This window comes from Clinocottus analis, unplaced genomic scaffold (genome assembly GCF_023055335.1).
Source record: "Clinocottus analis isolate CAN_PGR_092001 unplaced genomic scaffold, fCliAna1.0.p SCAF_7, whole genome shotgun sequence".
NCBI lineage: Eukaryota > Metazoa > Chordata > Actinopteri > Perciformes > Cottidae > Clinocottus > Clinocottus analis.
Window position 1 is genome coordinate 15,115,764 of NW_027176229.1, and position 70,428 is coordinate 15,186,191.

Genomic DNA, 70,428 nt, shown 5'->3' on the forward strand with positions numbered 1-70,428 from the left:
AGTGTAAACAACAATAATAAAAACATCTTTATAGTGTTAATTTACATTGGCATTTCTACATTTAATGTTCACACTGCACAGTACAAAACCTCTCATGACAGAAAAGTATCACATGTTCAATCAAAGAACATCGTGGTTTTTAGCATTCATCATTTGTTTACTTTCAATAACAAAAAGTATGATACTCATAGCAGCATGTTGTCCGTCTCTTGAACAAAGACGTGTTATTTAGAAAAGACAAAAATATTGAAAAGTAACACTTTTATTTCAGTCAGTTTGGAATTAACATGCCATGTCATGCAAGACATTTCACAATAGATATGAACTCAGAACACATTTGAAGAACATTTACAACATTTCACATCATGAAATATTACCTTTTCTTTCATCTAATAATACATTATTAATTTATACATTTCCAGGTAACTTGTGATATGCAAAATAAAATACAAGTTTTATTCTTGAATGAACTGATTGAAAATGAAAACATTTAGAATATCTTTAAAATAAAAAAAAACAACATGTATCTTCAGGTCCATCCAAAATAGAAAAACAGCACAACTGTTTTGAATATTCTGCATTCAATGTAAGCTATCAATATGTTCTGAATGAAATCGCAAACTGAAATATTCAGTACAGTTTCTTATCTTGCCCTTCACACTCCTTCATGCACTTATCCGTAAGTGATCCTTAGAAACTTATCTGAGGTTCCCTTTGAAAAATACCTTATTGTTGGATGTATGGATGAGCGAGTGTGACATTCCTGTAGGGATTACTTATCCAGCAAGCGCGTGTTGTGGGATTATCCAGGCGGCCACCCGTGGTCTTCAGCAGACATTTAGGTGTCATCAAAATCCTAAAAGACAGCAGAAGTCAAAGGTAGAATAGTCAAAAAAAGACCTAGAATTGGTCTCTATAGGTTCATTACTGTCAGTGTGAAGACACACTGTGATGACCTCAGGACCTAAAGCTGGTAGCAGAGGTAAAGGAAGAGGTGAGGAGGTGAAGACGCAGAGACAACACAACCCTATTAACCCTCTGCAAAACACCCCTCAGGTAGTTTGGGCCGCAGAACATCTACTAAATAAAAGGGCAGATGAAAATTGAGAAACAAGGGGGAGGTAAAAATGCTAGTTTAGAAAGTGGAAATGAAAGAGGTGGCATATAGTTTATTTTCATAATAAAAGGAGGGACGAAACATCAGCAAGACATGATGAATGAGCAGCAACAAAGCAGCTTTAGTTCGTTGTTGGTGACACCCTATTTTCAGGGTGTAACCTGTTGTCCCTCAGTAGTTGTTACTCTGGTCTCACACAGAGCCAATGTTGAGGGGCTTGGCAGCCAAATTTAAGTTCAGGGCGAAGTCAGACTCTTGAGAAATTGCTTCCATACTGTTGGTCCAGTTCCTCTTCCATGTTCTCCAAGTCATTAGCAGCATTAGCACAGTTCTCGAGGAAGCATGGAGGGCGTTAAGTGCATGTTATCACATGACCACTTATGCATCTGGGCAAAGTCTTGACGGCAGCCCTGAATAGAGCAAGCAGTCTGACGCGTTTGGAAACAGATAGCGGCATTCATTACTCGTCTTTAGATTTATCGAAGTAGACAGACAAGCAGCAAGTCTCTCCCGCGAGCTGTGGCAGGTAATTGTCACAGTTAAAGCAAACCAGATGGCAGTGACATACTCTGGCTTTCTGAGAATCTCTTTCTCAATCTGGCATCAAATCTGGGGAAACCTCCCACCATTGTTCCCTGGTTGTCACTGTTTTGGTTGCTAGTTTTGGGGTGAAGGTTGACTAGTTGAAAGCAGCTTGCCACATAGCTGAAGAGGGATCAAGAAAACATTTTCATTAGAAGACCTTTAGATTTAGGGCTGTATTCATATTCATGATGAGTCCTGGATGCCATCTTTGTTAACGTGGAAGGGGGCGGAGGGGCAAGAAAACATGAAAGAGAGGCAAAGACAGAAGGGAATAGAGAGTAGAGAGAGGGAAAGAAGTTAGAGATCGTTCATGACTTGAAGTAAGAAAACAATTTTTAAAAGCAATGTTTCTTCTCTCAATATGAAGATGGACTTTGGAAAGTACATTTCAAAACCTTAATACGAGCCAGAGCTGAAGATAGAGTTTAAAGGAAAGAGTGCCAACGAGAGAAGACGTGCATGTTCTCACTGGAACTCAAAAGCTACTGCTGTCATCCTGAGTTGAACCAAACAACACTACACACTGCAGTAATTTTCAGTTTTGTTTATTTGCCAGCCAACACCCGAATGTAAGCGGTGGGAGGATGTTATGGGGTTTTCAGATCTGAAAGAAGTGTCACTACAAATAATGTAGCAGAGGTGCTCAACTTACCAAATGAATTATACGACTATCCCACTAACCACCGAATCTGGAGATAGTAAAGTTATGGCTATATGAGCATTTTCTGAATACAGAAAGCACGAGATGTTGATTTCCAGATTTGTTTCTTGCAGCAGTATCCTACAAACAAGATGCAATGTTAGTTAGAGCCCATGTGTAATCCTCAAAGGCAGGCAGTCAAGAACCTCTGATCCTTCTACTGCAGCGCGTCAGTATGAGAAAACATGCAGCTGTTGAATGTGGAAAGACCGCATAACATTGCATGCGTGAGCCGGATGTTCAGGAGACACCTCTGAAAACCCAAACATTCACAGACTGTCAGACCCACCAGTGAGTCTGGCTTTCTAAAGTCCTGTTGTTAAAATGTTCACACCCATAGAAATGTATTTGTAATATTGAAAATCAGAAGAGCTCAAAAAGTTGAAAGCCAGAGCATTCTTGTGTTTTGCGCAGTGCATTTTTGTGTGGCCTATTTATTAGGAGGAAACAGCGACTACTCATACAAGAAGAGTAGTGTATCTGAGTAGTGCAATCAATACTACAGGGTGTACGAGGAAGAAAACCAAATTATGCAGAAATGTGCAGAGGCGTAGAGCTGACAAAAAGATGATTCAACCTTCTTTAACTGGAGGATTGGAAGGAATTGGGGAAATATATTTCTAAGGAACCCCACATCACTTAGTGTGGTGGTTTTTCAGAAGTTTCTCAGTTTTCCTAATTTCCTAATAGTGCAGAAAATGAATAATAAGACATACAAAATTAGGAAAACGATAAAATTGTTTCAAAGCTTGAATAATGTCCTTTCGTTGTTGTTAAACTCTGGTTTGGGGCCACATGGAACAGTTTATTTTGCAACTGAAAGAAGACTGAAGGGATTGTGTGTCATGTTGACACTATCTTAGTACGAGCTACTTGAAAATCTGCAACATGTAATCTTGTTTTCCCATTTGAACTAGTCAAAGGATATGTTTTGTACTGCTACTGTGTGTGAGGAGGCTCCACAATACCGCTATGAAGAAAAAAAGTCAATCTAGAGGATACAGTGGCTTACCAAATATGGTGATAGATTGGTTGCATTTGTTATCTGACTAACCTGAGGTTTTATTCCCGCTCAAAAGGTTCTGAGCTCAGGGTGGGAGGCAACCTACGCGTCCGGCTCCGCTCTTCATCTTCCTCATCGGAAAAGGTCTTGTCCAGGGAGATGCCATAGCACACCAGACTACGACCTGCATGCAATACACACACACACACACACACAGTAAATCAAACGTATGAGATGCAGATCAAATTGTTTCACATTGATGTCCGTTTGACTACAAGTTCTCTAAACAAATGCCTCTAAATGTCTGGACACTGATGTCTTGTCTTGTTCCAGATTTTCCATCCTTATATCTCCATTAGTGTCATTTGTGACACATTTGTTACCGTTTTAGGGCATACTGCCTGAGTTAACCTCTGTTAACCTCTGTTAACCCTGGACAACTCAACACCTAGTTGCGTTGTTTATCGGGACTAGAGATCTGGCATTCCACTCATACAATTGTTTATACACTGACAGACACACAAACACACCTGTTTGCCCTTTAACACTGCTGCGAGCTCATGCAAAACATTTGACAGATTGAGCAGTTGTGTTAGATCAAGACTTAATTATCTGTCTGATGAGGAGATAGCATTTGTCGTGTGGATGGTGAACTTAATGCTACTGTTAATAGTCTCATGGGAATCAAGTCGGACATTACAGTCTATCTGAAAAGGCCAATTCGATCATGTTTTTTTTCCATTTCTTTCTTCCTGCTCAGGCGCTCATCCCTTAAGTTACACTGCATCCCTACCATCATGTTTGAACTATACAATTCTTAACTGGGGGAACAGGTCAAAGGGAGAGTTTCTTCTTTTATCTCTAATTCTGCCCTGTCATTACTCTTACTTATCAGGCCTCGGCAACATGAAAACACACCTCCAGGCACAAGGGTTGACAGGGGCAAAGCCAGTCAAAGGGGAATTTAGTGGCCGACTGACTGTCCGTAAATGTTAACTAGATTTATGAATGCAAATAAAACATTTGCTATTGTGCACAAAGTTCTTTGTCAAACTTTGCAACAACCAAATAGGTGGAGACTCAAATTCACCAAGTTTACCGAATGTGCTTACTGTGCGTTCACTACATTTGTAAACACAAAAGATTGTTGTGGCTCGTACTGCATGTTTCATGTGCACACATCATCATGAAGGTGGCTGTGAATTGATTGATTGCTGTGGTTACCAGACAAAGGCTGCACAAGATAAACAAGAAGCAATAGCAGTGCATTAGGCATCTATTAGCATATTGTAACACAACCATTAACAAGGATTCATGACGTGTTTCCATCATGATCGAGTGAAGGCCAAGAAAGAAACGCCCAGAGACGAATTTGTTGGACAGCTGAATTAGTGTAAATACTACAACAATTTTGGAAACACCCAAAATGTTAAACAGCTCGGAATACAGAGAGAATACAGGCAAAATCAGCCAGGCAGATAATTATAAGAGATACGTGCAGGGTGATTTTTACTGAGAAGCTGAAAACACAAGAAAGCATTGTAAAACCTTTTCTGGGCCGCAAACAAAGTGTGTGAGCCAAGACCCTTACTGAGCGATCTACAACTATGATCCATCTCAACTGAAGTGGAGGGTGTGTGTGTGTATGTGTGTGTGTGTGTGAGAGAAATGAGGACAAAACAACAGAATCTGCTGAAGTAATCAATGTATTTTGCAACTGTATGAGCCTTGTGTTTGGGGATGGCGGGAGAGCGATCAGTGGGTTATCTCAGCAGATTGCAACACGTAGTACGGGGGGGTATTACTCAGCAGATGTGACATCACACCCGCTCTGCACAGCGCAGGAAGTGGCCAACCACCTCATGGTTGGCCGTGTTGAAGCAATCACAGCAGACTTCGCTGGGTGGGTTTATGACTCACTGAAAAGTGTTTCCCAGAACCTAGCGACCCAAGGGTATTTTCTATGCTTGTGTGTGCTTTTAAGTTTACGTTAAAACCCCCTGCTTACATGATCAGTTACATTCAACTGTTCAGTTTATGAGACAGTAAAATCAGTTCAAGGAAAGTCAAAACTTAAGAGTTTCATTGAATAGTCTGCATCAATTCTGAGTCACATCGTGACCTATGACATAACAATGTGTAAGTACACCAAACATGGAGCATGTAGTGTATAAGTAAGTGGAACACTGGAGCACAATGTCCGGACCGTGTGTTGTAACATTAAAGGTTAATTGTATTATTGGTATTATTCAGTATTGTTAAGGAATTGAACTATATTATTTGAAGAAGCAGTTTCTGTGATACTTTTGCATGTGACTTCCACCCTTCACTGTTCTCTCTTGAACATTGACTATTAACTATAATGATTAACTAATATTAATATATGTTAATAATCCTGTTGATATTAATCCTTGTTTTAGTATCAATTATTTTATTTTCATACTTACTATTAACCAAACACGCTGCTCCCACATCCCAACACTCACACACATTTGTGCACATTAACTCACAAACACACCAGCTAACTGCCAATTCTCATCATGTTATGAGTTGCATTAATTTAGCTGCTTCACCCCGAGAGAAAAGCCGTTGTTATTTCATTCCAAGTAATTACAATGCAAAGAGACGTTTCAGTCTGGTTATTATCACTGGTCTTCCTGTTGTAACATATTGTGACGCAGACAAAGATAAAAACAATTAATCTTTTTCTTTTGTTTCTATTATAAATGATCAATTCTGAGTTGGGAGTTTCTTTTTTATTGGTTTAGGAGCGGTTTTCCCTCTTAACACACACACACACACACACACACACACACACACACACACACACACACACACACACACACACACACACACACACACACACACACACACACACACACCTGTAAGGAGAATGGTTGGCTCCTGTGATGGATGGATGCTCTGAACTGTCTCCTCTCTTTTGTCCTGACTGTCATCTGCCACCTGAGTTGTATCATCGTCACTAAAAGAAACAACAGGAATTTGAGAAAAGAAGGGAAAAAAATCTTGAAATGTGTTAAAAAATCTGTGTTTGAGGAGAAGTGTGGAAAAACAAGCCTCTCAGTTTACTTTGCTGGCAAAGTTTTGGGTAATCGTCTTTCAATATTTTATATTACTGTCCACAGGGACAGTGACAAAGCCAGACACGTAAGCAGCCATTATGAGTAAAATCTTCCATCCATGCGCTATGACCTACAATGGCAGAAGATACAGAACAGGCTTGTAAAGAAAGAAAATTGCCACCGTCTGTGTTCTGCAGAAGCCAAAGGTGTGGCAAGCACATACGCAGATCTGACGGCACTATGCTGACCGGCTCGGAAACTTAACTTGCAAGTGTGCAACTAAAGAAATGACCTGAATAAAGTGATTTAGCTTTTATACACTCCCAGTGCTAAACAGTAAATTAGCTAAATGGATTGCAACACTGTAGAGTGTTTCTTGTAAAGTACTTAACAAGTAGTGTTTAAACTACAAGACAAAAACTACAAGTTATTTTTTAAGAAAAATAGGGTTCATGATGGTTCCAACTTCTGAAATGTAGTAATATTAATACTTTGTGGTTTCAGGCTGATGACTTTGATGGGTTTGGGCTTTTTAATTTTTGAAATGTTTCTCCAAATAATGAATTAAAAAAAGGTAATAGGCAGATTAATTGATAAGTTAATAATAACTAGTTGCAACCTTATCTGTTGACTTTGCTGCTTTGTTTGTACTTTCTTTTAAGGTAACACATTACTTTTGAAAAAAAGTGTCTTTTAGGATGCTTCATCATCAACAATCATATGGGTTGAAATGTTAGTTTGTCAAATACACTGTACCGCCCGTGTGAGCGTTTGACATAATTCTCTTTTGAAATAGAAAGATAGTACAGTATGTCTATACTTCAAGGTAACAGCTACTAGCTTGCATTTTATCAAGCCAGAGGTTCTTGTAATGACCATGTAATTTATAGCCAGGTAAACCCTGTATATGGAAAATGTAAATGTTAAAAAACATAAAATATAACATATTTCAGTGGTTCACTTGCATTTTAAAGTAGCAAAGCCAGCCAGTTATGCCAGAGCATCACATAATTAGAGCAGTCAGTCTACTGACCTTTGTCGTCCTCCCTCATCTCTCTGCTTGCCATCAGTCTGATGGAGCTGGCGGACAGCATCCTGCAGGGCTCTGATCTTGGCCTTCTTCTCATTCAGCACCATGACAAAACGTGAGTACAGCCTACCCTCCAACATCTCTTTATCTCCAACCTGATGCTCCAGCCTGGTGAGAAAAAATACATCACAGTGAGTGCAAAAAATACATGCCAGCAATGGACTCCTACATGCACACAGAGTGACATGTACACATGTTTTGAAGAAGCGGAGGTTTCTTGTTTGTTTGCCTTCAGAGATAAATTTGCTAAGAGGAATGATGCTGATGCCTCCACCCTGTGCAGATGTTTAATCAGCCACATCCTCTATCCATGGCAATGCTCCATTTACTGGCCAAAGACTCAATATGCAGATAAACAATTACACAGGAAAAAAATACCTCTAAAAAGTCATATATGAAATAAAAAGACATACAACTAAAACATTTTTTTTAAAAGTTCCCAGAAATCCCAAGCCCAGTTTGCAACACTGGGTAGAATCCTTAATACTCTCAATGGGCGACCAGCGATGATGTCATACTAAGTGGTTGCTGTGCATATAAACAGCTGGAAGTTCAGCTTATGAAGAAAAAGGAGCTTGCATGCAAACAAGACAACCAACAAACAAATTACAGCACTGAACATCTTTCAGCAGAATTTTCCGTTTGAACTTGACATTTGCTCTCCATCACATATGCTTTCATAGACACACAATTAATTCCGTCAGCAAATAGCAAGTGTCGGGTTTCCTTCTCATTCTTACTCTCTGAGAATTCTCTGGTGCTCCTGGTTCAGCCGACAGTTTTCCTCCAACAGTTGGCAATTGTTGGACTCCAGATATGTACTGCGCTTTAGGGACTGGCCAATCATCTTCTGGTTCAGCTCTACTGGGTCTGGAGCTGGCTGGAGCGCCACAGAACCCAAGTGCAGCTTACAAAGGGAGGAAAGAAGAGCAGGAAGGAAAATGAGAAAGCAAGATCAAATGAGAGTACAAATTGCATGAGGATCAGCATTCATATCCAAGGCAATACACTTTCTCTTTAGGCTGGCAGGCTTTCATTACTCATGATAAGTTGACAAGCACAGCAATGAGGGAGGACCTCAGTACTCCACCAGTCTTCCTCTGCATTGACAGGTGACAGTTAAGTTAGTTCATGGTAAGCACAACCTTCAGGTGCCTCCCTTTGAGTATGAATGACTGGGAGTAGACAACAGGACTGGTTTAAGAGTATGGCTGGATTCATAATTGTTGCAGCTGCCCTTACAAAGTAAGTACTGTTGCATGCAGTATGCATACAATTGAGACATACTTCTTTGTCATAACATTCTGGCTTGAACTTTGACCCTAGGCTCATATATCTGTCGGCTTCTGTCAATGAGCTGTCATCAGTCTGTCATCAGTTTGCGCTCTCTCTGCAGCTTGGTCGATGTGACGTATCTTCCGCTGCGCTGAGGGTTGTCGGTCAGAATGGCCGGAAAAGCATGCTGGCTTCCATACTGTAGAATGTGACCGGATGCAGTTAGACGTCCCGACAATCTCGGCATAAATACTACATATGTAGGCATTTTAAATATTTTTCTGGCAGACTAAATCGTATTATAGCACTCTACTTAGCTACTACTACTACTAAACTGGATGGGAAAAGCACTACACTCCCGACAATCGGAATTCATAGACTGATTTATAGATTAGTGGATTCAAGTAATAATATTACAAACGTGAAAGCGGGAAAGCATTTACACCACAACATCATCTGAAGAATTACTTCAATAAGGAGGTGTACCAAATTACTACATCACATTTTCTTTCAAATTGGAGATCTTTTAAAATGTTGGTGTTTTTTTCTGTCTGGGGGAAATACAGGATGAATTCATTGGTCACCAGTAGACTATGCAGTCATGAGCACACAGTTCCCACTTTGCTGCTTCTCGTCTGTGACTTTTTGGAATCACAGACAGGCTTCAGATGTAATAAAACATTCCTCATTTGGTTATCATGTTGGCACTTACTCATAGAGCGGATCTGAGGCATTGCAGCCGGAGACAGAAAAATCCTAAAGATTTTGAACATTTAGTTGACGTGTCAAATGTTCAAGATTCCACCATAGAAGTCCCGTTTTGAAGAGGCAAAGGAGGACTACATCCACAGCTAACGTCCATCGTTCTCTACAGAATACCCAAAGGAAACAAGACACTATTTGACCGGGAGTGTGCACATCAAAGTTACATAACCAAACACATCGCTGCACAGTCTTTGTTTGCTTGTTCACCCGCCAAACACACACACACACACACACACACACACACACACACACACACGCACACACACACACAGGCCCTGCTTATGATGCACTAGGAAACCAGAAGGTGACAAGGTGCTAAATCTTCTATGGGCTATGTCGAGGTCGCAGACCAACTGTAATAAAGCCGCTATCTTCAAAAGCTCTCATAAAATACTCGTCATTTTTTCACCTGGGCTGATGCTGTCCTGGCAGGCCACACAGCTGTTTCCCCTCCACTGGTGGACCTGAACATGTTGAGTGGACATGTGCTTCACAATACCACTACACCTTCACTAGCTTCACAGGCTTAGCCTTTTCTTTTTATTAGTTTCATTACTTGTCTCTTTCTGTCAAATGTTCTTCTCTCTCCTCCTTTTTTCTCCACCTCCTCCAAAAATAAAAACTTCTCCGCACTGCAATGTGCATAAAATAGTCAACAATTACTGGAAGAATAGTATCTCTACTACTATGCCACTTCACATAAGTGTAGCCACAATTAAAATACTAATAACTTTGGAGATCCCCTGAGTTTGTATTGAAAGCCACCAGCAGATAAAAATGTTCTCCTATCAAGTGAAACTTGACATCTATGAGATGGATGATTTATGGTTCCTAAAGATTATCTTACTTTTTCTTCAAGCCCCACCAAATTTACCAATTACAAGCAAATGTCTGCTATTCTAATCATCTTTAGTTGTACTTTTTGTTTAGTGGTTTTAAATACTATGGTAAACATGGTAAATTGTTCTGACCCAGAATGCTTTGCGCAGAGAAAGATACAGCACACTGATCGAGCTGCAGAGAGCGCATGCACGTCCTCACATAGTTTTTGAGCAGAAGATAAAACAAAACAGGGATCGTTCATCAACTTTTTTTACCTTATACTACAGCTGGAAGAGCATACGAGGATCGCAGATGCACATATTACACAAAAATCCATCTCGTTAGGTTTCAAGTAATGTGTTTGTGTGTGGTAAACTGGGCACGGACCAAGCAGCGCTTTTCGCTCTTTACCCGACTACAGTAAGAATTTGATTGACAGATGGTTCATCCAATCATCTGTTGTTTTTTCAAGTGCCTGAAATTTTCCAACAAGTTTTCAATAATGGCTTTTTAGATGGTACTGTGTAATATACCATCTGGTGAGTCAGTGGTCAAAAACTCTATACAAAGGAATTTTTTAGATGACTGACTCCCTGACACTGACTGACACTAAACAAGTTTCTATCCAGGATTTGACCTTTGAATTCAATAAAGTATTTTAAAAACATAGATTTGTGCTTATCAGTATTGAACAGTACGCTCTGTTTCTCAACTCCTTTCAGTACAATTCCTCAAAACAATCTCTCTCGATTAAGAGGTCACTCTCTGAAAAAAACACTTTGAGTTGTGGCATGCTTATTCAGTACCAGTGCTGCCAGTCTGATCAAAACAAGGACACCAGCAATTAAGCAAAGGTCAACATCATAGGATTGTGACACGGAGGAGACCACCCAAAATCTAAGGAGGATGAGATTCCCAAGAACTCGTAAAAATCTAGAACATCAGGATGTCACAGTGATACAGTGCGAGCTCCTCTCAGGGGCTTAGAGGAATGTTGTGTGACACTGAGCCCCGTAAGTCATAGGTAAGTTGACATAGAGATTCAGTGTTCGTGCAAGATGGTCCACCTGTAATAAGAAACTGGTAGAGACTAGTGGGGGTCAATGGTGTTTAAGTCATCATGTCCACTTCAAAGATATACCAACTTGCACTCTACGGTAGGCCACCCATTCCCATCTCCATGCACAGATAGGCGGTCATGATAACTGTGAAAGCTTTGATCTCACCTCAAACCTCCCTTCCATCTTCTTCTCAAACCCCTCCTCTCCTTTTTACTAGCTGTGTCTAAATCTCTGCATTGCTTCCAGGAGGAAAGTCATTTGGCAATAAATTAGCCATGTGAGAAAAGATAATGTTAAGGCTTTGGACTGACATGCTGACACTAACATGCACATAATTTAAAGAATGTTGTCCTACATTTACTGTACAAGTATCTCTCTATAATAAAATCAAATGTCCCATTTTGTCTTACCCACTGACCAGCGTGTTAACACGGTATTACCATCTTAAGACACAAGATAAAGAAATCTAAACCAGTGGAAGCACAACCCTTATTTACTGGCTTTACATTGGAAATGACACTGCAGCTGTTGTTTATTTATCCTGCTCCTTCTTTTAAATACCAAAAGGTTGTGTTACTTTCAGGGTTTCTAAGAAGAAGTAAACATTTGAATTCCAGTTCACCAAAAGTTTGCCTTCAGCTTACATGGCAACATACAGAGAGGAAGGATGCACTAATCCAAATATACATCTATAAATGTAGGCAAATGTTACACTAAGTTCCTTGTTAATATACAAAAAGGGTCTAAAAAGCTCCCTTTATTTTCTCGAGCTTCTGTTTCTCCCTTGAGACACAGAGATAAAGTTAAAGGTCAGTCTGCACACTGTTGCCAGTTTCTGCCAAGGTGTGGGAGGTCAGACTGTTTGTCCGAGATCCAGGACCCACTGCCACATTTTTCTACTTTGTTACTAAACCAACACAATGAATAACTTATTCATAGATGTTGTTTAAGGTTACATGGTGGGCTAATTTATGACAATTTAAAGATGAAAGCAGTGAACATTAGAGGCCAAGACAGACATAAAAGAAAATAAGCTCAAAAATTAGATGAGATGCAAACCCTAGAAAGACTACTTTTTTGGATTCGACATACAGTAAATCAAAAGAAACAAAAAAAAATCTTAAGCAAAAGTTGTAATTGAAAAAAAATCTTTCAGGAATCAGGAAAGATTTCAACAATACGGCACGTTCTGATGTGTGTGTGTGTGTGTGTGTGTGTGTGTGTGTGTGTGTGTGTGTGTGTGTGTGTGTGTGTGTGTGTGTGTGTGTGTGTGTGGTCTGATTGTTTGTTTGTGTGTGTGTCTCCACACAGCTAGCCAGACCATAAGGTCAAACCCGTGGAGAAAAGGGGCGTAGGTGTGGAGGACAAAGCCAAAAGAACACAGTCCCAGTCAAAAAGACACCATAACACAGTGGAGGCACAGAGGACACAAAGCTTTCCTTATCACTCTGTCCAACACATCACTAGAGACCAAACCCACAATGTATTCCCATGGATCAGAGGACAATAACCCCTATTAATCAATAACTATTAATCAATATTATAACAGTGAGTTAGCATCATTGTAATTCAAAAATGAAAGATCTCTAGCATATTTATTAATCTTATTTGTTGACAAAACGTTCAGCTTGTAATACTACGTTTATATTTGTATATCATATTAGGGCAACATTTCTCTCTTTTTTTATTACATGATAATTATTGTGTCCAAAGGGAACAGGGAAGTGAGTGTGTGAGCACTGCATGATGACAAAGAGACTGTGTTCAAGGTTGGGGAAGGGTGCTCAATATGGTAACTGTGGGCATGAAGCACAGATCAGCTTGTCCCATCAGCTCCCTTGTCCGCTGTGCAGAGGCGTGATGCCAGATAAAGAGCAGGAAGTGAGGGAGGACAGCGCTCACTCCATCCCCGATAACATGAATGTTCCCATAAGCATTGGGCATGCCGGGGCACAGTACCAGATAGCGAGGAATATAACTTAAAATATGTAGGTATCTGCCAAGAATACTGGGTTTCAAGATGTTTAAAACATAAAAGGGCGACTAGAATTCACATCCAACCATAGAGACAAACTACTACTCAGTGAAAAATGCTTCGATATGGAACTTGCGTGATAGCAGGATACTCTGCATTCAGGATAAAAAAAACTGTCTTCCAGCACTATCACAATTTCTCACACACTAAAAACAGAAACAAAATAAAAGCCAAACCTGTAACTGTGAATGATTGCAAAATGTATTCTATTTTTTTTGGAAGCCTGTTGGCTGCTTCATGGGACTGAACCCGGATACTATAGTGATGAATCACTTTCTTGAGAGGCACTATGTTACAATGGATCCATATTAAGACATTTGATTATTTAGCTGATTAAAAGATTGAACGTTTCCTAAGTGTCAGGATTCGCTGTTCTTCTCTAATTTATTTAATTGTAAACTGTTTATCTTAGGGGTTTTTTGTTGGTCAGACAAAACTTGAACACTTTGTCTCTGGGCAAAAAAAATGTGTTAGACATACACAAAACCAAAGATTCTAAAATTAGTAATACCTTTGACAATATTTGTTACATGAAGACAAAAACAGGCCAATGAATGATCAAAAGTAGCTATAAGTAGTTATTAATGTATTGTAATCTCTTTATCTGTGTTTAAGTAAACAATTAGAAATGATTATCTGCATGATTTCCAGATATTATTGTTCATAAATATTATTGACAAGAATACGAAATCTAAAGAACAAAATAAATCTGTCTCTAATTGGCACCCCAGTTGTGGCTTTTTATTTTTTTTATAAAATAGCTGGATGCCTCTGAAAAACTGATCAAACATTTTTTGTGACATCACAGTGTTTTTCAATGCGCTTTAACAAAAAGTAAGGCAACACAACTAACAGCAAATTGATGTAAAATAAGTAAAAAACTTGACTACCATAGTGGCATTGTGTAATCAACACATATCAATGGGCAGAATTAGACCTCCATTAAAAACACTGAACTGAGAAAAAAAAACAAAAAAGTTCATCAGTTGTTTGGGAGCCTAATCAAGGTGGTCTAAAACAGATGTACAGGATCTATTTATTACCCTTAAATGCTCCTCAGAGCGTTAAGTGTCTGTATAAGTGTCAGTGCTAGAATATTTATGTTTCTACCGATGACATATTGGTATTTAAACACATTAAGGAGGAGAAGATGTCTGACTTGGCCATGAAAAACACCTGCTTGGTAGCAGTTTAACAACACACACCCAAATTACATTCATCATTACAACTTCAAGGGGTCATAATCATAAAATATTAATGTCAGGTTAAGTTCGCCACCTGTTTAGTCTCTGGCCTCTTTTCTTCTATTACCAAAGTAAACCTGCCTCATTTTGGCACCCTGAAATTATCTGGCTGAGAAAATATGTTCCATTTTTTAACCTCTGACGTGGTGGAAAACGAATGAGAGGGGAAAGAAGAAGAAGAAGAAGAAGAAGAAGAAGAAGAAGAAGAAGAAGAAGAAGAAGAAGAAGAAGAAGAAGAAGAAGAAGAAGAAGAAGAAGAAGAAGAAGAAGAAGAAGAAGAAGAAGAAGAAGAAGAAGAAGAAGAAGAAGAAGAAGGTGTTAGACAAGGGTAGTAGTTAGCACTTAATGCAAATAGCCCTCAGGGATGTGATGTGTGTCTGCCAGACACACACTGCACAACAAGTGATGATTACTGTCAGCAACAATGTGAGCATGGATTACATTTTTAAATAGCCCACTTGGGGGGCAGGTTAGATTTGGGCTGCTGTCAATCATTTTGTGTGGTCTAGTTGATCCTTTTAGCAATAACTTTTTTCCCTGCTCACAATCAATGAATACTTCCACTCCAAAACAAATAAGAGAGGTAATTTCTTTAAATGTACAACCGGTAGAATTGTTTCATTTGGGTAAATACAAGTCTAATGACGGAGGCTGTTCTTTTGTTTGTCTCTTTTGCTGCTCACTCACTGTTGATGTTATACATTTGAAATACATTTCAGTGATTTGATGGAGTGCACAGAGGCATCAGAAATGCATTGTGTGTTATTGTCAATATTAATTAACTAGCTTTGATCAACTATTGTTACTACTAGGGATGTCCGTAGTAGTATCCCTACTACGTAGTTTTACGTGTGTGTTTATGAGTTAATTTCTTTTCTTGATATCATCATTTCCTTATTGAAGTATGAGATGTAGTTAGGTACCGTTTAGTCAAGAATGTCAAAGGCCTGGCCACCCCATTTATGACCAACAGTATCTTCACACATGTCCAAACACAAAGACTTGCACATGTGTATACACATCCCACACATATACACACAAAAAAGCCTAGGGTAGTAGGGGAAAGAGAAGAAAAAGCTCTCATCAACTGTTGTCTAACATTGTTAGATGGGGATGGCCCTATCCATAAATCAGGGTTTTATGGTCTCTGCAGTGTTCTGACCCCCCTGGCCTTCTCTCTCCGCTCTCCTCTACCTGCAGCAGTCCCAGGACTAAAGGCTCCCTGGAGGCAACAGCATCTTCTCACAGTTTGGAAGAACAACATCACAATCCACTGAAAGCCCTGTGACTTGTATTCCATCAAACCTGCCGCTCACTGTGAACTAGAGCATGCTATGCGATACAATACTGCTGCTGCATAAATTAAAAAAGAGATGTGCTTTAATCTCGAGAACTGATTGTTTACATTAACGCAAACTAGCTTCACCTTGCCATCTACCAAACCATCAATCAACAAACCTTTTTCCCCAAAAGTTTACGAGCTGTGGCTGTTAGACAACTGACTTATATGGTTGGTATTGGATGACTGAATGATTCCTATCTCTGGCTTTTTCAGTGGCCCAAAGGCAACCAAGCCAATCTAATTCTGCTTTAATGTGGGTACACTATAATCCTTATCTTTTTAACAGCCCCCTGTAAAGGATAAGACTTCCTTTCTATTTGGTTGTATGTCATTAGATGTGTTTATCCTCAGGGAACAGTGACAAGGGGGAAGTGCTTGGTGTGGATTCAAGAGGGACCGAGTGAGAGATCCACAATGAACTCTCTCAAATTGATCTTCAACAACTTTTCAACAACATTCCTGCAAACCTTTGTTTCTACCCCTTCGGGTAATTAACTAAATGTGGTACAAAATGCATTTTAACTATGAGTAATGTGCGCCTGAACAATGATGCAAAGCAGCATCCATTTCAACATCCAAAATCCATTCCTGTGAGTACTACAGAGACGTAAAAGCACAGCAGTCTCAGAGCTGCAGTTCCAGTCCAACCTTGTACTCTATGTCGGCAAGAGAGTTAAACAGTTTAGAACAACAGACATGTCAATATGCTGCACATACAGGTGACTTAAATTCCTAATTGCTGGAATTATTTAACTTAGTGATGTTGGTAGAGGCTATTTTTTTTCATTCTACTACTTTCATATATATATATATATATATATATATATATATATATATATATATATATGTATATATATATATATATATATATATATATATATATATATAAGTAGTAGAATATATACTTATTTTATATAATTTTTTTCAGAATTCTGGTTCTGAAAAAAAGGTTTATTAAAAAAAAAAATATTTGAACATATTTTGATCATAACTATGAATATCCAGCATGATCTAAGCAAGATTGGCTTTTCAAGCAGTTTACGACATGTTCAAAATGTGTGTTTCACACCCTTACCAAGATCTCCCATACTAATACCAAACAAAGAAAAAAACTGTGTGAAACGGTTCAGAAATGGAAAAGTTAAAAGTTTTAGGAGAAAACTGGGGGGGGGGGGGTGTCAGAGGATGTATGCGTATAGATTGTAAAGCCCAAATTGTAAAGGCAAATTTGGGATTTGTGAATTTGGGCTCGAAGCTTGAAGTGGGTCAGATTGCTGTTGCAAGTGATGCGCTATTCTTTTTGAATTAGCCCCTGATAGTATAATAGTAAAAATCTACCAAAAGCTTTTGCTCACCGAGATGTCATTACAGATCTTCTGATATGAGAGATGACAGCGATCTGGAGAAACGAGGAAAGAATAGACCCCCTTTTTGTCTCCTCTCCTTCCTCCTTCACCTCCTGTTAGCGCTTGGTTAAGATCCTCAACATATCTTTCTCTTGTGGCTCCCACATTGTTGGCTTCCCTTGTCACCTCATCTTCTGAAACTGGACACAAGGAATGCATTTATGTAATTGTTGCATAATTTTAAAGTTGTACAGCTGAGAGAAGGTCAAAGAGGTGATGGCAGACTGCAGAGAAAAACATTAATTATGTTGCACGTGAAAGCGGATTCAAAAGGAAGCATGCACAGAAACCAAGGGGAATGTCGTCAGCTGTTGCACAGCTGCTCACAGGGGGCTGAGGGTCCCAATTAACACATCAAACACAAAAACACTGACGACCCAGAAGCCCGCACATAGCTCTCACAACCCCATCTCTGCCTGTCAATTCTGCAGAAGGACAGCAATAGAAAACTAGGGAGCAGTTATGTTCCAGGTGTCTTTCAGAGAAAATGTACTCATGTGCATATGTAACACCCCCCCACCTTCCCCGACCTCCACACACACACACACACACACACACACACACACACACACACACACACGCACGCACACACACACACACACGAGACAAGACAAGCCTTGTAGAGTTTAATCTACTTTCTACACCTGTAAGCTGCAGGAAGGAGGGGGGGACAAACAAGTTCACTGCTGTGCCTCTGGTTTAAGAACTAACAGTTTCAATATTGTGAGATGGGGTTAGCCAGGTGCATACACAATTTGGACAGTCTGCTGAATGGTAAACCTGGTGACAATGCAGTCTAGTCAATGGTCAAAGACTTCAGTTATTTGCAGATCATCTAAGCTGAAAATTGTAGGTTCCGCCAGGACAAACGTGGGAGACCTTAGTGTTGTGAATAATTTGAGTGGTCACTGATTTGCAATGTATTTTCATATCTTTACCTTCTCCGATCCATGCCGAGCTGCCATCAGTGAGAGCTAATGTGAATCCAGCCCCCAGGTCTAGGGCCCAGTCCACTTGCAAGAAGTAAGGGGTGCCTGGATCAGTAGTTACAGTAATCTGTCGGACTGTACCACTCATGACCTGCAAAAAAGTCAAACATAAGAATTCATACATTTATAATCGGTGGCCTTTATGATTATTTTTTTAAACAACAGGCTTATTGCATTGCGTTCTGTTAGTATTTAGTCCTTCGACCTCTTTCGAAGACCATTCACGTAGCAATCCTTATTAATGTTGTACAATTGTGTTAATCTTCCAGTTGTATCAATGAGCTTTATTGTTTACTCCTCGTATTTTGTAATACTTTCTTTGGTGTGCATGCGTGCACATGTGCATGCATGTGTGTGTGCGTTTGTGTGTGTGTGTCTTTATTGTGGGTCTTTCTGAGTCAGTGGAACCAGACAGTGACTTTGGCAGGTTTGTATGTGTGCTCACTGACCATGATGGCTCTTGTGGAAATGTGATATATATAGATATATATAGATCTATATATATATATATATATATAGATCTATATATATGTCTATATATATATATATCACATTTCCACAAGAGCCATCATATGTAAACAAATATATACAGTAAAGACCAATGACAGCTCTTGCGTCCAATCACATGTAAGTGATTGCCTTGAAGGAAGTGAAGAAAAGAACTGTTGCTACATCCTGACACATCTCAAGCTAACTCATCCATGACCATGCCAATGCACAACAGGCAAAGCAAACACTGTGGCATCCATGCTCTGAGAGATATTTTATACTGTAAAACTAATTCATTATTTGCCAATGCAACACTACTCAATGAGTGTGCTGAGCAAGCTTGTTTGGTAATGTCACCGTGCCCTCAGGCTAATTGATTTACTGCTGCAGTTAAAGTTAAATCTCCTGCCAAAGGAGCAGCTTATGTTCCACAGATCAGTTCAAACAATGTTGATTTCAGGATTAAAATATGATAGATCAGATTGTTTATATCACGTCCTGTTCCTTGGGTAAATGGGCAACACATAGTTTTTGTTTTGATTTCTTCAGAAACTTTTACTTGATTACGGATATCCACTCCAGAACAAGTGATTACTGCTTCCACGTGAGTTGGACATCTTTCCTGCTTAACTACAGGGCAGAATATGTGGAGATGGAGGGAAAAGGACAGCTAAATTGGCAGTTAGCCAAGCTGGACATGTTTGAAAAAAATGAAAATGAGCGGCTTTAGACACTGCGCTATAAGTTAGGACGTGACAGCACTTTTTTGTTAGTGTTCTTCTTCTGTCCTTTGTCAAGGTGATTCAAAATGAGACTTACAGCAGAGATTTGACACGTGACACACTCATGCATACACATGTGAACATGCAAAAAGAACCTTGCAGCAGATTAAAGTTGACCCTTTGTGCTTCACGAAGGGGTGAGGCTGAACGAAACGAGATGAGGGAGCTGAAGGGTTCAACTTTAACCTCATAAAGTGAGCCCAGCTACTCATTAGTTACTGTAACATCTGTTGTGCAGGGGCGATGACCCTGTGGTAATGACAGAAGGACACTCCAATTAAATAAACAGCGCTGTCTTTCAGGAATGGAGAGCTTTGTGAAACCTTCAAAGTCAAAACACAAAGTCTTCCTGTTCAGTTACTCGATCGACGGACACGATTACTAGAATGCTTAAATCATCAACCAAAGCCTACAGCTTTGACACTGCACCCTTATCCTCTTCTCTTGCTCCCTCTGTAATTTCTGTGCTCAACCTTTTCATTGTCATTTCTTCAGTATTACCGCATATGAAAAAACTGCAAGCCATAACTGTGCAGGAAGTACCAGGAAAATGAGTTTCAAAGAGCCTCTAGTTATGCATCGTGTGTCTTAAATGATGAGTTCATATAGAGTCTAAAATAGCCACAGTATTTAACTGTCTTTTTAATGGGCCTGGAAAAGTAAGTCAGCCCTCTCACGGTACTTTCACTGGACTTTCCCTTCATGCTTTCTCCAAGACAATGGTTTCAGGATGAAAAGGATTTTTGGGGGTAGATTTTGGTGAAAAGAGCAACTGAACAACAAAAGCGTAACTGCCCGCAGTTGAAGAAGTGAAAAATGCAAAACATTATTTAGTTGTGGTTTTGTGGTTTACAAACTGACAGATCTTCTCACATTAAGAGGATTTTCAGGAGTGTCTGTGAAGGAAGGGTTGATGGGGATTCATGAAACACGGTCTCAATGCAATCAAGATGCTGCCTTGGCGGGTTGGAGGGAGGGGACTTAATTGTATAAACTCTCAGGGAAAAGTAAACCAGAGAAAAAAAGAGAAAAAAATGTTGTTGTTGTTTTTTTTTTTTTTTTACAAAATATGGTATTTGTTAGCATATCTAACAGTCAATCAGCGCTCTGGTCTGGCGACAGCCAGGCGTTTCCCATAATGCACTTGGTCATGCAGTCGATGGGGAGCAGCTGCAGCACTTTGCTCTAAAAACTGCAGCCGCCTTGCTCTTGTGAGGTTATCGTTAGCCACATGTTCATGACGTCAGAGCAGATGGGGATAAAGTCGGACACAAATCTAACCGGCAGGCATTATGCGGCGATCGTAGGTAATTGATTCTGCAAAGGACTAGCTCATCGCGAATGAGCCTTAAGTTAAGTCATAACTGTTATAACTTAACTTATAAGTTAAGTTATAACAGAAGTTACACTTCCGGGTCCGGCAATTGCGGTCTAGTCTGATATGGTGCTAATAACGCAACATTATTTAATGTGCCTTTAACGTCTAGTCACCACATTTTAACGCGCTACGTTGCAGCTGTGGTTAATTCTAACAGTATACATGTACTATAATATTAAAACACTTAACGTACAGTACATATTTCCTCGAATACTTACGTTACTCTAACTACTGCGACGTCCAAACGAGGGCATTTTGTATGCAACTCAAAACACTATTGTTTTCCCTGGTAATGTTTTTTTGACAGAAATTTCAACTTTCAACTGCTGTGTTATCAACCAATCAGCAAACGAGGTTTGCAGCAACGTGTCATAGTACGTAAACATCTCTGGTTACGTTACGTTACGTGCGTTCAAGAAAGCAGGAAGTGTGATGTGGCTTTGACTCAAAACAAAAATGGTAAGCTTGCTTTATACATTAAGTGCTTCTTCTCTTTTTACAGCGTACTTTAAGCGTCCTCCGTGGATTCTGTGTCGAAAAGTCACAGTGACAAAAACTAGCGCTAACATCCGGAGTAAAGCAGGACAGATATAAAATGCTAAACCACCCCGCTAGCGTTAGCTAGCTGAAATATGCTAAAACTTGAGCATACCATTACACCACATGTATGTTTCTGTTCTTAAATATCGTTAGAATATAGTTACATCAAGCGCGTTTCGGCCGTGTGCTCCTGCGAGTTGTGTGATAAAGTCCCAAACTATCACAAGTTTATGAGACTGGTGGATGCTCGCATCGCTGTGTTCTCAACGTGTGCCACGTAGCTGCACTTTGTATGCATTCGTTTGGACGTTTGTCTCGGTTGCATATTATTGATTAATTGACGTTACAAGGTTGTTGATTATAAAGTGTCAGGAAAAGTATAAGCAAAGTTCATAACTAGATTTATTCCACGAATAGTTTATTAAAATTCAATATGAATGAAGAGCAGACCATTTATTTAAACTTTCTTCTTGACCAAATTATTTAGTTAACGTAAGCACAAAAATAATGGCCAGGAAAGATGGATAATCAAAATTATGTGTAACTTCGATCACAACGTACACAATTAGAAATGCATTCATTGATTTCAATATGGTTATGATGTATGCAATTCACAAACTATAAGATTGTCTTATTAATACTATGGAACACATTTTGCTGTGGGTGAACTATATCAGGAGCATCAACAAACAATTGAGGTAGTGGAAAAACTTCACAAAAACAAACATTAAATAGCTAATCTGCTGCTGAGTGTGATATCTTGTCAGTGTGTCGCTAAAATAAGATGTATAGTTCAAAGTCAGCAGATCAGCCTTGGGTTTCAGATTTTTCACATTGCAGTATGAGATTTAGATTTTTCTTTAATAATCCTTTATTAATACATATATTTTAGGTAAGTGGTTGATCTTGACGAATATATATATAATTAGACAAATAATCAGATAAATTAATATGCTATCTGGCAATCATGACAATCATGTGACTCTAACTAGGTCTACACAGCCAGCCCACTTCTTTGTTACATAAAATGAACAGCTTGTACTACGACATTCCTTGTGACAAGTAGCAGAACATTGGTGTTACAGAAAATTAACAAAAGTGAAGTTGGTGCCTCCAATGTGTATGACTTAGTCACTAGGGCATGTCTGAACTTAATGTATCATTCTCTGTTTGTACTAAATATATCATTCTCTTTCATCTTGCAGTCAGCCATTTTCAACTTCCAGTCACTGTTAACAGTGATTCTCCTCCTGATCTGTACCTGTGCCTATGTCAGAGCGCTAGCTCCCAGCCTGCTAGACAAGAACAAAACCGGGTATGATTGGATACTTAACAATGAAGCTGCTATTCAAGTCTTCTCAGTGAATAATTGACCCCTCAAGACCTCTCTTTGCCTCTTGGGCAAAGACAGGTCTGCATAATCAAACCATTGGAGTGTTAATAATACACTCATCTAAGCCTAAAAAGCCTACTGATATAGCCCCTCTCCTTTCAGTCAGTGCAGCAATCTTAAGACAAATGTTTTGTGGTTTATTAATGTTATACATTTGGCTTTCAACAGTTTATTCCCAATAGTTCACTTTGGTATTTATATGAGCGCAGTTTATTTCTGTGGTTAAAAAAAAAAAATTACCAACAAGGTTTAGTGCCTGTAGAAAAATAATAATGTGTATGTATATTAAGAAGCTCCTCATTGAGGTGTGTGAAGTACCAGAAGGCCTAAATATTCATCATCACTGCATCATTATTATTCTTGGATTACAAACTCCATGATTCACTTGTAATTTGTCTGGCACAGCCCAGGAAGAGCCAGACACACTCTCACACACTTTCTTACACACACACATCATTGCAGCAGGGTGGGACATTCTCTTCAGACAAACACATGAGACTGAGAGTGGCAGATGGGATGATTTAATAGTTTTACTTCATATTTGATTTGTTGACTAAAGCATGAGCTGTTATTTGTGTAGATGTTGTGCCACACGGTATTAAAATAATTGTGTGTGGCTGGGATAGGTCTCATCAAACAGGAAGAATGTATGTTTTGTACAGACTAAAAAACATTTGTACGTTATTTAAAGATATATGTTTTTCCTAAACTGTAGGAAATGCTTTAAACTTTAAATCCCAGGGTTATCCTGAAATGTAAACAATTTCACAATGGGATGCTGACACCATCTGGTCAGTTTTAAATTTGAAAGGATGTTGGCTTTTAAACACTTGCAGACACACGCACCCTCACACATCAGAAAATTGAAGGCCCAGAATGCCACATTTGCCTCAGCTGTCACTAGAGATAATATGGCTCGCCTGCTGTCCCCCTCTCTTCCAATGATTACACCCCTTACATGGAATGGATGTCCGATGACTGTCTGGGTTTTGTAGTGATGTGTTTGCAGTCCTCTTGTAAAGTTGTGAAAGGAGTCTCAATTACTGTAGCTACCACCCTATCAACATTAAAACCAGCTTCTTCTCATCTTTCAACATCCCCACAATTAAGTCATTTGTCTTTTTTTAAATTACTTCTAATTTTTTTAAATTATTTTTATCTTTTAGGATTCTCGGAATTTTCTGGAAGTGTGCCAGAATAGGTAAGCCTATGATTGCCCCAAATTTGATTAATTTGTTTTTCAATTGTTTGTTCAGTGTTTCCCCTACAGTTATATTAGGGGGGCGGGGCGCCCCCTGTGTAATTTTCTCTATTGCGCCAGATCACAAGAAGTCATTGACGGTTCTCTTTTCTATTGATCAGGTCTACACCTTGTTCTGTTATTAAACAAACTAAACGTCCGTATTTTATTGATCATATCTACACGACAGCTTGTCATTTCTGTCTCTACGTGGTCGTGCGTAAACACTTTTCCTCTGATCTTTGTATCGCGCACGGCAGAGTTCCGCCCTGATGCGCGCAGACACTTGCGCACACACCGGTGGCCAATCACAGAAGCGGACGTTTAGCGTCGAAAAATATGTCGCGTAAAAGCAGACGACTATATTTGCGTTTTAAACGCTCCCAGGTTGAAGATGGCAACAGTAGCTCTCCTACAAGGAGCACTGGAGCAGCTCTCCTGCTCCAAGTGAAACGAGCCAAAGTGCTTGTGTCTTGTACCAACAATGAGCTGCTGGCTTCAAACATTACAAAAGTACAAAGTGCACGGACATAAAACTAAGTCATTAATGAATACATGGAATAATGCCTGTGCTTTTGGGTAAATGGTTACTGTACGCTGTTAACAGGTGATGGTGCGCATGCGCAACTCACCGGTTTTTGGCGTTTTGCAAAAAGCCAATCTCCGTGAAGTCTCCGTCAGGTCGTATTTTCTGCTGTTCCGTCTTTCAAAACCGAAGAAAGATCCCAGCTCAACATGGACCATGAACTGAGAGCGGCTGTATCACGTCCAGAACCTCGTTTATAAAATATGTTAAGAGGAAAGCAGCTCACTGCAGTCACCTAGACTGATAAAACCTGATGGCTCACATATCTGCAATTTGCTGCTAGTTCTCCAAAATAAGCTATTTGGTAATAACTACATATTATTCTTTTTTTTTCACAGATAGAACTTTATTTTCATTGTTCAAAGTGATTGCAATTTTTTTATTTTTTGGGTCTGATGGGGCAATCTGGTATAATTAAAAGTTATTGCAATTTTCTTTATTCTGTTATTAATAAAAGCACAGATGGAGTCACAAAATGATGTTATTTTCGGAAAAAGCAATGCTTTTGGTGTTTGTGTCATTGTTGATGTCACTGACACAAACACCTCTCGCCGAAGCTGTAAATCTAGGGGAAGCACTGTTGTTCTTATGTCAATGAAATGTTGCTAAACAATGTAGCCTTAAACATTGCTCTACTCATTTTTCCCAGGTGAGCGGAAGAGTCCGTGGGTGGCTTGCTGCTGTGTCGTGATGGCTTTTAGTATACTGTTTCTACAGTAGCGGACCAAAGAAAACCGCGAATGGAAACATTGGAGAAATGAAGACTACAAGACATGGACAGTACAATCCTAGAAGCACAACAGGATCTGTCATTTAGATAATGTAAAAATGGAGACCTGTCACCACTCACCGTAGCCACGGAGAGAGAAAATGTGTCAGGGGGAGGGATGAGCTGATAGCCCCAGAGTGTGTCTAGATCCCTCCATGGACTTCCAGGTCTGTCCTTGTGTTTGCGTATGTGGAATATTTACTCCGGATGTGTGTGTGTGTGGGGCGGGCAAGGCTTTCTATTATCTGACATTTAGTTTAAAAGACAGAAGTCACAAGTCTAGGTGGGATCAAAAAGCGACTAGGTGGGATCAAAATGATACATTGTTTGTCCAAATATTTCAAGTCGACATATTTTTCCCCTGAGTGTTTGTCATAGTAGCATCAACAGTTTAAAATTCTCCACAAAAAGAACTTTCATAAATGCTTAAAACTTTCATGCGAGTCACATGAAGGCAAATATTTGGAAACAGTTACGAGCTGTGACTTTAAATCGTCCACACACCTTCTTTGTTGTATCTAGAGATTGTGATATTCCACAGCACACAAAATGGTAGAATAGCTCTCCAGATGGCTAATTGTCCTGCATATTTGCTTTGAAGAGCTACTAAGGTTTTAAAGTCAGTCATTTTGCTGCTATTTATTAAAGAACCTTTTGGGAAATCTGTTTTCAGAAGGCTGATGTCTGTACTTTTTTTTTGCCATTGACACCTGTCTGTTGTGATCATGCCACACTGTAAGAAGTCATTAATAATGACTACAATCATACAAAGTATATGTTGATGATAAACTTGTAAAACTGATGTCAATCTTATTTTTTTTAAGGACGAGAGTTCACATAATTATGAATAATTGCAACTGCAGAGTTGGACAGATCTGTTGGTTAAGAGAACACTAAGTATTGCTGCGTAGGATCACATCTGACGTGTTAGGCGTCATGTTGAGGTGAGAATGACAGTGACGAGTTTGTGATGACCTCTTCCATAACCTTGCAGTCAGCACTCATCTTCACAGGGTTTTCTGCAAAGAACTGTGAGCTGATTGGGCCACACAACTTCATGTTGCTTGATATCGTCTCGTATTTGCTTCCAGATATGCAGCAGTGTAAGCTGCCTTAGATTTGAAAACAGGGTTTACATTCAGAGAAGCTCCTTTTGATGTAATGCCTTGAGAAGTTTGACACAAAAAAAACTGAATTCCAGATATTGTGACATTATTCTAAATGCCACATGCAACACTGTGATTAAAGTATTCCCTTCAAAGAACATCTGAACTAAGCGTCCAATTAGGTAAAAAACGTTGCCATAGTGGATCAATACAATCGCCCACACATTTCCCTCGTCTGTGTGGTAGAGATTAAAATAAAGGAGGAGACATGTTGACACACTCACCTTTGATACTCTGATCAGTGATGAGTGCCCATATCCCAACACTCCCACACGGAGTCCCTTGTTAGGGAACATGGGTCCCATATTGGGCTGCATCTGTTTTGGCGCGCCAAGGGTGAGATAAAGCATCAAGTGAAGGCTGCCGGTAAAGTCTGGATTATCAGGCAGTGACGCAGACACAGGAGACAGAGGAGCAGGAGGCTCTCAGTCATCTGCTTCTATCTTGGGAAGCAGAGATACTGGTGGGCTGAGGGGACATCACTGAGCCAATGAAGCAAGCTAATGGATTGGGTGAAGATGAAAGGGAAACTGTGGAAGAACTGAAGTCACTTCCTCCAGCGGATGATCCCAGCAACTATTAACCGCCCTGAGAACATATTGAGTCATTTTAGCAAAAGAACAACCCTACAAAAAATAAAGTAAATAGATGATTGGAAGCCGCAGACTCTTGGGTTTAAAAGCCTTTTGAGGACAGTCAAACTGAATAACTATTTTATTTAACTTTTTGAATCAAAATGATTATTCTTAATCTGCCTTAATATGTGGGCACTTGCAATGACTTCAACGGGGTCGTATGTTGTTTCAGAAAGGAGTTGGTGCGTGTTCTGATTTTTATATTTAAGTTGGCTCATCAGAATTAGGCTGGAGGCCAAATGGCTTAGAAAATAGTCCCCTTTCTTGTCAGTGTCAGTATTCAGTTTTACATTGCTACAGTATTATTAAATAAGTAAATCAATATTCCATCCATGAGAACTGTATTCCTTAAACTGTGAAGAAGGGTTTGAAACAGCATTTTTGTTTGTGTAGTGATGATGGAAAGTGATTCCTAGATGATTGAAAATGACATATTAAATGCTCCTTAATTGCTTACATTTGCAAATTTCCCTCCAGCAGATAATTGTATATTGTGATGTTCTTTGTGTGGCTCCACACTGTAAATTGCAATAATATCCAATTACTTACATCTAAGTTAATTCATGTTATGTACATCACCATCCGTATAGAAGAGCATTAGAACATTATTCTAATTTCTCTCATTTTTCTCGTAGTCTCTTTCCTCCTCTGATCAGGCAGGAGAGTTTCTTGCAGCCGTTTTGAGGACTTCAAAGGCAATCAGGCTAATAAAGTCTCTCCAATCTCCCACTGAGCAGACCTCAGTTTCCCAACAGACTGTGGCTCTTTAAAAGATCAGAAGAGCCTGCTTGAATTACTACACTTGTTGTTGGAGGCTATGAAAGATAGCGATAATGCCAGGGAGACACAAAAAGAGGAGAGAAAAAAAAGATGAATTCAGTGGATCAGTTCTTGAGGCGATTGTGGCTTAGTGTTAGAACAGGATCGGCGGTTCGAACCATGGCTCAGCTAGTCCATGTCGATCTGTCCTTGTGCAAGATACTTGAACCCAAATTGCTCCTGCAGGGTGTTTCTTTGGTGTATAAATGATTATGAATGATGAGATAGTCCTGATGGGCAGGTGTCACGTTGCATGATAGCCCATGTGTAAATGGGTGAATGTAGCGCTTTGGGGGTTGGAAGACTAAAAAAAGCACCGTACACGTATACGGTCGATTTACTATTCTTACTATAGCATTGGTGAATCTCGGTGTGCCAACCTCCCAATGACCCCATATTCTGCTGCTTGGTTATTTATTTAGTTTGGAGCTCGTGGCTTCTTAGTTCACTGATACCTGGAAGGGCACGTCCCTTCTTTTGGCTGCTTCTGGTTTCAGTCACAACCTCAAAGTCATCTTTAGACAAAGAGGATTAATAAGGCCACATTATTATAGATTAAAAATGCTTGACATCACATTCCTGCTGTAAAGCCTTTGTTCTGTCCGCACTTCCTCATTATGAAAGTGCAACCTTTGTTTTCAGCCTTTGAGGGAACAAATGACAAGAATAAGGTTGCCAGCTGAAAGACACCAATATCCTCTCTGTCGGGCAAGTCTGGGTCATCAAGGCATATTAGAGAGTTTAAACATGTACACTGTACACTACTCACCTTGAGACCCAGGCCTTCTTGGTCACTCTAACTCCTTCCACATGTAATCTTTTACCAGAAAGTTTATGGCAACATGGGAAAAATGTAAACTTAGTCCTTGCAGACAGCTCCCTGTGGCCACAAGTTGTGGAGCACCGCATGTCTCCTTTGATGGTAGCATTTGCAGTTTGTTCATAGGACATCTCACTTCATGCTCATTAGCCCAAAGCAGGAGTTGTCTCTGCGTAACAAGGCACTTCCACAAAGCCGAATAGATGAATGGAGATACTGTGATCTGATTTAATGATGACCCAGAGTAAAAACGTGGATGCATTGAAATTTGACTTTATGCCGAGGAATAAATGAGACGGAGCTTAGTCCTGATGTGACAATTTGGCCCTCAGATGTTCCTGTGTGCTCTGCCATCATTACTCCCCTTGTGTTATTACAGGTTCTTGTGTGTGGACATAGTCACCATTTCTCATTCACTCTTTGATGATTTGGCACATAAAGTCATGTAAAAGTGTGGCAATCCTAACAACTTGGTTTTAGTCTGTGTTTTATCTGTGCTATTTTTCAAATAAGCTGTTTTGCAAACTTCAAAGATGTTTTTTTGCCTTCGTCCTAGTCTTCACCGGAGCTCATTTTAATGTTGATTCTTGTGTTTGCAATTACAAACTTATGAATTTTTAAGATGCTTACTGCCTGAATTAAGACGAACAGAAGAATCAATTAAAATTCAAATCACTTCTCTTTAAATCTGAGCACTCCTTAGACTCAAAGCTTTATAATTTTGAGCCTTGCAGGTATCCTTTATGTGACATTTTAATTATGGTGTGTATCATTGTCAAAATTATTCTAAATTGCATCATTTGCCTTGCAAGGATTCCACATTATGTGAGTCTGTGTTGGGAAGTGTGTCCTTGAGGTTTAAGTTGCTCTCTCACTTCCAGGAAGACCAACTTTGGCTGTTCAGCCGGCCACCCGAGTCCAGCAGGCTGGTTTCCAGACATGAGCTGGGATGAGCACTTCTCTACTTCATCTCTCAGCACTAGCACGGGAACTGCAATCGAAGGAACAACACTGTAACAGCTTGCACTTGTTATATCTGACAATAGTGAGCGTGTGGAGATTCAATTCAACACAGCTCTTTTGTGAACAACCCTCCTTTTCTAAATGTAACAAATGGCAATGAAGGGAAACATGAGTCTGTACTCAAATGCAGACAGATAAAGAAGCAGCAGGATGAATTAGGATGAATTTAGTGGGTTTTTTTTCCTCCAGGATCCAAATAACACTCAGGCAGATAGGTAGCAGGCAGGTAACAAGAACCTGCTTAGCGGTGATAATGTTCTGACAGAGAGTAAAGAGAGGAGAACTTGTATATGTGGAGCGTGGCTGACGAGTGAATCATTACGCTTGTTCGTCAGAGCTGCGCCTGGAATCCAGACGTGAGCAGGAGGCCGCTGCTGAGGCCTTGACAAGAAACTGTGATGAAGTCGGACAGTTTTCAGCTGCCTTTAAAGTATTAACAGAAAGTCACAGAAAAAAAACGACTTCCTGTTAGTTCCGCTATTTAGGCTACTTGTAGTTTACAGATCACGGTTGGATTTATTCATATGTGATTATGAATATATATTCATGTCGAAATGTGTGTGTGTAGCAGCGTCCTTTGTGGTTTTTATGTCTGCCTGTGAAATACATTACTACTGGTTTTGATATGTGTTGTATAAATACGATTTTGTATCGTATGCTATTGTATGGTGTTTCCGGGGCTTTTATTTTGGAAGGAGAAAAACGGAATGAGAGGTGCGGAGAAACGTTAGTGGTGGGAAAAAAAAGGAAAGGACGATAATAAAGAAGTTGCCGACTTGGCTTAACAAACGAGCATCGTGTTCTTATTTTCTTATGACCACACAGTGTCGACGCCCTGACAAAACCCTCGGTTACATTAGTGGCAGCAGGTTACTTTCCGGCCTGAAAAAAGCGTTAAGTATTACAGCTACACATAAAATAAAATAAGGATTTTCTACAACATGTGGTGTTTCCTGTCAGATCGAAGAGCCAATCAGCTCTCTGATGTGGCGACAGGCAGGCATTTCCCATCATGCACTGGGCCAGGCAGTTTGTGGAGGGCTGATTTAGCGCCTGGCTCAAAAATCGACGGCAGCAAGTCGGCGGGAGCAAGTTGGACACAAATCTACCCGGCGTGCATTGCGCGTCAATCGCCGGCGATCGATTCTGCGCAGAACTGCTCATCTCGAAGCCAGACAGCGCTGATGAGGGAAATGACAACAGGTTTGGAAGTGGGAAGGGATGTCGGGAGAGCAGAACTGAGGGCATCTGTTGGATGGCTAAATGATAGCAGACGCACGGAGCCCGGGGAAGTGAGAAGGAGCTGGGCATGGGGACAGAGAGCCAGGCGAAACAACAAAGAAACTCTCATGTCCTGACACCAGTTGCTTAATCAAGCATTCAGTCCAACAATCCTCATTGTTCCACAGCGCAAACAAAAGCACACAATGTTCATTACAAAGCATGGATATTGTGGCCAATAATTTTTACACATGAATCAAATCATGATGAATCCACCTGATTGATCCCGCAGCACTTTTGGTTGTCAAATTAAATCATATAAACTACGTCAGATAAGGATAAGGAGTGGTCTGGTTGGAAAAGAAAAGGCTCATTCAGGAGTTGTGAGATCCTATTGTTTTAGCAAGTGTCCTCCCCGATGACCGCAATAGACGTTTGTGGTAGTCAGTACATCTGAGTAGTGTTGTGACAAATCATCATCCCAGTCATTAAACTGCAACACCTTTTCTGTCTAAAGGCTGTTCAGTATTATAGTGAGTGTGGCCATGGACTATGGTCATTTCTGAGTTGCACAGTACAATATAGAGGGCAGTTCAATATCATATGGACAGTGCAATTCACTTTTTGTCCAGTTTCACAAGAAGCGTATCTGTAAGCATCTTCATTAGTCTATGATCCTCTCTGCAGGGACATGTGTATCTTTCTCTGTCTGCTCTAACATTAAATGACTTGTAGTGTTTTATCTGTTTTACTGGTCTCAAAAAAAGAAGAGGCAGTACAGTATTACAGTTGGTGTGGGACTAATTCATAGTGTACCCAGCCCCAGTTGTAGACGTCACCAGGCGCGTCCTGGCCCAGTAACAGGCATGACAGCAGTGCTACTCACAGAGCTGTGCTGAGGCACATCTGACCAAAGTAAACATGCCAACTAGCTTGAAAGAGCTCTTTCAAGAGCCACGTTTGTGGGTGTAACCTCAAATTGAGAACTTATAATATGAATAATCACTTATATCAGAGATTTCAAACAATGCCACAGCTCTGCATGGATTTAGAGAGTAAACATCTTCATGAGGCAGATTGAAACTTCAAGAGAAACGATGTGTCATATCACTTGATTTTATTTATTGGTCTTTCACATTTAACTTATTAGTTCAGTAAATGCTAACGATGACGTGGACACAAACAGACTCACACTGCCGAATACAAACCTCTCTGTTGAGTAGCAGCAGTCTTGCTTATCTGAGGCTGTTTGATTTCTGTTAACAAACAGGTAGGTGGTGAAAGAGGGGCAAATTTTTCATACTTAATAAGTGGTGGATCTCCTCTTTTAAGATACAATATTGCCACTTATTTGTACTAAAGTTAATGCAATCAGCATGTTTATACATTTACCAATGAGTCCAACTCCTTTGGTTTTAGGGACAAACTAACACCATAATGCCTACATGTGTAGGCTGTGCCGGTAATGCTGATAAAGGATCTGTGATGGAAATGCAAAAAGAAAGGTGCAAAGGTGATTGGTTGAAAAGGGGTCTCCAGCAAACACCAACGGACTTGAGCTTCCTCAACAAATCAAGACTTTCTTTACAGAGCTTCATTGATATCACTTGTGGTTCAAATTAACATCCAGGTTTTGATAGTTCTCCTTCCTGCTCTTATACTGAAGGCAGTGATGGAGGTAAGAGATAGTTTATCTCGCTTCCTTCACTAATTATAACTTGGACAAGTTTCAGTGTTGTGGCGGAAGTCCGAACATTCAAGGGATCAGATGGCACCTCCTTCCATCCCTCCATGGACTCCATGTGGAGGGTTGTGCAACCTGGAAATGTCTCATGGAGCACACGGAGCTTCAGGAGAGGCAGACAAGAAGTTGACTTAATGACGCAGGCCTTGCGAGTCATTGTCTGGCACTAGAAAGTAGATGAAAATTAAATGTTGCAAGACTTTGAAAACATTGTATTTCTCTGCTCCACTTATCATGTTTAACATGAGTTAGTGAAATAAAAAGACAACTCGAGGTTTGAGTAATTAAACTACTCGGCAGAGACTGATGGAGTGACTTTCTGCAGCATATTGGCTGTGATTTTTTTACATTAAATTATTCCAGAAAAGAAAAGGTAATGTGTCATTTGGACACTGTACTCCATATCTGACTCATACAGTTTCTCTTTCCTCATCTGTTACTCTTACTGCATCAGTTACTCTTACTGTATTATTGTTTCAACGTTTCAACATTTTCGATCCAACAGTTGATTTTGCGATGACAAAAGTGTCTTTCAGCCATATACTAAGATAGTTATAATAATAATGATGATGATGACTCATTTATGCAAATTATAAATGAGATATACTCTAACCCATGCGCACAAATTGGTTTACAAACACCACTCACTTTATTTATACTGTATTTCCTAAAACTGTTTGTCTGTGGAGGACAAATTATCCACAAAATTAATCTTGTCAACACATATCTGTCAGGTCCCACAAGCAAGAGGATGAGTTATCAGCCAATTTTCATTTTCTTTCCAATATTGCAGAATGTACGCTCTTCACTCCCAAAACAAACGCAGTGACTGAAGTAAACGGTTCACATACCACAGATATGAGGGTCACAGCAGTAACGCTGCCTGGAAATAAGACTAAATGCATCTTCAGAGGCCACGACCATTCAACTGTGTTCATACTGAGGAAGATAGCAAGGAAATGGAGAAGTGATGTCTAGTTGCTTGGATAAAAAGTGCCTCATGAGAAGAATAGTTGTGTGTCCTATCCAAAGTGTTAAAGCAACACTGACACAGATTTAAAGTTTTAGGAAGCGTTAATAAGTGTAGTATTTGTAAAATCTAATATTGACGATGGATGCAGTCTTAAATCCTTTTGTAAACAAAAAAGCACAAAAATAAATATCTTTACAAAGGCTCTTGATGTTGTACTTTAAGGAAACACTAATAAAGACTGAAATAACGCACATATTCAAGCTCAATGCACATTACATGGCATCTTAAGCTGAGCTATATCGAGACACATTTAGGATGCCCAATGTTACTGCTGGACCACAGATAAAATCAGGTGTACTTTGTGTCAGATATATAGTCCTATTCCACACTGTGCACAACTTCTTTCCGCGCTACGATTCCAATTGCTTTGTTGAACCTCCAAACCAACACACATTGTTTCCTGTCCATGGATGTGACTGGTATGCAATTTAGAGAAGAAAAAGTGGTTCAAATTGCTAAGTGAGGAGCAAAATCCACAGCAAAAAGGTTGATATCAGCAGTTCAAAGTGCTTGCCACCACATATTCTCAACATTTTGTCATTGCCAGAAAGGATGTCAGTTCACAAATAATGTGTCACTCTTCATGACTATGCTGTTCTTGTTTAAGAATACAATTTAGCTAATATTGCATGTGCTTAAGTGAAGGGAGACAAATATTGTTTGCCTAGATGAGACAAGTTTTTCAGAAGTGGGAACTGAAAGTGCTACAATGGCTCCTCTGTCCCCTCCTGATGTGTCAGACTCTGACTCTGACACATGGCTGAGAGGAAGATGATGTCTCGTAGAAAGCTCTCTGCGCTCTGCCGTGATGCCACAACAGCAACAGTAGGAGAACAAATATGTGCCTTTACTTCAGTCATTTATATTGAAAGTCTAAGACGCCTCTTGTGTCTTTGTGTTTAGTTTTAGATACCAACTGTGATTTATAGCCCTGTTGTAGAAAATAAACAAATTAACTCACAATGCCACTTCCTGGATGAAACTTAAAAAAGCCAAGTTTGAGAAACATACATGAAAGACTTTCTCATATTGTAATTTGTTACTTAAGGAAGTGTTGCTTGACAGCTTAAAACAAACAGTTCTGCAGACAGATGTTTTATTCACTCTTAACTCTCACGGGAAACGTTGAAGTCATAATAACTGGTGAAAATAGTCACCTCAGGTTTATATAGAGCCCAGGACATAGTTTGTGTTCAACCCAAACACTTGCACGGGGTTGTTTGCTTCATCACTTTGAGATGATTACCTTTGATTTTTTTTCTTTGCTGAAGTCGTGAGGATGTTTAGGTTAGTTAGTCATTTCCATTGAAAGGACTGTGTCCTCCTCATCTTTAAAAGAGAGGCTAATAGCAATAAAAATGACCAATTAACAAAGGTAAATACCTAAAGGAAAGATACTTTAGAAGAGTAGGGGAGGTTGTGCAACAGTATTAAAGGCCTTCGTAAAGTGTCCCTCTCTCCCACACACACACACACACCACCCCACACACACCTTTGTTCTATGACCTGGAGTGTGCATCAAGGGATGCGGTAACAAGGTCCATATGTGGTCACTTCCTCTCTCCACTGCTCTAACATGAGGAGGCAGTATTAACAAGAATACAGAATCCATTGATTTACTCTCAAGAGGACAAAGAAAGACACAAAGAGAGATTTTCCTAATTATTTTCGTTTAGTATAGTATAAACTAGACTCTAGTTTATATTATACTAAATACTAAAGTAGTATAGTTATTTATTGGCACAATAACTGTTTTTGACAGTGGGATGGGCATGACGCGCTTTGCTTCCCATCATAGATCATTTAATTGGGCATTAGCATTTGGTGAGGCGGATTCCGAATCGAGTCTAATTGAGCAAAACAGAGAAACCCAACAAAAATGCAACTGTGACTGTAATGGTCTTCAAGAGAAAGGACTATTTGATTATAGGAAAAGCAGTATTTTACAGTATTGAAGAGCTGAATTGAATCGTTGTGGATCAACTGCTTTCTGTCAGTCCAGTGCCGGACCGTGCACATTGCAGAAAACAGATTTTGGCTAGAGGCAGCATTTAAATATCAAAGGAAAGACTGCTCCTTACAGCAGATTTAAAATTGCATTAAGACTCACAGCATATCGATTGCATCATGTGGGCTCAGTGGTTATAAATGAATTTGTCATGAATGTGCTAGAGGTTTGTGAGCAATATATGTCCCTGGTATCATGTTATTGGTTAAGCTTTAAGTGAGTGGAAGTCTGTGAATGAAGAACTGCATATGTCTACACTGAAATACAAGACCAGCGAGAGTCAATCATGGGCCCATGAAGTTTAGGTTCACGAAAAATGATAACTATGAAGAATCAGCCAGATGCTCTTCCACACACTTCTTATAGCTTTGTCCCTGTGTTGTCTCGAGGTGTTGGAAAAGAAGTGAATGAACCTTGGATGTCGAGTTAGTGCAACACTCTGTGGATCTTCCATGTGAGTTGCAAATGCCCGCCAGCAAAATAAAGGCATTGTACCCATAGATAACTGCACGCAACACCCACAATCCACTTGTTGATATTTTCCCATCCAGGCCAGTTGGAACAAATTAAAGGCAACATGTAAACAGTTTTGGTAATCAGCAAAACTCCCGATGAACAGATGATTTATTGTTTATAATAAGAATCCCAGCAGCACAGAAAACTGTCTGGGATGAGCCAATGATATTTACATAGCATTCATCATGTTTCAAATCAATAGTTACTCAGTTTCCAGAGGTGTGAAATACAACATACTGTATGTCAGATATATTCTTCAAAACAGTTGTTCTTTTTGTTTATTACCATCTCAAAAGGGTCCGGGTCCTTCTCTGTATGCTGCAGACAAAACCCTTTTGCACAATCCCCAAATGTGCCATATTTTGTGGTCTTTGATGTGTCATTATGGAACAACAAGAACAATGCCACCCATGCGGAGCAAGAGTTTGACGGCAAAATGTGATTCCCAAAGTAGCAAAGCACTTCTTGGAACTTGGAAACACAGTGTTAAAGGTTTCCTGCATAGGGAGACATCTCAAGGGACAATCTTTCATAACTCATACACCAATAATTATCAGCTGGTAAGTTCACATAGAACAGTTTCCCTCACTGAAGTTTGTTTCTCAACATGTAAGGCTTTAAACTTTTCTAACCTTCATTAACAGAGGGCACCGTCAGGGAAGACACACATCTGCTGAGCATGAGCAGTTCAAACTATAGGTGTCAGCATGTTTAACTTTCTTGTCTTGTATACTTTCAATTTTCACTTTCTAAACTCACCTACCTGACCTCGTCTTTGTCAGAACAGAGATGTGTCTTCAACTGGCAGCTCAACACACCACCTAAGAATTGGAATGATTAAAAAGACGAATGGATGAGTTACTGTAGAATCAAGCTACGTCACATGCTAAATTATGCCGAGACAAGAACCAGCAGAGGCTCAGCTAGTTTGCCAAGACCCGAGTCTCACTGACAGACGGGTCTGTCGGTGCTTGTCCAGCACGACAGGCATAATGAGGAACATGTGGTCTGACAACCAATTGCAAGTCAGATCTCAGGGTTGGTGTGTGAGAGGCTGAGAGACACACTTTCATTAAATCTTTTTAATCCACTGCTCTGTTAGTAACTGTGAGCACAAAAAACGCATAAAACATAATGTTGAGTAGGTATATTATAATATTATATTATTCTATTCTCCCTCTGTATTCTGTGTTATATCTCCATCTAGTGGTTATAGGTGAATACATATTTGCTCTGTAGCGTAACCTGTTGCCTACCACCAAAGTATTTATTCCTATCTAACACATAGTTCTGATGTGATTTTGGTTGTTTGCGTTTAGGATTTTTTTTTTTGCTTTTTTTTGTTTTGTTTACATGCAGCAGATACATAATTAAGAAGGCCTGTTTGCCTTTGAACAAACAGTCTGTTCTCTGTTATAATTGTATGACTGTTCATTGTCATTGTTATCATTTGGGATATTAGTATGAATAACACTAACAAACAAGAGCACTGGTGGGCGATTGCTGGCCTCTGTACACGCTGGATCTTTACAGCATCTATATTTCTGTGTAAGTATGGCTTCTTTTCTTTATACCAGAGATGATCTAAATAATGTGTTCTTTATTATCATTGAATATACTATAATACCAGACTTTGATAATGAGAATAAAACACACATTGAAACACTTTCAAGTGCTGATGAATGGTTACTTTGCTCTAACTACCACCAGAGGGCAGTGTGACATAGTGGCCTAAAGTGTCGGGGCAACCAGGTGAGTGTTTTTCAAGGTCAGTATTACAGTATCGCTTGATCATTTGGACAGGTAATAGTGTTAGCTCAATGTAACAAATTCATGGCATGGCTGTCCTGAAAACACATATTTGTTTACATAGAAAATACTCTTTTGTCAGAGTCAGTTTGACCAGTTATGTGACAGATTATGATCACCCTTCTGTTTAAACAAGTTGATGCTACTAGCAAACCCACTACGTTGCTTATGATTTGCTTTCTCAATTCCAATCACATCAGCTAAGACTAAAGATGCCATAGGCGGTGGAAGAAGACATCACTATTAATACGCTTCACACACTCACACTCACACACACACACACACACACACACACACACACACAGACACACACATACAAACACAACAAACACTGTGTCATGGAATGACAAAGATGAGCGAAGGGTTGGTCTGTGTTCAGCAGGGGCTGCAGTGGTTGCACCATTTGCTCACATGCTGGCACACACACGCACACACACACACACACACACACACACACACACACACACACAGAAACCATCTCTGAACTCATCCATGAGAAAAGGATCTGAGCTGTGGAGGAGCTGAGCTGGCCGCTCACACACACACTCACAAAGATACACACATACACACTGAACGCCTGAGCCCCCATTGGTCGGCGTCTCTCCACCCCACCGCGAGAGTCTCTGAGGGGTCTGCTGCAGTACTGCTCTGCTCCAGGGGCCTGGAAACGCTGGAGTGAGATTTTTTTTTTCTCCCTTACTTCTATTTTTGGGCTGGATATCGGAGGTCCACAGCCTCCCTTATTTTCCACTGTTTTCCAACATACTGGTTCCCAGTGTACACTGCTCGTACAGCTTCAGTGCCTTCTCTGGAGATACAAACGGCCGTGAGGCCTGTAGTTCAGGCAGGCAATATGATACCACTGAGACAACAAGAATCTGTGCAATAAGCTAGTGAGGAAGGACACATAAATTGTGCCTCTGCTGCAGGGCCTAGGGGCAGCAACCCATTGCTCAGCCAGCCATGTAGACTCAGGCCACAGCTAAAAGAATTTGGGAAGGACCCTTCCTGCAGCCCATCCCCCCATAAGTGAAGACATGACTTAACCAGCCTCCTCCCAAGTGAGCGAGGAATCCACAACCGGAGTTTTGTTGTTTTGAGGTCAATCCCTCTTGATTTATGTTTCCCTGCCCACTGTTAATGGAAGTGATTGAATATGTGCTTTATGTATGGCTAACAACACTACATCAATCAACAGAGAAAATAGATCTCATTATACTTCATTTGGATTAGTATTAGAAGAGTACAATCCCCTCACTTTCCAAACGCTAGAGCTGTGTTTATCTCAGGGGGTTACACCTGAGGGAAGCCTCTGCTATCAATTAATGAAAACAGGTACGACTACAGGTCGTACGCACGACTTAATTGTTGTTTTGAAATGTGGATTACATAATGGATTTTTGGTTGTAAATATTTACACAGAAAATGATCTGGATCAATCAATCTGGAAACCCTTCATCCTCATCCCTGGAGTAAAACACAAGAGTATCTGCCCACATTCATAAAATAGAGGGAGGTCCCTAATTCCACAATAGCCTATAGGGCTTCAGATTCATGTAGGAACCTGTCAGAGGGAAGAAGCATGTTTATGAATGAACAAGCTGCTTCTCTGCCAGAGTTCAGTGTGTAGTCTGTTTAGCAAACGGATGAACAAGGTGTCCTGTGTGATGTGGAAACATCAATCATTTCATTTTAATCCTGTTGTGTGCCTCTTAAGCATTTCCTTACATAATGCATACACACCTCGCTTAATATACTTTAAAACCACAGATATCTAGGCGAAATTATGACATTTGAGCTCCAGTTTGTGAGTTGTGTTGCATACATGAGCTATTAGAAAGTTTCCACACTTCCAACCTGTTAGTTGGTTAGACAGCTGATTGACATCATATGATCTTTATGTTTAGATTTTACGCAGTGGTTTCTGTATCTCCACGGCCTCAGAGATGGCTATCCAGATTATTGATAGTGGTGAATGCCAGCGGGCATTAGAACAGCAAGCGGCCATCTGCCAGCCTAGCGAACTAGCAACCCCACCAGCTGCAGTCGCAAAACGCCCTACAAAGCAGGACATGCATGCAGCTTCTGACGTCTGCGGCCACACTGCGCTACAAAGCCCAGAAAAACCAGGAGCGGAAACAATGAGAATCAAGCTTATAAACGCCGCATAGGTTCCACGACCAGCAAGTTTTGGAGAAGAGGCTTCCGTTAAGTGCACATCAGTTCATTTCGGATGACCGGTTTGTGCGATTATTTTTCCATGTTGAAAAAATATACATAAAAAGACTCATGCAGGGGCACTTTAATACCCCGACATGGCGACGGCAAGAAAAGGGAGAGAGCTTTTTACTATTTTGGAAACTAGCGCGGACCCAGAAAGTACCACGGTGTGCGACAGCCAGGACTCTCCGCTTAATCTTTCGGCCGATGTGAAGTGGTTTGAGATTCCTTACAGAAAGCCAGACTCGGACGAGGAAGACGAAGTGCGGGAGGAGGAGGACGGCGAGGGGGAGAATGGATTCACGAGCACAGCAGCAGCCGCGGCGGCGGCGGCGGCGGAGCCTGCAGACGCGGCCAGCAGCTTCGTCGCAGAAGGAGGCTGCAACATAATTTTGGTCACTGGTAGTAATGGGATCAAGCACGACGAGGAGGAGTACGCAGAGGACTGTTATTATTCTACCTCCACTAACTGCTCTGATACCACCTCGAACGATTCGGATATTGATTTCTCCGATTTGGAGGAGGAGGAGCGCAGGAGTTTTTTCAGCTTTGACGATGACTCGGACGAGGACTGCACTTCTGCCGACTTCTGGGGTGAACCTGATCAGGTAATTTCAATCGAACCGTTCTCCGCGGTCAGCGGCCCTCAGCACTCGCTGGGGGACGATGCTGACACCCGTGACTATTTCCGGATACTCTTCCCAGATTCTCTTTTTGAACACATGGTAGAACAAACAAACAAATACGCCCTCTATCGGCAAAGGAGGAGTGGAAAATCAGACCCCCACTGGCACCCTACTGATGTCAGAGAGATGAAAGCGTATGTAGGTTTGAACATTCTTATGGGCATTAATCAGCTTCCAGACACTGGCATGTACTGGGCCAGTGACATTTTCATAGGCAATGCAGGCTTTAAAAAAACAATGACGGCCAGGCGCTTTGAAAAGCTCACCCAGTACCTCCAGCTGTGTGACCGTGAAACGGAGCCTGTGCGTGGAGAGCGTGGGTATGATGCCCTCTTCAAAATCAGGCCTCTCCTTGATGTGGTGGAGAACACCATGTGGGATGCATACACGCCCAATCGCTGTTTGACCATAGACAAGTGTGCCATTGTCATGAAGGGACGTTTCTCCCCCACCCAGTACATGCCCTCCAAGCCCCTGAGGAAAGGGCTGACCGTGTGGATGCTGTGTGACTCTCGCACCGGCTACTGCCATCGGGCCCAGATATACGTTGGCAAGTCCAGTGAAGACGAGGCAGCGGCCTCCCTGAGCCACAAGGTAGTGACCTCCCTTGTGCGTGGCCTGGAGCGGCAGTACCACCATCTCTTCATGGACAGCTTCTTCACCTCAGTGCACCTCCTCCAGCGGCTGCTGAGGGACGGACTGTACGCCTGCGGGCCCACTCAGCCGGGGCGCAGAGGTTACCCAGAGGTCCTGCGCCCCCGTAACGTCGGGAAGCTGTCGCAGGGTGAGTTCTACCAGTGTCAACGTGGAAACCTGGTGGCCACCGTGACACGGGACGTCAAGGTGGTCAGCTGCCTCTCCACCAACTCTGCCCCTGGCATCGTGGGCATCAGTCCGGGTGGGCCGCAGCTGGAGACAGACGGGGAGGGTGAGAGTGACAGCATGAACTGCTCGAGTTTGTCCTTCGGTGTGCCTCGACCTCTGCCCTTGCTGTTGTACCAGGAGAACATGAGGGGCGTGGACCTGTGCGACCAGCTGAGAGAGTGCTACCAGGTTGGCAGGCCGTGTAAGAAGTGGTGGCGCTACTTCCTGTGGTTCTACGTCAATCTGTGCATCGTCAACGCCTACATCATCCTGAGAGAGAGCCGAGGGGGCACGGCGCCGGCGGGCTTCAACGGCAAGCAGTTCACTCAGCGCCACTTCCGGGTGCGCCTGGCGCAGCAGCTGATCGGAGACTACCAAGGGGCAAGGGGCATGGAGCGGGCGGCACGCAAGAGACACGCAGATTCCCCCATAGAGTACGGACACCGCCTAGAGCGCATGTCGGAGCGCTCTCGGCGCTGCAGGAACTGCACCAACAAGGGACTGCGTCACGAAAGTGTATTCGGCTGCAAGATATGCAACGTCCACCTATGCAGGGGAGGGTGCTTCTCTGAGTTTCATAAATAACATTAAACTGCTTTTTCTGTTTTTATATCCTTTCTGTAATCGAACAACTTGTGTCAAGGGATTTTTTTAAACGGTAAAACTATTTGTAATTCCAAAGGTTACCACTACAAGTGCACAATATAGTCACAGACTTTATGTAGAACTAGTTTTAGGATAGAAGTATTATTGCACGTATAATAGAGAAAAAACCTGAGAAACTGTAGATTATTTGAATTAGTATAGAATGTTTTGGCAACTTGCCTTCTGTAACAATGACAGAATTGCCATGTGTCACTTTTTTATACGTTTAAAATAATGAGAAACAATTTTATATTAAAAAGAAGAAATCAAACTGTTCTGCACTTACATTAGATCAGAAAATGTTTACTACGGGAAGTTTATCTCTCTCCTTTTCCAAAATAAAATATTCATCATGATGTACTTTACTGAATCGCCATTTGTGTGTGTGTGTGTGTGTGTGTGTGTGTGTGTGTGTGTGTGTGTGTGTGTTATTGAAGCATAGATAACATCACCACAGTTTATATCAAACAGGGATAATATCGTTAATTTGTTAATAAAATCTGAGCTTCAAATTAATTTACACTGGTTTGAAGGAAGCTCAGCTTTGGTTGCTCACGGTCCTTCACACACACCAAAATCTGTGTGTCTCTGGGCCTTCAAGGGGACACAGCTTGGAGCAATTAGAGAGTAGAAAAAGCCCCTCAGTACTCTGCAGCAAACGGACCTCATAATGCCATCTCTTTCTCCAACCGCACTACTTGCACAGAGCCATCTGTGGCCCTGCTCTACTGGGTCCCAACTCAAAATGTGATACTTGTCACTGACTTGATTTCAAAAAAGAAGATAGAAACACCACTCTTTGATAGAATAATCTTCATGTATAAGTAGTTAGAGAAAGACAAAAGGGTGAGGACATTCATTTGCTGATTTCCTGAATCAGCACGTTTAGTTTAGGAAGGGTGTTGGATCAAAGCTGGCCGTGCTGTTCCAAAAGAGGAGCAATTAGGAATGAATTGAATTCAGAAATATTTGTGACCAGCGTTAAACATGTGTATTGTCATCAAAGCTTCTCTCCCCACTGTTATCAGGCTGTATGCAGGCAGAGATGGGCCGCTTCAGCAGGTTCGACTAGCCGTCTCCTGTGTCTCTTTCCTCTTTCTGAGGTCTCTCTTCTTCTTTCTCCCGCTCTCTCTCTCTCCCTCCTCAGGCTCTGCTGTGCCATCCTACACACACACACACACACACACACACACACACACACAGACACACACACACACACACACACACACACACACACACACACACACACACACACACACACACACTACACCCTCCCTTTCCCTTCACTCCTCTCTCTTGCCGGCTCTCTCAGCCGTTCTCCAGCTGGGAGAGGGTTAGTCAACTGGACGGCCATCCCGCTGATCTGCGGGAGCCCCTTTGGGGAGTTACCATGGCAACCGTGGCCGATGAAGACAGGGAGTCGCCAGCAGGCCCGCACGGTTGTCATGGTGCTAGCTCTGGCTACGGAGGTGGGAGGTGCCAAAGGCCACACCTCCCCTTCTCCAAAACCAAGCTGTGTGTGCTTGTGTGTGTGTGTTCGTGTGTGTGTGTGTGTGTGTGTGTGTGTGTGTGTGTGTGTGTGTGTGTGTGTGCGTGTGTGCGTGCGTGTGCGTGCACGTAGGGAGGGAGCTGGCTGGCTGACAGCCTGCACACTGTACACAGAGCCAGACTGGTTACCAGGCAGGCTCCGCTACAGCCAAAAATGAACAGAATGACATGAAACTGCTGCTCTGGAGATGTCTTCATGCAGGTGTAGGATTCAGCCTTTCAAGGAATTTGTCTCAGTATGTTCTGCATCAAACCGAATCACTCTGAAAGTCACTATTCTAATCAATTGAAGAACACGCTGCTGCTTTGCAGATATCTTCACACATGTGTAGGAGGCAGATTTAGTTTGTTTTATTATATACACTGCATACTGTGCTACTTAAAACCAAACGCTATGAAGTTCAATTAAACAGCTTTTAGACCCTGTATTTGACATTTTTCCGACATTTGCTGAATTATTTCAATATCTGTCAGTCAGTCCTACCCCACATGGTAATTATACTAGAAATGTATTACAGATACTTACAATAAATAATATATACAAGCTGTTTGACATTTGATTTGAATTACATTTTATGTGTTTCCACTCAAATATTAATACAATTTGTAACTGGCTCAAGTAACACACAATAACAAGTCAATTGTAGTTAATGTGAGTTGAAATATGAACTTCATTTTGTATTTCCAACAACAGTTGTGCAGAGTGCATGTGCACCTAAAAAGATCTGAAGCCTGTTGTTGGTCAGTCTTGTGCTTTTGTATTATTAATGTCGTGAGTAATCTCTGTTTTGTGGGCTGAACGTGAAATCGTGAAGACTTATTTGTGCGTCAGAACCAAACACTGTTCTCTCTCTCTCTCTCTCTCTCTCTCTCTCTCTCTCTCTCTCTCTCTCTCTCTCTCTCTCTGGGTAGGTGGGTGTGCTGTGGGCTATGTGGTGTCACAATAGCCAGATCTAATGTTTCCAGGATGGATCCCAACCATAAAATACTCAGCTCTCAACATGGTTTCCCCTCCTGGGCAGTGAAAGATCTCTGAGTCTCTGTCAAGAACATGGGCCTGGTTTCACTTAAGAACTGCTGCTTGGGTAACACATGTACTGTTAAAATTGTGAATGTGCCTTTGTTCAATACTTTCCTCTGTTGCAAAATCAGTCCATGGATGAGCGTGAGAAACACCCAACATCTGATTCTTTCTTATTCTCAGAGTCATTGTTTGTCTCTGCGCTGAGATGTATGAACGTTCATTCCCAACACTCATGATTGTGATGACAAATGACTCATTAACTGTAAATGATTCATATTGATTACAATTAGTTAGTATGTCACACAGAAGAAGTCTTCACCTTCACTACATCTTATGAAAAGGACTTTTTAGCCAAACATCAAAATTCTACATTATAGTAGTAGAGAGTAACTAAGTAAATGTATTATTTAATGTACCGTACATATAATTATTAGGTGTACAAATTGGTGTCAAAGAACTACATTTTCCTTCTTCTTTTCTACCCATTAAACTTCATTACTTTACTGCGTATAAAGTATCAAACTAGCTCCACCTCAACCAGCTACAAGCGTCACATGCTATATGTATTGATCCGTCAGAATTCATCTTATAATGTCAGAGGAATATGTCATTCACAGATGTGACCGTAATGGAGTATTTCTATGTTGTGGTATTGGAACTTTTACTTCCTTAAGTAAAGGATCAGAACTTGGTTTTAAGTCCAAACACTCACATGAAGCAACTATTACTAGTCAGCTACTTCGTGACACACATCTCCATCTAGTGGACAAGAGAGCCGACAGGCATGTGAGGTAGTTTGAACTGAATTTAAAGCAGATTAAACATTTAATTTTCAATTATTCTGTGTGGTTATTTTGAGTCTTGTTGCTCCTTGTCATGAAACAAGGCAAACAAAACTGACTTTTGATCTGTTGAATATGTTTAAATTGTAAGGTTTTTAAACCAGATGGATCGCTTTGGTTTTTGTTGAAGTGGTTTTGTCGAACCCAGCAGAATGACCAGAGGAAGTTTGATCTCTGCGTCTCTTGGGCCATCAAGACGGACCTGCAACCAAAGAAACAAAACTTACATTACTGTTCTGTACTTTATCCACTGATCATTCTGCAGCACGACTGCTTCGCTCTCTGGTTTTCAGAAATCCGTTTGTGAACGCGGGAGACAGGACCGAACAGGTCGGGCTGTAATACGACTCTTTGTTCAACGTGTAACCATCATTAGTGTGCCGGCAAGCCATGAGGGCTTCCCCCTTCAACCTCTCCTCTCTCTTTCTTCTTGAGTACATACCTTGAGTCTGTACTCGAGCCTCATCATGCAGCAGTTGAAGAAGCTTGGGTGAAGTTGTGGACGGATACTCAGAACTTTGGTTGTGGACTGACTGGTCTCTGCTGCGATGGGGTCACCTGTCCCAAAGAGGGTTTCATTTGTGTGTACAATCCTCTCTGACTGAGCAGCAAAGGTCTGCTTTTCACACAGGTAGAACGTGGGTGTTACTGTGCGTGCAGAGTCATTGAGTACCTCCACAGAGACTACCATTGCTTCACCTATGTATATTTAGGAAGAAAATAACACTATTAAGGTTCTTGTTAGGACCATTCAGAAAAAAACTACATAATATCTATAGAAATCTGTTTACCTTGCTTTACTCCCAGTTTTTCAGAGGTAACATTCATAACAACCTTTGCAGATCCATAAAATGAAATCCTGGTTGCATATTGTTGTTCCTAATTGAAAAGTATGCCGTCAAGAAGCCGAATCTTTAAATACCATTTTGAGCTGACATTAGCTTCATGGATGAATATTATAACAGTGTAATTATAAACCTGAACACATGTGGAAAAAGAAAACCGGATTCAAGTACAAAGGCAAATCTTTTTCATACCTTTAGTCCGATGATTATCATTTCTGATTTGGAGGCAAAGGGGAACTCAGACTTGGTCAGAAAAGGGAATTCAGTCTTGGTTTTGTGGACAAGCCAGATCGACTGAGTCAGCTGTGCTTGCAAACTATATGTTATTTTGCCCCATTTCCCCTCGTAAGATGAAGGCATATCTCTGAAAGCAAATATTCCCAATACATAATGAAGATTATTTTATTTCACCAACTGGTAGGTAAATGTGTTTATTATAAATATCATAATAAATATATGTTCCACACTCACGTATTTGGAATGACAAAGGAGAATGGATACACGTTTCTCCCAGAGCGGATGATTTCTGAACCTTACGAAAATAAATGTATTTGTTAAATGCACATTCATCTAATTGCTTAGAGATATAAATCATCATTCAATTCAAAAGCTTTATGCTCTCTTTTTTTGGCAGTGTGGCAATACTAACCATCTCCTTTGTTTTTATCCTGAATAAAAATATGCTCAAAATGAAAGTATTTCCTCTTGTCCTCGTGCGTCCTTGTGGCTTGTCCTTCTTGTTTGTGCCATGTGACTTTAGCTTTTCCTTTGGCTTTGACCAAAAAACACTGCACTTTGGTTCCCCCGCTGGTCACCACTGTCACCCTGCCAGAGAGGGTGTCACCGGGAGAGAAGGTGCCCTGTTCATTCACCTTGTTGTAATCCACCGAGAGATGCTTCACAGTCATGAGTCGACAAATAACCTTTCCAAAAGTAATGGAGTAAAAACTGGACGATCCTCCTTTTGTGCAAAATAATTCCTCTACATGTACTAGAAGCAGGTTTGACGTTATCGACGTTTTGACAAAGTCAGTGGGAGTTAGGCCTCTCGTCAACGAGCAACGATCAGGCGAGCTTGACTCATGTACTGTAGCAGTGGACTTCTCCAAGAGCTGTATCGGTGTCACACCATGTGATCAAGGGCTGCAGGTGTCACTTTCACACAGGTAACTCTAGCCGGCAGCCTCGCAGGCTAAATTAGGCCAAATAAATTGAGAGATTGGACCAAAGAAACATCGAGAACAACTTGGTGTCAAAGTAAAAATAAATTGCATCTGCTAAAAGGGTTGCATAATGCAAACAGATTCAAAGTCAGTCCACGTTTCCTCAACCTTTTTATTGATATCAGAGAATGCTGCTTGCCATTGCTTGATGATGGAGCAGATCAAGATGGAGGGCAGTTGTTTTCCAGTGATGGCAATCTGCATGGTCACACTCTGTTAGCAGCGAGACGCCGCAGGCTCATTCTTCTCTTTTGAAATTGAATTTGTGCAAAATATTGACATACATGATGTGGAAAATAGTAATACCATTAAAGTTAGTCAAAACATTTCAATTTCCCTGTGGGTTTGGACACATCAATAAACTTGAGTTGAAATGCAAGCTACAGTTAAGGCATCTTTACTGGCCGAATGCAAATATATACAGTACAGGTATGAATATACAGCCACCTCATTTTTGTAAGAAAATAGGTTTGTTTTCAAAAGGTTAAGAAAATATAATAGCAAGTAACTATTTAAGAAAATCATGTCATGTATAATTTTGTACATATACATAATACATATTTATGTGCAGTGTTACTATAAGTTTATTCGACATTAAGTATGTTCAACGGTTGATGAAAAAGTACACATAACCCTGACATTATAAAAAGGTAAATTCACAATTAAATAAAAAATGTAAATGTTGGTACCAATATGACTAGAAATATATATATACATATATATATATGTATATATATATAAAAAAATATATATATGTATATATATATACATATAAATTCAAATGTTGGTACCAATATGACTAGAAATATATACACACACACACACACACACATACATATATATATATATATATATATATATATATATATATATATATATATATATATATATATATATATATATATATATATATATATATATATATATATATATATATATATATATATATCACTATTTTTAGAATCAGCCGTATTATCACAAAAGAAGAAAAACATTTTATCTAAAGCGTCTTAAATTACACAGCTGCAAATATTACAAACAAACATGAGCAAGGTTAAACTCAAGATAATCTCCAAACAAACTGTTGGCGATTGAGTCACATTGTGGGTAATAGATGCCAGATTTTTAGAAAAAGTAAGAGGAACAGTCCATCGTGAATCTAACAATGTTAAATGAAGGCACGGCCATATCTGTGGTGTATTTACAGTCCACTTGCATAGTTGCTAAGAGGAGGATACATAGCATATGCTCCATAGGGAGGTGGGGGGTCCGCAGCTTGGGGTGCTGGTTGTGGTTGAGGCGTCGTGCTCCAGGGGACTTGGTCCTTGTCCTCAAACTCTTCAAATCCAAAAGCAGCAGCAGCAGCAGCAGATGATTGTTTTGTAGCAGGGACCCCAGAGGACGGTAGAATGACTATAGGGAGCTTGATCTCTGGATCCGCAGCATATTTGAGATCTAGATAGATCTGTGAAAAACATTGCTGATGTTATATTGTTGGATTTGTTTTTATATCACAAGAATGTCTTACAGTATTACATACTGTGTGCATAATGGACTCTTGACAAACACTGTTGTGGTGGTGGGGGCATGGTTATGCTCAGCTGCAGAAGGGTGTGGTTGTGGGTGGCTCAGGGGACAGGTGCAGAGGATGAGGCCTAATTGCCCTCAGCTGATGCTGATTGCTTTTCCCCAACATTAAAAGAGCAGTAGGGAAGACCAGGGGTGATTGCTGCCAGATGGTCTGTGACCATTACCAATGAAATACCATAGTGCTGTGTTATTTATACTAAAGAAGTAACTGGACCTTGTTACAACTATGAATGAGGGATGTGGTAAATGTCTCCAAATGTTGATATTTAGATTAATTTTTGTTGGATTTCATAATTGGACACTTGTGTTAATATGGTTTAGTCATTGGGTCTTTCTTTTGTTTCTTAAGTATTTTTTTGTTTAAAATAGGTCTCTCTGTCTGGTGTTTGGAATTCATTTTGGTGCTCTGCCTATTAACAAGTTACTTTTAGTATTTCCTTAGTCATTTTATGGTCAGTGAAGAAAAATGGTCCATTTGTCATTTTGTATATTTCATTTCATGGCATAAGTGCCTTTGTTACATTGTAATCAATATATGAACTGGATGGCTGAAGGGCTCAGAAAGAGGGAACACGGGATTACCTTCCACAGCTTTTGACCACGATATAATGAAGTTTACCTTCAGCCTGTACTCCAGCTTGAGGATGGAGCAGTTCAAGATGGAGGGCAGTAGTTCCGTGGGGATGGTGATCACCTTGGTCACAGTCTCTTTCCCAGAAGATGCAACAGACTCAATCTTCTCCTTAAGGATCTCATTTGTGGAAACTCTCCTGCGACCCTGGGCGAAGAAGCTCGTCTTCTCATACAGTATGAATTTAGGCTTCACTGAACGGGTTGAGTGGTTGCCCACTTCCACTGTGACTTGGAGAGCTTCGCCTGGAAAGTGGGGAAAAGAAAGCTGGTCAATTTGTAGTCTCAATCAGTATTTGATAGCAGTTACAATTTTGCATTAGGATAATGTGTATCCCCATGCAGTGACTTTCTCTATGAAAGACAATAGGTTGCCCACATTCCAACCGCACAGAAACACGTGCTATGCTGTTATCGAAGACATTAAACAGAAACTCAATCTGTGAAGAGCAAAAGCTCATTACAGGCTGTTATGTCGTGATTTTTATCTGTTTGCCTAAATTAGTATTTATATAATCATAATTACAAACAGAAGTGAGCTATTTTTTTTAAAACTACTATCAAGTATGGCAATAGTGAAGTTATTATGACCCACAGGGTCATTAGAAAAAGCCTCATGTTAATACTGTTCACCTCCCCACCTGAGGGGGGTGCTGTGATATGTTTTGCCTTGCCCTGTGCTTTTTTTTTCATTGCAGGTTATTGGACAGCAGTATTTGGGTGGGAACCTGTGGGGGCGGGCTCTCTCACTCCAGCTTCCAACCAGGGCAAGCTGCACAGCAAAGACTCTTTGGTGTTGCATTAGAAAGGGTGTCGTTAGGGGTGAGAAACCCTTTTTGTTTACCATGTTTTCTTTTGTTTTTTTTGGGTAGGGAGCTAGGTTAGACACCTGTATGTTCTTTTGTGGACGAGGAAAGTCAGGTGACTTGTACAGATTTGTTATTTTGGGTCAGGCTCACACTGAAGAATTTAAGACAGAGTGCACAATGCACAATAAACAACCATTGTTCATTATAAACTGCAGCATTGGTACTAATTTGGGAGGTGGGGAGACCCGTCCGTATGTTACGCTCAGGCTCCTGTAGACCGGGTGTGACAGTTTGATGGAAGTGTGTTGCTTGGTATGGCAAGAATGTTGCACAACAGTTTCAACCAAAATATTGGCCAATATTAGCAGATTAGTAACACAAACGTGTTTGTTTAAAAATTCCAAACAGTGTCACCATCACATACTGTTATGTGTCCTTTAGGTTTGTTTAAAAAAATATCATCCTTTTTTAGTCCCACAGTGGGGAAATTGCAGGATTACAGCAGCAGTGCACACAAGAGACACATGGTAAATGAAAAAAATCAAGTAATATAAATAAATGAACATACACATGCCCCTTAACAAGATTCTTTTTCTGCCTAGTTTATGGAGAATAATGCTGGTGCTGATACAACTTCCCTCTTCCTATGGCTGAATTTACCTGTTAGTTTAATTAAAGGACACTACTTGCACCACAGCTTAAACTTGTTGATCCTGTATTTAAACTAGGCTATATATATTTATTTATTTATTTATTTATTTGCCCTTTCCTCGAAAATGGCATACCGAAACTAAAAGGTGTGTGTCTGCAACCATGGGCTATTTGAATAATGTTATAATAAAAGGCTACACGTGAGATTTTTAAGAAATGTTTAAATATCAGTATATGTTACTGATTAAGAGTAAATGAAGATGACACATACAAAAATAAAAACATTTCAGGTCCGCCTAGAATAAAAAAGGACTTTCAGGATGATTATTTCTTTGAAATGATGCAGCTGTAAGGTCCAACTAACCTAAAACACAACGCATGAACATTCTCTGATTTTGATAAAGTGGAGCAGAGTTAGAGAGGGTTTAGTACAGAGACCAATTAGCCAAAGGCTCCAAAATCTGCATCGGGGCACATCTGTGACGTTTGAATTTTTTCATGTACCAAACCATATATTTCATTTGCATATTACTTATGGTGTTCAATACATTCAAATACAGCATTGTTGGGCTTTTTTCCTATAACATGCTATGATTTACAGCTTTATATAACAATCATTCAGATTTAAAAAAGGTTAAGCCTCCCCCACACCTTTCACCCTTTACGTACGGATGTGTACCGTGTTGCTTGCACGCTGGTTGGTAATTAGCTGTCTCTCTAGAAAGAAATATTTTAGGAGTTGGCGGAAGAATGGCTAAAGATTCAATGTTTTCTTCCTTTAATAGTTTACATTCAGCCCAAGTACTCAAGGAGAAAGAGCAGCACAGGTAGATGGGATTGGGTTTTGAAGTATATTGAAGTGCTGCACCCTCAATGAATGTGGCTCTCTTTGTCCAGCATGAGGTCATTCTCATGACCAAGCAAACAGTTTGACGCGTCACTCACTTCCCGGCAGTTTAGGGAAGAATGAATTCTTACCAAACGAGTTTGTAACTCGTGCTTCCTTGATGAAGCATGAAGGTAATGGAAAACATCCTTCAGTCAACAAATACCTGATTTCCAATTAACCATGGGAGGTGTGTGTCGGGTTACTGAACAAGGAAAGGCTTCTGAATCTAAATTCATCAGGTGACGGATTCATTATTACCTTGCTTGTATCCCATTCGTTTGGTGTGAACGTCCATTGAAATGTTTCCAGAGCCAAAAACTTTGACAGATTTATCTTTACACCCATGCTGAGGATCCTATGACAACAGACCACAGATCAGAACACTCTCTTCTGCTTGGACAATATGCGTCATTAAATAGTTGCAGTTTAGAAGAAGAATTTCTTACCATAAGTCCGGGAATATCCATGTCTGCTTTGGACACAAATGTAAAGTGGGTCTTTGCCTTTTTTGTCAGCTTCATTGATTGTTTAAGCTCTGCCGTCAATTTATGAACAATGTTACCGATGCAGGATTTGAAGGTTGATGGGATTTTCCTATGGAGTACACATATTAAATGACCTGAGAGAAGTAAAATGTCTGCTTTAAAGAAGACAAAGTAAAGAACTGGTACCTGTCAGGAATCTTAAAGGAAAAAGGATACACATGTCTTCCTTTACCAACGACCTCGGTGCCTGGAATATAATATATATTGTAAGGCCTAACAGTATGATAATATTGAATCATTGTCTAAAATGAATAATTGTTATTTTGACACTTTACCGTCTTGTCTTGCCTCTCTCAAGATATGATGTTTGACATCATAATATTTCTCATTCGACCAGTACACATGATGTTGATATTGTCCATAATGTTCACTCCATCTGACTTTAGCTTCTCCTTTTGCTGTAAAAACAAGCGACTGGATTCTGGTTTCCTTAGAAGTATCTACGATGATTCTCCCATTCACAGTATCTCCATTTGTGAAGGTGTTTTTGCTGTTGATGGCATCATATTCAATTGAGAAGTTCTTGATGGTCATTTTCCACAAAAGAAATACAAAGCGGAAAATCTAAATCTCCAAAAGGCTTGTGAATCCCGAAAAGCTGCTCCACGTCGTTTATATGTGATCACAGGCATGCACATCTCGCTAAACCGGTTTTTCTCTGCTGTGACCACAAGTGAGACACACCCATGCGCACACAGTGACTGGGAACTTTCCACTATGCAAACTCACCAGTTAATCAAAAAATATTAAACAATGGCCTGCATGCGAGTCAGAGCAATCAATCAATCACACAGCTGTTGAGCATGCTTTCTTGATAACCGCCCGAGTGGGTGAAGAGTGATGCCTGTGCTTTTGTCTTGGGTTTAGGCCTCACGTGCTACGCTTTCTCAACATATCACATGACATATTTTCCATTCACAGCAAACTAATTTCCATGACTGTACATAACGCACTTCCTATCTGTCATGATGGGATTTAAGTACAAAGGAAATTAGTTGAATGACCTGGAATATTCAGTCAGTGGCGGATTTAGCAAATTGGAGGCCCAATGCGAAGATATGTATGGGCACTACACACACTAATGATCACGATGGAACCGAACAGAGAATAAAGTTTCAGATATCACCTGTCTTTGCCAAAATGCTAGGAAAACCAGCACTGTTTATTGTGTGTGTGTGTGTGTGTGTGTGTGTGTGTGAGTGTGAGTGTGAGAGAGAGATTGTTCTCCACATCACACACTTCTGACACAGAGGCCCACTTGTTGACATTGTCTCACAGGTCTTTACAACAACATGATGCGCAGATGTAGGAGCTGTACCTGTAAAATGATAATGAATGATAAAAAACATTGTCACCAACTAACAATATGGTCTATGAACAAAATTAGCTTCTTTCTTTTATCATGAAGTGAGAGCATAACAAAAACAACAGTCCATCATTGGGATTGAAAAATATGAATTTTTGTATTGTTAAATGATTAGCTTCTCTCTTTTGTGTCTGTTTGAAATTGTTTTACCCAAAAGGTCTTAGGCTCACAAAAGCAGTGGGATACATGAATACAAGGGTAGACACACGTAAATAAATGTCTAAAACCAAATGTATTATTATATGTTGGGGATGATGAGCCGTGTCTCGCTTGGCGGCCTGGTGATCTGCAGACGGACTGAAACCTGCTGCAGTGATGCTGTATGTTGTCCTCTGGACCCTCAGTGGATGAATGGTAATTGTATACATGATTAAAGGAAAGTTGTTTCACCAGTTTTTCAGTCAGTGTCTGTAAATTTGTCTCTACACAAACTATGTTGATACTTTTGTTTATGACAATCCACAAACCTCAAGTCATTTGGATACATTTTGCATGCGTTAATAAAATATACTCTAGTTATCTCGGACATTTATGAAAGGATGCAATGCTGCCACGTTTTGTAAGAAAAACGTCACATGAAGAAAACAAATGCCCTCCAACACAAGATGATGCTTAATAGTCTTTTTTAATGTTGTAAGAACGGTGAATATAGTATAACAAAATGCAACGCTAATGAATGAATACACTAAAGTACACTGTAACTTGCATTTCTATTTATTTTATGCTCATGAAATGTCAAGTATTTTCATAGTCCCATCACTGAGGCGGGTTCATTCCATATGCTCCATAGGGAGGTGGGGGATCCATAGGCATGGGTGCTGCTGCTGGTTGTGGTGGTACAAAGCTCCCAAATGGTTCCAATCCAAAGCCAGATGCAGCAGGTGGTGGGGCCAGCACAGCAGGAACCTGAGGGGCCGGCAGGATCACGAGGGAAAATTTTATCTCTGGGTCTGAGGCATATTTGACATCGAGGTAGACCTGTAAAAAAATAAGGCTGATGTCAGATAGATGGATTTTGTTTGATCACCAGAATAATCATAATGTATTTTGTGAATTGGCGATTATTTACATCCTGTGTGCGTGAAACAATTCTTCAATTTAAAAATCACCAGCTCCGTAAAAACTGAGTTTCTCCACAAAGAATCACAGAAAAGTACTACGTTAAACTTTGTGTTTACCAGAGATGTGTTTTAAAAAGCATTTCAAAAATGACGCTCAACAAAATAAATCTTCAAAAAAGGTGACAGATTAAACTAACCACCTCTCTTCGTGGTAGACATAACAGAATCCAATATCCCTTGTCTTTTCAATCTGGATGCGACATAGTTCAAAGATACGTTTTAAAACAAGTGAGCACAAGTTGGATTATAAATCCTCTTAATAGCCGCTATCAACTCTTGATGCTGGTCAGTCATGTGAAATGAAAACTAACATTTTAAGACTCCCAGTTACAAGACAGCAAGTTGTCGAGTGTGACTTTACCCTGAGTCTGTACTCTGCTTTGATGATACTGCAGTTGAGAATGGAGGGCTCCACATCAAGGGGGATGGAGATGACTCTTGTGAACTTTTCATGAGCAGATGGAGGGATGGGCTCTCCCACCTCTTTAAGGAGGTCTTTAGTACAGATCCTTCTCCTCCCTTTTGCAAAAAAACTGTGCTTTCTGTACACACAGTACTTGGGCTTGATGTTGCGGGACGAGTCGTTCTGAATGGAGGCCATAACTTTTAATCCCTCTCCTGCAAAACAGGCCAGAAATGTCAAAACAATCCTTGGCATGGCACTTACAAGTGGCAATATCACTTTATGGGCTGTTACCTGGGAAGAATCCTGTTTTTTCAAGATCCACATCCATCGCTACTGTTCCCGAGTTGAACACTTTCATTTTTTTATCCTTTGACTCGTGCTGAGGTGTCTGAAAAAAGACACCATTTATTAATACGCTCAAACAACAACCAGAGAGACAGAACACACTTAAACCATTATCTTTTATCCTGGTGTCTCAAATGTCCTCTGTGCCAATTGAGCCGATTCAACAGGTGATCTACTAGATATCATCTCTAGCACAACACAACAAAACATCTACATTTCAGTCCATAGCCAAAGAATGAGAATTCACCAGCAACACTAGGCACGTTTGTGTGCATTTTTAAAGCTTTGTTTATGTAGTATGGGTTTGCTGAATGGAAAGAATCAGACACATTTATCAATAGGCAGTTGAGAGTGAAGCACATTGCTAAATGAGCCTCTTTGCAGGTACTAAAGAAGGGCTGTATTTGAGTCATTCAACTGCTTTAACCAATGCATGCAGGTTTGGAATGACAGGAATAAAAAAGCACATACCATTAGCTTAGGGTCACTGGTCATGTCTTCATTCGACACAAAGTTGATCTTTGTTGAATCTTTAGTGGGAATCCTCATTGATCTGCTCAGCTTGGCTTCCAGCATGTACACAATTTTACCAACAGAGCCTTGAAAGGAGGAGGGCATCGTCCTAAAGCACAAGAGCAGAAAGAACAACATGAGGATGACTGGACACGTATTGTAATGCTTTGCACACACAAGAGTGTAGGACAACCATTGACTTTTCTAAATAATTTAATTAAACCTAATAAAACCAATATTGCATTTTCTGAAGTTGATTCACTTAGATGTTTTTTCAGAAGATTATATGAAAGCACCATGTTGTCATTGTTTAAAAAAAACAACTATAAAAGGATGATTACTCACTGGAAAGGGATCTGAAAGGTGAATGGGTAAACATGACATCCTGCGGTAACCACACGGTTATCTGAAAGCAAAAAGAAATTCATAAATATAGCTGCCAGGGGCAATTGCAGGTTCGGACCCTTTTCACGCCCTACTGAAATGGAAAGGTTGAAGCAGCTCAACAGACAGAATCAAAGCTGCAGTTTTGGGCTTTACAAAGATGAACAAAATCACCTTTGTTGGTTTTAATTCTGTCGAAAGAAAGATCAACTACACTCTATCGTGACTGGGACCAGAGAAAATTGTAGATGTTCTTGCATAACAACTCAGCACTCAACCCAGTAGGATGGATAGGATTGGATATGATATGTATGTATTGAGTCAAAGTGTGTTTTTCAGTTTGGCGCAACCTAGTGGTCGATTTGTATGAAACTTTCTGGAAGTGTTTCAAGTACTCTTGTGGAAATATCCTGACGTTTTCTGGCGATTGGCCCAAGAATTGTTGACTTTTATCAAATTTGGGTCAATATCTGAAATACTACAAAAGCTATGGACACGATGTTGATCTGTGTTATACTTACAAGTATCTCCATGGTTTGTGAGTAGTGTTTGGTTGTCATCGCCTTAAGAAAATCAGCACAATTAATTAACATTAATAAACATTGGTTACCCAAGTTATTTGGAAAAGTCTGATTTTCGTGTGTTCGCATTTTACACAATTCTTTTGTCGAAATTAATAATCCAAAGCAAGAGTGTTAAGTGTGCGTGTGAAGGTTTTTTCTTATGCAATACATTAATGGAACGCAGTGTACTTTCTGCAGACATATCACCGTTACTCCTTTGCATGCCTCCCATTCCAGGTCAGGATCAACTTTAAAAAATAAATAAATGGCGAAGCTTCTACAAAGCAGAACATGTCCTTACATTCTTCAACATGTTGTTTAAGTCACGCCTTACCTTTCTGGTTTTTGTTTTGAATAAAGAAATGTTTGATGCTGAAGTACTTGTCCTTGGAATGGTAAATAACAGTCGTCTGGCCGTGCCTCTCGCTCCACAAGACGTCCGCCTTCCCCTTGAATTTAACCAGCAGGGCGTCGACTGCGCACTCTTTGGCCAAGTCCAGCGTCACCTCGCCAGACACGCTGTCGCCACTGGTGAACGTGTTTTTCTCATTCACGGGGTTATAGGTGACTTTGAGGCTCCGGACGGTGTTCGGCATCTTGCGTGGACGACACGGAAACCCCCCCTAAAGTAAAATGAAGGCAAAGTGCTAGCTGGAGTAAATTAATAGAAACTTCCTCCTCGCAGGGTGTGTCCTCGTCCAGTTCAGAGGAGGGACCTGAGCACACCAAACGACCCTCACACGACTTTTTAAGAGTGCAAACACAACGTGGAGGGGTTCCTTCAATATTATTGAATGTTTCGATTAGGCTGCTGGAGCACGTGAATGTCGTCTCTTGATGCGTGAGTCAAAATGGCACGTAACGTGATCTACGTGACTGACAATGTAATGTTGTTTACACTACCGCGACTTCTGTCACGTAAATGTAAGGAAACGTGTCAGGTATGCGTTTTGCACCAATCTCTTCCATCATCTTTGTAGTTTGCTGGATGATTTGTTGTTTAATCTTCTTGAGTATCGTATTGTTGGAGTTTTTATTTCCTAAAATATATTATGAAACCTGCATTTATGTATTTATATCTAGGTTACATTTGTTTTGCTTGTACAGAAGATGTGATCACAGCATTAATTTTAAGAGGATTTATGGCTATGTTCATGTCAGTGAGCATGGAAAAAATTATGAGAAACACCTTTCACGAAATGGAATCCAATGTCACTCAAAAATGGTCAAAAAGTATTGTGTTTACATTATAAGCTTTGTAATGGTAGGATTTATTGGACTGTTGTAATGGCATGAAAGTGGTGAGGCTTTTGCTATAATAGTCTTTCGTGCATGCATTCTGGTGGTAAGAGATTACGTTCCATATTCATGAATTAATTAGAAATAGTTTTCAAAGGTATTGGTCATAAAGGTCAACTGGTGTCAGACTGATAAAGAAAATGCATTGTTTTATCTGTGGTACATGTGGAGAATTTATTATATATTTATCGTTTATTCAAAAGAAGCAAACATATATCCTGTATGGCATTACATTACATTTAGCTGACAATTTTATCCAAAGCGACTTACAATAAGTGCATTCAACCGTGAGTATAAACCCAGAACAACAAGAATAAGGAAAGTACAATTTCTTCAATAAAGTCATGATGGCTCATTCCACCATTGAGGAGCCAAGACTGCAAACAGTCGCGACTTTGTTGACTGTTTAGCTCGCAGTGACAGAATGTCATACTCATCTTAAATAATCAGACACTAACAATGACATCATTGCTGCCATTTGCCCGGATAACCAGGTTTAAGCAAAAACGGAAAAAGTGGGAGCAGGCAGATGCTCCCCATCATCGGGCTCCAGTCGAGCGGGCAGGACGACTATGGGGAACTTGATCTCGGGGTCTGAAGCATACTTGACATCCAGATAGACCTGTGGTGGACAACAAGCCAGCACTTATTAAGCAAATAATGCAGCCTTGCATAAGGACCTACAAAGTTGAGACATGTTTGTATAGAGAGATACACACTCTGAGCCTGTACTCTGCTTTGATGATGTTGCAGTTTAAGATGGATGCACACGTGGCGGGAGGGATGGTGATGATCCTGGTGACAGTCTGACCTGCAGAAGGTGGGATGGCGTCGCCGACCTCTTTCAGGATGACTTTGGTTTCCAGTTTCCTCTTCTGCTTTGCAAAGTAACTGTACTTCTTATACAAGCAGTACTTGGGCTTAACTTCACGGGATGATGTGTTCTGAATACACGCCACCACCTTGATGCCTTCTCCTGCGGAACAGAGCAGCACTTAATGCTCAAAGGGTGGAATCTCAAAACGTGTTATCATCGATATGATTACTCTCTGGTTGACTCCTACACACTTTGTCATGCTGTTTACACCTGGATTAGTTTGCAGACACATGACAAATGAAAGCCAATACATTATCAGAGTGCTGTAACAGAATGCACTTGCATTGTCTCTCATATTGTTACCGTATACAACATCAATTTGTATTCTGTTGCTGTTTGCGTCTAAATCCACAAATGCACCCAAATTATAAACCTGGATTTTATGTTAATGTGCAGCTGTGTCTTCATCTTATAATGACAAATGCTCAAATATAGCCATAAAGTGCATGTTTCTTCTTTTTTCCTTTCTATAGAGCAGAGGTAGTAAACGATCACAAAGTCTGTTACAACAACATTTATCTTCCAACATGAGCCACCCTATGGGCTCCTGGTCATTTTTATCCTTAAACTTTTGCATTTTAAGCAAATGAAAGTCTGTTTTCTTATATAAAAAAATAGTTTAAATGTATTTTGAAGGAGCAGCCTCCAAACTAGAGAACATATTTGGAAGATATCTCTAGCATTACTATCAGTACATTCCTTATTGTTGTTGTCTTATCTTCAGACCAATAAACATGAGTGAAGGGACTTTGAGCAACACATGATTCAACTGTGAAGAGAGGTTTTCCTGCAAACCAATGTTAATCTGTTAATCTATAATCCAATCATATTATCACACATGCTCTAAATTTACCTTGATGGAAACCTGTTTTGGTAATATTCACGTCCATGCCAACTGTTCCCGATGTAAAGAGCTTCATTTTCTTATTAGTGATACTGTGCTGTGCAGTCTGACAGGAAAATAATAATTGCGTTGGTGGTGTTATTTCTCATTACTGCAGCTGCATCCAACAGTCAACACAATGGAGGTGCATGTGTGAGTGTGTGTGTGTGCTGCGGGGTGGTTACCATCAACATTGGATCAATGTTTAGGTTTCCTTTGCAGAGGAGAGTGAACATCGCCTTCGCTTTGGTGTCTACTCTCATGCCTCGGCTCAGATTGGCCTCCAGTGAGTACTGGATCTTTCCATGTGAGCCTTTAAAGGAGGATGGCAGGTCTCTGCACGACGTGACAACACAATGCACAAAACAGACTGATGGGGTGACGGCAGATTGAGATTGAGGAAATACAGTATATCATGTCCAGTGGAAATGAAAGATTGCTTGTTTCTAATAATACATGCTCATGTTTTAAATCGCATGGTGAAAACATTAGGATGGTTTTTACATAACTCACTGTGCTGGGATCTGAAAGGTGAATGGAAAGACATGGGAGCCCTGACCAACAACATTATTACCTGAAAGGCAATACAGTTACTTTGTAGCTCCCGTCAGATTAAGGTTTGTTAATCATAACATGAATCAATGAATGAGACTATACTCTTGTCAGAGTGGTTAACCACTTTGAATGGTAAATTAATTATTAATCACTCCGAATGATAACAATAATCACTGCAAATGGGTCCAAAACTCACATGATTGCATGCATCATGTTGTAATATGTGTAAGTAACTCAAATTTCCATTTGTGTAAATAGTATTTATTTAATGTCTTGTGAATCTTTAAATCTCATGGGTAAAAAAAAGAAAAGAGGATCCCATGTTGTATGTTGTACATGCAAATACAGTTAATACAGAATAAAAAACATTTATTCTTAAACAATGGGAATAGAAAATATTGGGGAAGACGCAATGTGACATAAACACAGAAAGAAAAGATGCAACATTACTGTTGGGTGATTTTAAACAAATACTGTAACAATTTGTCATTGCGTTGTCTTTTTAAAGAGTTCCAATTTAATCAAATAATGCAATAATGTCATTGTACTAAATTATTTGGCAGCAGTAGCTCACTTACCTTGGCCTTCCTGAATGAGAACTTGCTTCATACTAAAGTACTTCTCTTTGTTATGGTAAGTTACAATTAACCGTCCATACATTTCTGTCCAGTTGACTTCTGCTTTTCCCTTTAGCTTTACGCTGAGTGAATCTATTTTGCAGTTTTTTGACAGCTCAAGTGTAATTTGTCCCGAAATGTTGTCACCGCTGGTGAAAATATCACTTTCGTTCATGGGATTATATCCCACTGAAAAGCTCTTAACACTATTTTCCATTTTACATCCTGTGTGACTGTCAAGCGAGCGCTGCAAGCAGGCAAGGTGAGACAGTGAGACAGAGATTGGACATGTTGTAAGGTGTGTCTCTGCATGCAGATAAACACTCGGGTTTCGGTAATAATTGAATTGCAGTACTTCAATAAACCTAGCCTGTACACCTTATTGGTCGCTGCTAAGCTAGGAATTATTTGGGACGAGAATATAAAATGTTACTTTCGGGAAATAATTATGTTTCTTGAATAAATCAATGTTAAATGATGGCATACTATGAACAACTTAATTCTTACTGTAAGTACTGAAGTGTATGCTAATTCAGGCACCTTTTGTGGGTGTGTCTAACACATGTCAAGGACATCATCAGCAGGGATCATGTGAGCGAACCACAGTATTAGTTCATGGAATACAGAAAAAAAACACATCAGAACCCATGGCGTGTGTCTAAAAGCGTGAGAATAAACATGTTTGAAAACAGCTTCATGTTGGCAAAAATCTTTTAGAAGAACCCCAAACCATCTCTAAATGTTATCGAAATAGCGTAGTTTTATTTACATAGCACTTTCCAGAACCAAGGTTACAAAGTGAAGGTGAATAAATAATACAAATATGTTTTACCATGTTGTGTCAGTGCCCGATCCACTGCGTATATGACCTCTTATAGTGCAACAAATCATCAACTGTGAAAGCCTACATAGCAGGTATCTGGCTGTAAACAGCAGGCTGTTGTTGTTGAGTCCCCTTTGACAACTCTTAATGATTTCCTCTCTACATTTCATCACCTTTGACAGTGATTTCTTTAGTGCCTGCTATTGTCATTGTTTAAAGTCATTATAGGAACAGCTATGCATTATATGTGTGGCAGTTGTAAGTAATTTGTGCTGAGCAACTGACAAACCTCAAAATGTAGTTGCTCCTCACACTGTAAGTCTGCCCGGTGCTGCCCCCTACAGGAAACCAGATGCACTGCACCGTATTTGTAATCAAGACACAGTTGCAAGAGAGCAAATGGTAGGCAATGGGTTGACAACGTTGACTTACTTTTAAATACTTTAAAATATGTCTTGCAGAATGACAATAAGTATTTTTGCATTATCATATAATACACCCAATACCTGAGGGATCATTTTATGGCATCTGTCTTTGGGGGAGAGTTGGCAAACATTTGATACCTTTGATAATGGTATTATTATCAAACTGACTTTAAACAGCGTTTAGGCACACAGTAGATAATGAGTCAAACCACAAACTGATGATGTAACAATAGATTACACAATTATGATGAGGCAACAATTCATTACACAAATATGATGAGGCAACAATACATTACACAAATATGATTCATCAATCACTTTGGATGTACTTGCAGCAAAAGAATATTGACAAACACAGTTCATTGCCCCGAAACAAAAGGCAATGAGGTTGAAGTTCAGCAACAGCTGAAGTTGGTCAGCATACTTACCAACTATGGCTTTCAAGCTGTTGATTCATTCTGAATCTGAGCTCACCTCCAATACTGTAGATTAGTTTTATAGATTTTTTAAAAAGACTAAAAAAAGAGTGTTTTTTCACACAGCAGCAATATGCAAGGAGCAGCCTGAGATGGTTTTAACCTACACTAGCTAGCCACCTAAAGTTAGTAATTATTAAGACACCGGTTGCATAGCTTAATTTTCCTCCAGGAAATTAAGCTGATTTTGTTCTTAATGACACATAAATAGCCTAAAAAGAGTGAATTTTGTTTATGTGATACATGCAGCGTTATCTCTGCTGAAGGGAACAGAAAGTAATTTGCTTCATGGTATTGAATCAGTTCAGCCGAGCATTCAGCTGCTTGCATGGAAGCTGTTTGACATCAACATCATCAACGAGCAAATTTACCATTACTTTATCGTAACTTCTATCATAGTCAGATTATAGAATAAAGTATGTCTCTACAAAGTGTTCTGAATGGCAACAGTTAATATGTTGAAAGACATCGTAGAAGTAAAAAAAAGAAAAAAGAAATTAGAATGAACAATACCTAAAATAAGATAAGATATATCATATTATATTTTCAGGAGTCTCCGGGATAATCCCTTAACATTTTTAGATTCAACTTCTCACACGGTAACATATTTTCCATTTAAACAAGAACAGGATATTTTTATCTGAATGATAACAGTGAACATGTAAATAAAAAAGTCTTTGGTATGAAACAAGTGGTAATAATATTCAAACTCTAACCGATGTTTTCCCCAATGCTTCAAACTACTCTATCATACACTGAGACAGCATAGACCTATGAATGTGTAAATTAATTCATACTGAACGATGCATAGACACAACCAACAAAGTCTGAACACTGAATGAAGGCAGTATGACGCTACACAATATGTAACTTTCAGTTACAGTACTGAAATTCACACTATCAAAGGTACAAGAATGAACTACAACTGGGAGAGAGAGATGAATGCAGGTAGTGGTAAATATTAATAACACACAGAGACAAAACATCAAGTAGCAAACAAGACAGTAAACACGTAGTACTTGTCTGCAGGAAGACGACAGTTAGCAGCTAAATAGTATCAAAGTGAGTAATATAGAAGAAGAAGTATCCTTTAAAAAAGAAAAAAGCCTAAGAAATAAGGCTCTAAGAAGTGCAGTGTGTTGTCAAACACAATATTGCACCTTCATGAAATATTAGACACAAACTCACAAATAAAGTGGCGGTTGAGCGTTAACAGGGGTGTCACACAAAACGATGGGAAACAGCACTGTGAGGTCGGATGATGCACGCACGCTGAGGCTGACCTGCAGGAGACACAAGAAAACAGCATTAATAGACTGGAGATTCTGATCCGCTAAAAATCCTAAACAGACATAATAGCGAACATCCGAATAATCATTAAAAATACTTAACTTTACTCAATCAAAGCTTTCACACATGCTCTTAGGCTATAGAGCTATGCCGTATATTACATTTAAATATAGTTACAATAAGAAAACACAACCTTTAATTCTCATAAATTTTTTAAATATATATGTTTTCCTTTTCTGTACACTATCATAAATCAATATACCAGTAACCCATTTGAATTAAAGCTAAAGTGAAAGCTTGTGGAAGCAAATGAAAGCTCTCCGAACAACTGAGACAAACCGGATAAAAAAAACAATTAAAGAATTTATTTTAGCATCTTCTGGCTTCACCAGTCTGTCGTTGGCACCAACCTCAATGAAGTAATTCACATCTATGATGCTGCAGTTAGAGATGGAGAGCGGTGCAGTTATGGGAATAGTGAGCAGGATCCTCGTGTGAAGGTCAGAGGTGTGAGCGCTGATGGGCCGTCCGGTTACCGACGCCAATTTTATGGTAACCATCTTCTTGTTGATCCTGTTGATGGCGGAGCAAACCTGTTTCTGTTGCAGTGCCACTTTTGGAGTCGCTGTTCGAGATGAAGCATTACTAAACTCACAGACTATTTTCACAGTTTCACCTGGAGGAGGAACAGAACAGTGTTAATGTCAGCAAATGTTCCAAGCTTCAGGATTGTTTCACTATGCAGATGAATTGATGAACGGATGGAAACCGTACCCGGGATGAAGGCTTTCTTCTCCACACTAGCTGTCATGGAGATGGGACCGGAGGCACACCATAGGCAGCACAGCGTCATGTTGTTGGAGCCAGAGAGAGGAGCCTGCAGAGAAACAACACAGTGACGGAGGTACAGTGGAACGTTTTGGAAATGGACATAAATGTACGTGAGGAATTGGATAATTGAATCGGTTTATTATCTCATGAAACTCACACAGTTACAGTACGGGGTAAAATAAGTTGACCTGAGCAAAACGAACAGCAGGAAATTATACGACAGAAGAGCTGAAGGACCTCAATCAAACTGCACTATTATAATGTCACTGATTTTCCAAATATAATATTTATACTCCATGTGTAGAGTTTGTAAACAGATGTTTTGATATAGTTTTGACTGTTGGTAAACGCTACACCAATTCATCAAGACTTTTTTCTGTTTCTTTATTCTTCAAGGTCACACACACACACACACACGCTGCGTGTCATTAATATGCAAATGGTTATTTTGTTGGTGACGTGAATACTATTACTACATATTTTTAGGTAAGTAAGATCTTAATGCAAAACCTTCACTTGTAATGGCGTAACCTCACATTGTGTGGACTTTATACTTTTACTTAAGTACATGATCTGAATACTTTTTCATCCATTGGTTTTCAGACCATAATTATTTTAGTTAGATGTTGATCCTTATAATAGTGGTCAATCAAATTACACTACAACCAGCTGTACATGATGCAAAGAGATTGGGAAGAACAGGGGGGGCGGGGGATAAGGGTGCCTGGTGGGTTAACCTGGATTACTTACCTGCAACTCAGGCTGGTAGATATTGATGCGATTGACAAAGTTCAACTCTGTCACAAAGTCCTTGGCCATATGCCAGGGTCTATGGATGCTCACTGTCAAGGCGTACACTATTTTTCCATAAGGTCCACGGAAGGTGGATGGGAAGTCTCTGCATTGATTGAAAAAAAGAAACAGAAATAGTGAGACATTGATATCACATGGCAACAATACACACAACATGTTGCAGAAATTAAGATGAAGAACTATGTCAGATATGATAGAGAACCACCTTAAAGTAGCTAAAAAGCTCAACGACTACATTGAAGAAAACAACATTGATGGTTATTGGGTTGCTTCCAAAAAAAAAGGTTAACGTTTATGATGAAGACTAGCCATCAATGTGTCTTTACCTATGTTACCATGTGAGAGACAGAGACTCTGTAACAGAAACAAGAAAAAAAACAAGATGACAAAATCCCATGGCGAAAGTGCTCATACACACACCCATGTGGGAGCTGACATGTAAATGGATACACATGCCTGCCAGGCTGTAGATGCGTCCCACCAACAGCTGCATGGGAGGAGAACAACTGAGTGACTTTATTGAACAAAGACGTAGTGTTTGCAATGCTGATACGCATCCAAAGCAAGCTCGCTGAGCGCTTACCGCGGTTTTCTTGCACGATAACGCTCTTGAAGTTAAAGAAGTCCAGCTTTGCAGAGTAGTGTCTCCGACGTCTTTTTTTCCCTCCACCACCGGTGGACCAGTGGACATTCGCCCTTCCTGTCAGTGCCATCGCTACTGAAGTGATCTTTGTCTCCTTCGTGAGGTCGAAGGAGATGTGTCCCGTTATCAGGTCGCCAGCGGAGAAACTATTCTTCTCATTTAAAGCGTTGAAATTGAGGTTAAAGTTCTTTATCGTCGCCTGGAACATGTTTGATGCCGAGTAAAAAAGTAAAAAAGTAGCCTGAAGATACACTTGTCAGTGATAAAGTAGTCTAAATAGTTTCCCTACTGTAAAACAGATACATTTATTCGGGCACGCAATCGGTAATAAAGTATTAAACGGTTAACAAAAACAAAACAAACAAAAAAACAGTCTACAACAACACATTGCACAGATTGCGCATGCGCACAAGATGCTGGAGGACAAACCCTGACTTTGGGCGGAGCCACGGCTCCACGCCCAGGATCTGCGTGACGACATTAGGTAAGTGAATGAACCGGGAAATATTATGAAACCCATGATGCATTGTAATCAAACAAGTACATTTACTTTAAGTGCTGTGCCTAACTATAATTTTGAGGTAGTCAACTTCTTACAAATTTCGACTAATGATACATAGAACAAACAATATATATTTTACAATATGCATTATTTATTATATGTTATGTTAAGATAAGGGGGAATTCGCGAGTTAGCAATATACAGTAATTTGAAGTAGCTCCACCTTTACCAGCTGCAACATTAAAGTAATGAACACACTAATGCATGAATAATCCTATTTCCAATAATTTAATATATTTTACTTATTTCTTCATACTAGAAATTCCCTTTAATATTGGATGCACATTTAATATTTACATATGTAATTGTTTGATATATTGTAGTATGTAAATATCGGTTCAGCTCAAATGTCTTTCAAAGATTAGTTCCTTTGCTTTTCATGCTGAATGATTTATTTCAAAGAAACTTGCACATCTGTGTCAGACATCAGATTTAAAGCAGTGGTTTTTGTGATACTTTGTAAAGAAAGTTAGTTTTACAGGTCTGTTGATGACATCAACACATTAAATAGTAGACAACATGGCAGGAACAGCTTTGAGATGATTTATAATTTAGTTTTTTATACAGACATTTTAAGTTGTTGTGGAGGCTAAGATGTTATGTTATCTGTCAAACAAACCAGTTATTTGTTTTTAGTAGTTCTACTAGAATCTCTCTGCGAGTTTATGTCTCGAGATGTTTTTCTGATAACAAACTGTACTTACTGTCTAAGTATGTAAATACTAGATGATAGACTTTCTGACCAAACAGTAGAATATGTTGGATCTGCTCTGCAGGCTATTCATCTGATGACATTAAAACATGATTTGTTTCTTGCATTCTTTCTTCATTTGTGATGGAAAAAAAGAAGAAAGAATAATAACCCTGGCGTTCTTGCCTGAGGGTATAGTAGTGCAACTGTGTTTCTAAATGTGTGAGTTTTTTTATACCAAAAACAAAATCTTGATCTGTTGATGATAATTATGATGAGAAGACAGATTGTAGAAAATGTGTAAAACAGGCCATTACAATCAAAATTGTTAAAATACTTTGGCAGTACATTTTCATATTTAAAAAAACCATGTTTTTTCTTTTTTGTTTTTTTTTACTCTGGATGAAGTGGCTCTAAAATGATGATGGTACAATGTAGTTCTTTGAAATGAAAGTCCAGATGCTGGTGTAGACAGTAAACTCTCAAAGCACATCATGCTGGAGGCTTTCCGAAACAACCACTTCCAAATGTTGCTCAAAAGACGGAGCAGGCTTCGATGAAACCAGTGTTGCTGATTGCAACACTGCTGACGTATCATCCAGTTTGCTGTGCAGTGTTATTGTGGTTTAAGAATGGAGAGTTGGGTTTGTTCAATTGAGTCACACACAACATCTTTTATTTGTAATGTCTCTTTCCAAAATAAAGCCCCTGTTACTGTGGATAATCTACATAACATAACCTGTCATGCATTTCCATAACAACTATTTATTTTGTAGAAACAATTTCAAAGTGGGAAAATTAAATAAAATCTATCAGCATTCCTTGGTATGATTTTTATAATTTGAGTGAACTGACCTTGTAATTATTCAACCACTAGATGGCACTAAATACTTTATTCTGATGCTCATTATGCTTCAGACAGTATAAACCATGGCTGTAAAGACTTACCACAACATAACGTGTCATTACAAACCCACACATCATATTTCATCGAGATTTAGATCAATTATTTCAGAACTATGAGCATCCCATTGGCATTTCAAATACACAGTTTCGTAATGCTTTATTAGCAAGTGGCTTAACTGCGCTTTGATAGGTTTATGGTACACAATACAGTCATCAAATGCTGATAAAGACCCATTAGAACTGACAGCAAAGGGCATATAAAAACTACTGGCAGAAGTTAACTTGACCACATATCTTTCCAGACCTGCTTTCTGGCTTTATTTGAGAGAGGGAGGAGCGGTTCTTCTAAAGTATGAAGATTTTTAGGCACAATATATTGCACAACTGACATCCCAGATATAATGTTTGTACTGTTTCAGATTTATGAAAGTAGTGCATTATAGACTTACCCTTCGCCAGCATGGCTCTACTGTATGTTGAAACATACAGTACCTAAGAACTATCTCTATTCCACCAAACGCGCAATACAAACTTGGCAAA

General features: G+C 40.0%; 7 protein-coding genes and 1 pseudogene across 8 annotated transcripts; 2 read left to right on the top strand and 6 right to left on the bottom strand.

Annotated features, from left to right (window-relative positions):
- Nucleotides 1-246: 246 nt before the first annotated feature.
- Nucleotides 247-21,483, bottom strand: LOC137779284 (DNA repair protein XRCC4-like). Its single transcript, XM_068566908.1, has 8 exons — nt 21,385-21,483; nt 18,467-18,608; nt 17,478-17,668; nt 8,319-8,485; nt 7,522-7,686; nt 6,288-6,388; nt 3,457-3,589; nt 247-856 (listed from the first exon to the last, which is right to left on the bottom strand). The coding sequence occupies exons 2-7, from the start codon at nt 18,603-18,605 to the stop codon at nt 3,465-3,467; spliced, it is 888 nt and encodes a 295-aa protein (XP_068423009.1). The 5' UTR covers nt 18,606-18,608; nt 21,385-21,483; the 3' UTR covers nt 247-856; nt 3,457-3,464.
- Nucleotides 21,484-26,269, top strand: tmem167a (transmembrane protein 167A). Its single transcript, XM_068566909.1, has 4 exons — nt 21,484-21,625; nt 22,912-23,021; nt 24,266-24,300; nt 25,575-26,269. The coding sequence occupies exons 1-4, from the start codon at nt 21,623-21,625 to the stop codon at nt 25,643-25,645; spliced, it is 219 nt and encodes a 72-aa protein (XP_068423010.1). The 5' UTR covers nt 21,484-21,622; the 3' UTR covers nt 25,646-26,269.
- A 14,251-nt stretch (nt 26,270-40,520) lies between these two features.
- LOC137778923 (piggyBac transposable element-derived protein 4-like) lies at nt 40,521-43,232 on the top strand. The gene has a single exon (XM_068566292.1). It carries the CDS (start codon nt 40,804-40,806, stop codon nt 42,841-42,843), a length of 2,040 nt encoding a protein of 679 aa, XP_068422393.1. The 5' UTR covers nt 40,521-40,803; the 3' UTR covers nt 42,844-43,232.
- Nucleotides 43,233-46,396: 3,164 nt separating this feature from the next.
- Nucleotides 46,397-48,070, bottom strand: LOC137805202 (arrestin domain-containing protein 3-like). The gene is made up of 6 exons (XM_068605008.1): nt 47,812-48,070; nt 47,634-47,694; nt 47,355-47,526; nt 47,109-47,196; nt 46,760-47,016; nt 46,397-46,519 (listed from the first exon to the last, which is right to left on the bottom strand). The coding sequence occupies exons 1-6, from the start codon at nt 48,068-48,070 to the stop codon at nt 46,397-46,399; spliced, it is 960 nt and encodes a 319-aa protein (XP_068461109.1).
- Nucleotides 48,071-49,574: 1,504 nt separating this feature from the next.
- Nucleotides 49,575-54,137, bottom strand: LOC137779178 (arrestin domain-containing protein 3-like; annotated as a pseudogene).
- Nucleotides 54,138-55,475: 1,338 nt separating this feature from the next.
- Nucleotides 55,476-59,008, bottom strand: LOC137778882 (arrestin domain-containing protein 3-like). 2 transcript variants are annotated; one of them, XM_068566236.1, is made up of 7 exons: nt 58,532-59,008; nt 58,156-58,197; nt 57,596-57,656; nt 57,209-57,359; nt 56,684-56,780; nt 56,348-56,604; nt 55,476-55,843 (listed from the first exon to the last, which is right to left on the bottom strand). In XM_068566236.1, exons 1-7 carry the CDS (start codon nt 58,791-58,793, stop codon nt 55,622-55,624), a joined length of 1,092 nt encoding a protein of 363 aa, XP_068422337.1. In that variant the 5' UTR covers nt 58,794-59,008; the 3' UTR covers nt 55,476-55,621. The 2 variants fall into 2 exon arrangements, with proteins under 2 accessions (XP_068422337.1, XP_068422338.1); XM_068566237.1 differs by lacking the exon at nt 58,156-58,197.
- Nucleotides 59,009-59,992: 984 nt separating this feature from the next.
- Nucleotides 59,993-62,471, bottom strand: LOC137805203 (arrestin domain-containing protein 3-like). The gene is made up of 6 exons (XM_068605009.1): nt 62,390-62,471; nt 61,770-61,830; nt 61,442-61,592; nt 61,227-61,323; nt 60,216-60,472; nt 59,993-60,118 (listed from the first exon to the last, which is right to left on the bottom strand). Exons 1-6 carry the CDS (start codon nt 62,469-62,471, stop codon nt 59,993-59,995), a joined length of 774 nt encoding a protein of 257 aa, XP_068461110.1.
- Nucleotides 62,472-63,187: 716 nt separating this feature from the next.
- LOC137805464 (arrestin domain-containing protein 3-like) lies at nt 63,188-68,116 on the bottom strand. Its single transcript, XM_068605413.1, has 6 exons — nt 67,670-68,116; nt 67,507-67,573; nt 67,024-67,171; nt 66,217-66,319; nt 65,853-66,118; nt 63,188-65,435 (listed from the first exon to the last, which is right to left on the bottom strand). The coding sequence occupies exons 1-6, from the start codon at nt 67,935-67,937 to the stop codon at nt 65,337-65,339; spliced, it is 951 nt and encodes a 316-aa protein (XP_068461514.1). The 5' UTR covers nt 67,938-68,116; the 3' UTR covers nt 63,188-65,336.
- Nucleotides 68,117-70,428: the final 2,312 nt, after the last annotated feature.

Excerpts from the sequence above, each read along its gene's own strand:
- LOC137778882 (XM_068566236.1), bottom strand. The coding sequence starts at position 58,793 with ATGCCGAACACCGTCCGGAGCCTCAAAGTCACCTATAACCCCGTGAAT. Across the intron at positions 57,657-58,155 it reads CACAAACCATGGAGATACTT|ATAACCGTGTGGTTACCGCA; the intron begins GTAAGTATAACA and ends TTTTGCTTTCAG. Across the intron at positions 56,605-56,683 it reads AAAAACAGGATTCTTCCCAG|GAGAGGGATTAAAAGTTATG; the intron begins GTAACAGCCCAT and ends CCTGTTTTGCAG.
- LOC137805464 (XM_068605413.1), bottom strand. The coding sequence starts at position 67,937 with ATGTTCCAGGCGACGATAAAGAACTTTAACCTCAATTTCAACGCTTTA. Across the intron at positions 67,172-67,506 it reads ACATGTCAGCTCCCACATGG|AGACTTCCCATCCACCTTCC; the intron begins GTGTGTGTATGA and ends CAATCAATGCAG. Across the intron at positions 66,320-67,023 it reads TCTACCAGCCTGAGTTGCAG|GCTCCTCTCTCTGGCTCCAA; the intron begins GTAAGTAATCCA and ends GTTTCTCTGCAG.
- LOC137805202 (XM_068605008.1), bottom strand. The coding sequence starts at position 48,070 with ATGACTGTGAAGCATCTCTCGGTGGATTACAACAAGGTGAATGAACAG. Across the intron at positions 47,695-47,811 it reads GGATAAAAACAAAGGAGATG|GTTCAGAAATCATCCGCTCT; the intron begins GTTAGTATTGCC and ends TATTTTCGTAAG. Across the intron at positions 47,017-47,108 it reads AAAACTGGGAGTAAAGCAAG|GTGAAGCAATGGTAGTCTCT; the intron begins GTAAACAGATTT and ends AAATATACATAG.
- LOC137779284 (XM_068566908.1), bottom strand. The coding sequence starts at position 18,605 with ATGAGTGGTACAGTCCGACAGATTACTGTAACTACTGATCCAGGCACC. Across the intron at positions 17,669-18,466 it reads CTCGGCATGGATCGGAGAAG|TTTCAGAAGATGAGGTGACA; the intron begins GTAAAGATATGA and ends CCTTGTGTCCAG. Across the intron at positions 7,687-8,318 it reads CACCAGAGAATTCTCAGAGA|GCTGGAGCATCAGGTTGGAG; the intron begins GTAAGAATGAGA and ends TTTTCTCACCAG.
- LOC137778923 (XM_068566292.1), top strand. The coding sequence starts at position 40,804 with ATGGCGACGGCAAGAAAAGGGAGAGAGCTTTTTACTATTTTGGAAACT.
- LOC137805203 (XM_068605009.1), bottom strand. The coding sequence starts at position 62,471 with ATGTATGGACGGTTAATTGTAACTTACCATAACAAAGAGAAGTACTTT. Across the intron at positions 61,593-61,769 it reads ACCTTTCAGATCCCAGCACA|AGACCTGCCATCCTCCTTTA; the intron begins GTGAGTTATGTA and ends CACGTCGTGCAG. Across the intron at positions 60,473-61,226 it reads CAAAACAGGTTTCCATCAAG|GAGAAGGCATCAAGGTGGTG; the intron begins GTAAATTTAGAG and ends TCTGTTCCGCAG.
- tmem167a (XM_068566909.1), top strand. Across the intron at positions 23,022-24,265 it reads CTAGACAAGAACAAAACCGG|GATTCTCGGAATTTTCTGGA; the intron begins GTATGATTGGAT and ends TTTATCTTTTAG. Across the intron at positions 24,301-25,574 it reads CTGGAAGTGTGCCAGAATAG|GTGAGCGGAAGAGTCCGTGG; the intron begins GTAAGCCTATGA and ends CATTTTTCCCAG.